We start from the raw sequence: 72,089 nt of genomic DNA, 5'->3' as shown, positions 1-72,089 counted from the left end.
CCTTTAAAGAACAGGACAATGTCCCATTTATTTTGTTCCTCTAGTTCCAAATCCTGTATTAATGCTGTACTTGTTACTTGGCCAGCCAAAAGAGACTGTGATTATTGTAAGTCAATGGCTCAGAAGCCTGGGGTTTAATACTTCATATAAATTCTGGCATCACTCAATTTCCTCAACAACATGTTCTCAGAGTTGACTGAAATTCCAGGGGGGAAAGAAGTGTATCTATACATTAATGGGATATGGGAAATGCCAGCTCTGCCTCTGACAAAGTTTCTTTAAGAAGATGTATAATTTTCCTCATTAGAAAACTGAAGAGATATGTGTTTTCTGTTACAGATGTAAATGTAACATTTGTATAGATCAGTAAATACTTTTCCACTGCAATTTAAATAAGGTTTGACAGTTTGAATCTGCCATGAATTTCAGTGATAATTATGCAAATGCCATACAATACCAAAGGAAAGCAGTTTCTTAAATATTCATGTGGGAATATTTACATTACAATTATTATAGCAAGATACATAAGATTCAAAGTATATTGACCATTAAATGTCTACGACAGCTCTATTCTGCATGAGCAGTAAGGAAAAACTCAGTGTCATCCTTCATAATTTTTTCCACAATAATTATTACAAATCATTCTTACTAATCTGCCTCCGGGGGTATGGCTGTGTTGTCCATCCACAAGAGCTCCAACAGCTGAGTATTCACTGTCAGGTAGACTGCCAGAATATGTCACTTCCACTGTACACTATACAGGGCTGCTTGAGGACATACTTGCTGTCATAATCTGAAGGAAAATGCATTATCTACAATAACAACATCTTGTTTTTTCTGGGCCTTTCAGAGTTCTTATGAAAATTTTCAACTCATTTGTATGGCTGCAGATTAACAGCAATTATTGTCTTCAAGGGAATTTCATATCTAAAGGCCAGTTCACTCTGGAGGGTGAGAAACCCCACACAGTCCAAGTGTTAGAAATGGAACATTTCTGCTACTGTAATAGGCCTTTTAGATGGTCATATCTTAAAGTGACCACTAGGTGTAGATTGGTATTGGGCACAACATTAACCATTTCTGCCTCTGCACTGTCAGAAAACCCAGTGTCAAACCATCCTCAACTGGAAATATCTCGGGATATACAAGAACTCTGCTCAGCTCTTTGTGACAAGGGACCCTTGGCAGAATGAAGGATTCCTAGAATTTCAACAATTAAAAAAATAGCTTCTGGACTCATCACATTTTTTTTTGTTTTGAGGAAGGCCTGTCTCCAAGTAGTAAAGTATTCCCCATGTCACAGCAATAAATCAAACACACAAACAGAGCCATCTCCATTATCCCGAGATCGTGCTCTGAGGTAGCAATGAACCCCTTCTCAAATAACTGAAACAGGTCATTGTTATTATCAAGAATGAGGAAAATTATGGATCTTGCCCCCAGCCTAAAGGCTAAGAGAACTTGTTAGGAATACGCCAAAGTTAGGTGGTCTATGACTAACGTCCACTGAAGTTTTCTGATTATGAGTGTATTAGAAAAGACCTGTTTGTAAAATTTATTGCAAGAATGGAATGTTTTGATAATTATTCAAGCATTTGAATCTTTTAAAAACCTCATTAGACTGTAATAAAATCTTCTGGTTTACGGGCCAGAGGTTAAGAGATATAATAAGGAAAAGATCTCACTAGGATAAAATTAATTGGAATCACAGAAGAAGATGAAACAAGGTAAAAAAAGGAAGGGTGAAGTTAAAATAGTCCCTTATCCCAGTTTTGGGAGACTTTACAGAGCCTTAGAGATAAAACGCTATTTGTTGTCCAGATTATTCTTTGTTCCAGTCCTGTGAGGAGATGTTAAGGCACTATTAGATCTTGCTACCCAGCACCTCTTTCCACATACATGACAAGAAGAAAACTCTTTATATTGATTCTGAGTTTAAGACTACTGACATGAGGAAAAGAACTAAGTATTTAAATGGTGTCAAGATTCCTCTTTGTAGGAGAAACTTGCAAGTTATAGATGCACAAGGCTTCCCCATTTGAAGTAGCTTTAGTACTTGTGATACAGACCTCTGAACAAGGGTTTCTTGACTCTTTCTCTTAAAGTCGGTGTGACTGTTGTCACTGAAATTTTGGCAATCTCAGAAAAAAAAGTCAGTGATAATACACCATTAGTTGTTGGCTCTCTTCAATGTTTAGAGGACCTGGTTCTTTCCTATCAAGGTCACAGTGCTGCTTGTTTCAATGAGATTGCACTATGAGTCCATTACGTCTGAGATACCTACTAAAGATGTGGACACTGAGCAGCAGTTAATAACCCCTTGGAAGATAAAGAGAATGTTTTTCACTGAGCTCTCTGGAAACACAAACAAGAATATTTACCTGTAATTTGTTCTCTGACCCTTTCACAGCACTATGATCATGATTCCAGCTTTTTAGATTAACCCACAGTTGATGATAAGAAGCTTTGCCTCTGCACCAGGCCATTACCACAAGGAAGTGGCTGTATACCACAAGCAATGTGAATGCAGCTTGTGTGAGCCCTCAGGTTGCAAAAGCAGAGATTAGGAAGAAGAAAGTGGATTGACAAAGAACTAGACCCTTGGCTCAGAATACTACCTGCAATCATCCTCTTTTATCTAAATTGGTCTTCACCAGGGAAAGTTGGTTAAAGGTTGTCACACTAGGGGAAGAGTAAAAAAATATCACATAGATGGTATAATTTTTACTGCATTAATCCTGTTAATGATTATCTCCCTGCCAATTGATGTCAGCAGCAAATTACAGAATACATGAAATCTCTAATTTCTGTTCTGATCTCACCTTTCCCTTAATATTTCTTAGTGTTACAACAGTAGAGTCTATTCCTGAGCTGAACTTCCTGAACTCACATTAAAGTTTCTATAGCTGCCTTTAGATTTTGTAAAACTAATTTGTATTAGAAATAATACTGATCTTTAATGCAAGGATATCTAAGGAGTAGGACATATTCTGACTAAATTAAAAATTATAGAACCCTTTAAACCTAGACTACATCTCTTTAAAGTATGAAAGAAGTAAATGGACTTTTCTGACATAGATCTGTACTATATGAATATTACTTGGTTTAGACAGTACAGAAAAGTTGATTTGATGTTATAAGTATGTATCTTACTTTGTAACATGTAGGAAATGTCCTTCTGTATCTGAAAATATCTCTGTACTTATTGTGGTGTAAGAACATCTAAAGAATCTAACAATAAGCATCAGAGCTTTAGCGTGACAACTGTACTAATTCAAACCTCTACCTCCAGAAGATTTTACTGCTACTCTTGTGTTTGGATTCAGAGTTAACATGTCCCTCAGCTAGTCGACAACATAGGAGAGAGGGCAGTGTTCAAGAAGAACATAAAATATAGACAAGGGCAATGGTGTCTGCTGATCTCTTGAGGAAGCCCCCCCTTTCACCTTTTACAAAGGAGATCATTCAATGCTAGTCCACAGCAGTACTAATAATTGGCAAGTCAGCTTTGTTAGCAGAAAGCAAAAAGCCTCTGTACCTTCCTGGCATTCACCTCCATCCAGAGATCTTCCTCACCTTTGGGCAGTGACCCACACCAGCAGAGTCTGCCCCCGTGCTGTATCAGCCACACAAGCAAACAACACCCAGTGCTCATCTTATGCCCCAAGTTCAGATTGCCATCTGCAGCACACAAAACCATATCATCTCACCATAGTTAAATCCTTCTCCAGTCAAAGGAGAGCTGACAGCTGAACGAAAAGAGAAGATTTCTTGCCATTCGCTTGCACCACACTAGGACACTTTGGAAATGAGAACAGGAAGGCACTGCAGTTAAATAAGTAATTAAGAATTTAAATAATAGAGAGCATCAAAGGAAAATAGATACTGGAAATATGCAAATATCTACCTAGGATATGAACTACCTGTTTCAAAATCCAAGAATTGAAAGGTGAGGGTTACAAAAAGCTAAGATAATTTTTCCTTAGATATGAACCAGGAAGCACACTGTTGCAATAATTTTCCCAGAGATTAAGGTACAATTATAATATCCCAGCACAATTCCAAGGTAGCTCAGCACTAATAACGGTTATTGAGGCTTTGCTGTCAAATGCATTGCAAAGACAGGACCTGGTGATATGTTAACAGAGCGGTTTAAAAGAGGAGAAATGCTCTTAGGCACACAGATGCTCATGTGTACAAATGTGGAATAAATAACATTTTCCTTGTTCAAACAAGCTTGCATACACAATGCAATTAATTGTATTTATTTGCTACCAAAGAGGTGGTATAGAAAGAGCAATACCTTAACCAACTGTCTGTCATATCAGTCTGAATACTGGCATCCAAGCCACAAGTCTACAATGCAGCAAAACATCGCATTACTTATAGTCACACCTTTAGGTCCCAGTCCAGCTTCTCCATGTATGTTTGTCTGACAGATTTCCATGGAAACTTTAGACACTGTTGAAGTCCTGAAAAGTTGAGATGTTCTGCACTTTGTCCAAGCTCAAAGGAGATCTATGACTGAGCAGTTCACATAACCAAGACCCTTTGTGGGTTCTTCCATCGCTTTAGCCTTAAGAACAGACAATGTTTTCCCTAACTGTCTGATTTTCCCAGCCACTGCAACTTTCTGTAAATTCAGCAATAAAGGGTATCAATTGATAGTCTAAATCTTGAGGCCACTGAGATATTGCCATTTATTAGGTAAAGATAAAGCTTAATTGTTATTTTGAATATAGCTGTGTCTAATATAGTGGTGCTGTCAGATTTGTCACTGCTGTATCTAACGGACTAAGATGTCAGTCATTAAGTTTGCATGGTTATATATTGCAACTTTTACACAGAACTCAGTAACCTATAAGCATGTTTTCAGGCAAAGTGGAATAAACTTAAGGTATATCAAGATGTAAAAACTGCTGCTGCCAGAAGGGCGATGGTAAATAGAACTTTCTGTTTGTCCTGAAATAGAATTGATGTTACTTTTTGGTAACCAGTATAGTGCTGTGTTTTGGATTTAGCATTGGGTTTGGTATGAGAAGAGTGCTGATAGCACACTGATGTTCTCAGCTGCTACTGAGATTTCAAGGATTCTCCAACTCCCCATGTTCTGCCCATTTGCAAGTGCACAAGAAGCAGGAAGGGAGCACAGCCAGAGCACCAGACCCAACTTGACCAATGAAATATTCCATATCATGGAACGTCATGCTCATTATATAGAGGAGGGGTGGTCAGGAAGGAGCTCTCTCTCACTTGCTTCCGGGATCTTGGTATTTTGGGATCGCTAGCCAGGAACAGGCTGGGTATAGGTTAGCGGGCGGTGAGCAATTACATTGTGTATTGCCCGTTTATATTTTCTATTGTTGTAATTGTTCTCATTTTATTACCATTATTAAACTGTTTCTATCTCAACCTGTGAGTCTCTTTTTACCCCTCCAATTCTCTCCCTTATTCCCAGGTGGCAGGGGAGAAGGGTGGGTGATTGGCTGCGGGGTGGTTGGCTGCTGACCAAGCTCAAACCACAACACTGTTGAAGACAGATGAGGATCCCGTTGATCCCTAACATTAAATCAGATCAGTTTCAGTGAAGAACCTACGCCTCTCCTTTTGAAATCAAGTATCTATGTTAGCTTCTGTTCTCCTTGACAATTCTGCACTTCAAAAGGAACTTCACGCTTGGTGTTTACATCACTATTCCACTTGCTTGGTATCTCAAATGACATAACAGTGACAGGGTCTGACCCATCTTTACTGCAGTCATGAGACTGAGAAAATACATATAAATGTCTGTGAAGTAATCGTGCACTTCATACAGGAGCCTTTTGATTAAAAATAATTGGCATTGGTAGATTTTATGGCATATAACAAATTAATCTATTTCGCATTGTTGCTGTGCTTTAGAAGAAAGTGAATTAGTCTCAGGGAAGGTCATTAAAATCTTGCAATTGGCTAACGAATTAAATGGAAACTCCATTTTCTTTTCTGCAAATATCTTCAAGGTTAGAATGAGAGAAAGGCACAGGTAGGAAATGAAGGCTTCTGTCCATGCTGTAGGAAAAGGGCTTTGCCTCCAGGAACACATGGCAGGCATCTCCTGATACCAACATTTTCAGAATAACAAATCCTGCTCTCACTGACATGACAGAACCCCACTGTTGTTAAAATATTTTGCTCAGAGGCCCTGAAACCAAAGCAGAGCATCAGCATTTGACTCCCAATGCATCCCTGCCCTGTCAATAGGAAAGGAACAGGTGCTGAAACAAAAGCATGGTTACAGACTTTTAGTGAAACTGGGCTTGAGTATCGAAGCTTATAAAATAGTTCTGGCAAGGAAAAATAAAAAGCAGGAAAGAAAAGAGAACAAGCACTGATGATTTTGGTAGATGGGACTGTATAGATATTTGATTGCACAGATTGAGTATAATCTAAAAAACACCTTGGGAAGTTTGGAGTCCAGTACTGCAACAAGGGAAAATTTAGTGATATGAATAATAAAATGGGAAGAAAGAGCCTGAAGAATGCAAAAAGTCAAGGAAGTCTAGTGCTCTTGGAAATCAGCTATTGTACTTCGTTTCTAATAGTGGGAGTGATGTCAGCAGCTAGGCTTCTTTGGAAGAGCTATCTAACAATGGAAAATATGTCCAATATTTTTGTTAAGGTTAGAGCTGACCTAGATTGTATTCATATTCATTGTAAGTACTAGTTATACCTTTCCTTCCTGTCTATTAAGTAGCAGACAGATATCAAAGGCCAAGATAGTCCCAGCTGCCACACGAGTGAGCAAGTGAGGATGCACAGGAAAAGTCTTCCCTCCCTTACTGCTTTTGTTCCCATGTCCATTTAGCTAGCAGTCTCAGCAGTGAATTCTAGGAAGCACCCAATTCAACTCTTAGGCAGGTAGCAGAGGTCAAATAAACACCCTTTGGAACATGCAGGATCTGTTTTCCTTCTCTTCCTGCAGTTGCTGCATTTGGGTGTCAAAAACACAGCCCACACAGGGCTCTCTGAAAGAAACAATCCATACAGTCCTTGTTCCCTGCAGGTTCCAAGAGCTGAAACATTCCCTCCTTTCCACGTCCTGTTGCTAATGACATGTAGATCCCCACAAAGGTGTCCCACACCTGGAATTGAAAAGGTATACAGGCCTACTGCACCCGTGTACATGTTCTTTCTGTGGCCCTGAAGTCTTAACACTCCATAAAGCTTAAAAAGTAGGTTTTTCCCCAGAACAGATGTCTTAAATCACTATTTATGTGGTGCACTCATAGAAGCTTTGTGGTGCCTGTGTCTTCCACACGCTTTCAACATCCTCATAACTTCCAAGGCTCCCTGGTGAGGCATGCCCTGCCAGCAGCTATTCTTTCAGCCAATCCAGCCACTTCTGCAGCTCAACAGAAATTGCAATGTGCACCCACACACTCAGCTCCACTGATAGTTCTGATTTCACAGTTGTTATACCCAACTCGTTTTACTTATCCTGCAGTACTAAAGCAAAAGCAGGCTTTGTGGTGATTTCTAGATCTTCAAAGATATCAAGGCTAAAAAGAAGGAATCCTGAATTCCTATTCCTAATCTGTCACATCTTTCCCAGCTGCATCGCTGTGCCACACAGGTGGATAATCAAGGTAGTTCATTTGAAACAGGAACAATACAGTATATTAGGTAGGTTACTCTGCCTACCAGGTTATTCAGAACTGGCTTGAGTGTCCCTATACAGGTCTCTGCAGGGCTCTTATAGTCCAACCCACCACAAATTACCACTAAAGTGGGAATGTGAGGTTCCCAATTCACTGTGTTGTTATGGAATTGAATCTTTTTGTAATGTTATTCCACATATACAATAGCCATACAGAAATTGCTCTAACATACATTTTACAAATAGTTATCGAAGTCATTTGTGCATCATACCTCTCACTAACCTTGCTTTTTCTTACCTCTGGTGCGTGTCCCATCTTTAATTGAGAACTTGTCAGGTGTTACCTTGCTGAATGCACTATGAATGTCTTAAGGGAGTCTCCTGCTAAGAACTTTCCTATTTGCTGCTAAACAAGCAACTTCATTTTTTCCTTCCTTATTTTGAAGTCATTGTTGCTGATCCTGGTAAACAGCACTTTGGCAAAACTTCCCTTTATTTCTCATTTTTAAAAAAAAATAAAAAAAAAAAAGCCCTCAAAGTCATTGTTAAATATCTCTTGGAACTGTTAGAAACACTGAATCTCACCCCTACTCCCCTGCCCTGACACACACTACCCATTTCAATGCTCTGCAGGAAACAAAAGCCATTTTCGCACCTCTGTGTCAGACCCTGAGTGCGCTAACAGGCCTTTATGGTCCTGATGAGCTTCACCTGGGACCCACATCCTTAACCGCTGGGACCCACATCCTTAACCCCTGGGACCCTATTTAGGATCAGGTTGGGCTTTTACTCCCTTCTTCAAGCTCTGTCACAGCCCTTGACTGGCCAAGGACTCACACTGTGAACTGACTTCACAACTAGACCCCAGCACTGCTAACACCCACTTGGTGCCCTGGTGATTTGTCAGAAATCTCACTTTTAAGGGTGGGGACTTTCCTCAAGGGATGCTAAATTTTTGGTGTTATGACCAGGAAGCCTGTGGCTTTCCCTTTGAGGAAAGACAGCTTCTTCCTTTACGCCAAAAGCAGCCTACTCTGAAATCCAAAGTTGGAGCCAACGAAATAATTATGGTTTGAGAAAAAACTGCCAGCCCTGAAACATGACAAATATCTGTTTTGTGGCCATGCAAAGTTTTGCAAACCTTCTGGTAGAGATGGAGGAGGGAAGAAGGAAGGATTTCAATCTTAAATCTAAGATGCTTCCAGGTTGAAAAAATGTTTTCAGCAATACTTACCTGTGGTCAAACTCCAAGGCTATGTTCTTATGTTCTGTTTTATTGTACAATATAACATTTTATTGTTTTGTCTTCAGTTAACACTATTTAAGAATTTGGAGCTGTCACTGATTTGATTATTTTCAAGTACATTGCATAAAAACATCCAACCTCAGCAGAAGTCTTCATATGCTGAGCTATATACTACCAGTAACAGGTGTGGCATCTTGTGATGCTGCCACACATACACTGTGGAAAGAAGAGTTCATTCAAAAGTCACATTGTTGTACAAATTTTACACGTGGCTCAAGAGATGTCAGGTCCTCTGTATATAATATTAATGGGAGCTCTTGTACACTTATTTCTGACAGAAAGTTAGTCAGTGAAAGGGCTGGGGAGAGGTTACATATGAATCCAGAAACTTTCTTGTCATGGAAACTGAAGCCTTCTCAGAATCTGTCTTGTATCCAGATGTAATAATAGCAGGAAGATATCTTATAGGAGCATTGGATTTGATTTTTACTAAGAGCTTACTGTATTCAGGTGTCCTGAATTATGAATATTTCTTTAATAACTATCAACATACCTATGGTAAGATGATTTCTTCTTTTTGCACAGAAACTTCCAGAATATGAAAGTAAGCACTATACTAATCATCATTAGCAAAACTTTAGAAAAAATAGTATTCAAGTAACTTCATTGTTTCTTTAAAACAATGCAAGATGAGAGGTCTCATGTAGCTCCAATGAAATGCACATTGCCTTTGTTCACAGCACTCTTTCCTTCTACTCATTGCTCAGGTTATACTCTCATTCAGTATCATATCAGCTGATCCATATGAACATGAGTCTTTCTTCATTTGACACCTTTCTTCCTCCAGTAAAAATTTAATCTACCTATGATGTTTCAGACTTGCTAACCCAGAGTACCAGTATGTTTTGTCAGCTTGGAGCCCAGAATTTCATAAGAAGGCAAGCTGTACTACCTGCTGTGTAGTCTGATACGAAAAGCCTGGAGGCTTTTCCTGTTAACTACTCCCTAAAGAATATGAGTTTTATCATTTTACTGTGTGCCATGAAGGAACTGCCACTAAAGATAGTACTTTAGCTCTGTGTTTGGAGAAAGGCATCTAAGCATCTCCACTCAACATCTTTCTTCTGTAAGTGCTCCCTCCTGAAAGCTCATTGAAAGCAACATTAACGTTACCTACTGGAAAATACCAAGAAGGACAAAATGAAGACTTTGATGAGTACTATACAGATATATTATTGACCAGGACTCAAAGGTTGAACAAAGACAGTCATGGCATAATGGAGTTGAGGAGAACAACTTCAGATGAGTTGAGAAAGTAACTGGCATGAGTGTAGCTCTCACCACTTTGGAAAATGACTGCAACAGCAATAGTGTCAGCAAAGTGTGAGCAGAGACCTCATAGTCATATTCTAGAAAGTATAGCACTTCTCTTGGATGACACCAGAATATGAAGGATCTGAACAACTGAACTTTTGGGTGCCTGTATATTGCCTTGCAAATGGATCCTGTGTATGTCAGCACTTCAAACATTTTAATGGAGTAGGTTCCCTTTTCATTCCAGAGTAGTAACTTACAGCTATGAGACACAAGCAGTGGCACAGTTTAAGTTATGTAGTAATGAAATGTTGGAGTCTGGCTCTAAAAACAGCTAGGTTGTAAAAAGAAGTAGAACAGTTCACCTCATAAATAGTGCATTTCAGAACCAGAATGACCGAGTGCATCTTCAGTATTAGCAATATTAAACATCTAACTTCAGAATGGGGTAGCAGGGAAACATTATCATTCTGTTGTTTACATGAGTAGAAGGAGGTCATATAGATGTAGTAAGAGTCTGTCCTTTTAGCCAGCTGATTTCTTTTTAACAAAACAATCACTGAAGGATACACCTAAAACACAAAAGTAAAGCCATGTGCCAGGTAATCTCCCACATAAAATAGCATGTGAAACTTCAGGCCTTGTTCATACAACTTTGAGGTTATGTAGCTGAAGGTCACATTTTAAAATCTTACTGTGGTAATAAACATTCATATCAGTCTATTTTTTATACTTGCTCCACTTTCTGTATTTGAGAACACTAATGTTATTTCAGTGTAATTTGACAATCATTAAAGCCACTCCTGATGAAAGAATAAAGTCCAGCTACATGTAATAAGATAGAACCGTTTCTAGCATTTCAAAAGGTACTGGTGAATCCTAAGTAAACTATTAACCTGCTTAACTAGAAGAATAATTGCAGTACTATAGTATAGAAATCCCTCTGAAAACAAATACCCAGTTTTCATTTAAGCAACATGCTACTCTTCGAGTCAAAAGCTGTGGCTACCTATACTCAAAATACTGTAAATCTATCAGCACAAATCTAAAACAAAACAGTACCTTGACATCATTTGCATAATCAGGCATATTTACTCAGGTTCCCTCATGGCCACCTTCATACAGCTGAAAAAATCATCTGTTTTGTACTTCTGGACATTGAAGAGAATGAGAGTGTTAAATCCAGATGTTCTCAGGGCAACATGTATGGGAGAAAGTACAGCCTAGATCTTCCACTCCAGCCTGAGTGACTGGCCAACAAGGGAGTGGATTATCTTCACAGAGAAGCTAGTGTGAAGAAAGGGAAACAATGCTAAATAAGGAGGAAATAATTTTATTCTCCACACCTGTTCTTCATTGGTATGTGAGTGAAACATCTGTTCCTATTTATAAATGAGCAATGAAGTTGCCACAAAGCAAGGCAACTGAAGCTTGTCCTCATGAGAACAGCAAAAGTACCTTTTCAGGATAGACTACTAAGGAAAGCAGCATGGGTTTCCACTTGCTAGAACAGGAAAGTAAACCATAATCTGATACAAAAATTGCTCAGAACCACATTTCCACTTCTGTTCGGTCATTATCTAAAGTATAGAAATAATCACACAGCTTTGGGGACAGGCATAAACACAGGTCTGGTCCTGGCTGCCCTTACGGTGATGGGAGATGGACACAAGAGGTTGTGCATGTAATGTTAGCACAAGGAAACTGAATCTGAAGTGCTATACATGAGTCATGGAGTCACACAGGTGCTAAAAATAAACAAACCAAAACCAACCAGATTGCCCCATTAACTGCCTGTCCAGGGAAATATTTTTACCTATATCCATCCTCCACAGCAGATACAGAGAAATCTCACTCAGTCATCAGGCCTCACCTTAGAAAGCAAGTTCCATTAGCCGCCACCTTCTTTGACCACTCTCTTCCCAACTCTTTTATTCAGAGCAGTTGAGGCCATTTCCTCTGCTCCCTGGTCATTGCCTGGCTTCACCCCTTGCTTTCTGGGTGAGGCTGTAAATCCCAGCAGATCAAGGGATTTGGAACTGTATTTAAGAGACTAGTTCATGCTGTTCCCAGGGGGAGGTGGCTTTAGTGATTTGCTGCATAAAATCACTTTCTTTTGCTTGTTACAATGATCACTGATACTCCCAAAGCTGCGAATGTGTGCTGGAAAACACCTGAGAAACTGAATTTTAGAATTTTCCCCTAGCAAAAGGTATTGATGGGTGAGGGTCCTTACTGACTGCAGAAGAGGAATGCAAAGGCTTTGAGGAGACACTGTATTTAGCATTGCAGAAATAAATCAAACAGCAGAAATGATGGTCTGCCTGAATTGAGCTAGTCCCCAAGGACTTGGTTAGCAGGCAGTATGGACAGACACTAACCCACTTGGCTGCTCAGAGGGACTGTGATACAGGGCTGAACCTGGGATCAGCACCGTTCAGGAGAATCACTCTAATCCCTGCTATGCTGGGTGCTTTGCCCTGGGTGAGGCTATGAGATTAGTGCTGAATTTTATTTCCTAGTGGAACGACTGAGCGAGATATCAGAGTCCCCCTCTGAGCCCCACACTTACAGTCATCAGATAGAAGGCACTAATAGGCCATAGACAAAATTTGCTTGGATACCACTGCTGGTCACGTGCATGACCTGAAGCAACGTAACAACTTTCCTCTCTGTGGGACTTTTCCAGCATGTTTCAAGAGACAGAAAGTCCTGAGTCCTACTTTACTGTAGTGAAGGACTGGCACACATTGAGCACAGACACCCAGCTCAATGGGGTAATGGCAATAATCCAAACGATCAGGCAAGCATAACCAGAGCTCATCTTTTTGTTAGAATGAGGCTGTATGTCTGCCTGCAATTCTAAATATAGTCAGGGGTATAACACTGTTTTTCATAGGATTCCAGGAGCGCAGAGCTGCAGCATGTAATACATATAAGCTTTCAGGAAAACCTTGGAAAGCAGGTGCTGAGGGTTTTTTTTTATCACTTATCTTCTTTATTCCTTTATCTTCACAAAATTATTAAATTAAATGACAATTTTTGTCTTTTTTTTTTCCAACGATATAGAGTTAAATTAGATGCTTAAGTTCACTAGGAAGCACTTGAAAGACTGGGCTGCTTGTTTAAATGCTTCATGTGAATCTAGTTGTCTCATCTGACCGTGTGCCAAAGTATTGCCACAGGACAATAGGGAACTGCTTGTGCAGCATGTTAAACTGTCGTGAGGCTGCCTGAAGGCAAGGGTATGAACTCTGCTTTCTCTCCAGCACTAAATGTGCAGCTGCCTCTTAGAGGAAGATAAGAGTTAAGAAAACCAAACATCACCTTGACAAAGCAGAAAAAGCTCTTTCCATTTCTCTATCTAGAACATTTAGGGTATTTTACCTGCTACTGTTAAACCATCACTGTCAAAATGTTCCACGTAGTCAGAAGCATTGTTTTTCAATCTAAGCAAAATATTGCCAGAATATCACCAATTCAGGTGTCTGTCCTGTTCTAGGCAACCAGAACAGTAAGCAGGAAGGACTGCAGGATGGAAATAGGTTTCAGTGTCCTTTTACATTAACAACTTGGTAGTTGACTACAAACACAGTAGTATTTTGAACCCCTCCGTAATTTCTGATTAACTTTAGCTCCTTTTCCCATTTTTCTCTCCTATGGGCCGTGTCTGAAGATCTAAACATCTCTGTCAATAATAGAGAAATTACAGACCAAACTAGATGGAAGGAAGAGGATGGCGTAGCTTTTGGAAAAAAATGGATGAACCTCCAACTGGAGTAGACAGATTCAGATCTTGTACAGAGATGCCTTTATGTCATAGTCAACTAGATACACAAATTTTTATATAAATGTCGTGGTTTAGGCCTGATTGGCAGCCAACCACAATGCAGCAGCTCTCTCTCCCTTCCCCTCCGGCAATGAGAAGGGACAGAGAGCCAGGCTTGGGGTTCAAGATAGGACTGGGATGGGGAAAAATCCCCCTTTTATGATCACGAGCAAAAGGCAGACTCGTTAGGGGGAGGAAAAAAACCATACATTTATTACAGACACTAACAACACATAACAGAGTAGGACAGTGAGAAGCATTGCCACATCTTGCGAACACCTTCCCCCCACCCCTCCCTTCTTCCCAGGCTCAGCTCTGCTCCCGATATCTCTACCTCCTCCCCCAGTGGCGCAGGGGCAGGGAATGGGGGGTGCAGTCAGCGCTGCCACTTCCTTCATCCTCGGTGAGGGGAGTGTCCGAAACTTGTTCCTCCTGCTCCATCGTGGTCCCCCTCTCACAGGAGACAGTCCTCCACAAACTTTCTCCGACTTGAATTCCTCCCATGGGCCGCAGCGTTCCCCACACTGCTCCGTCATGGGTCACTAACTTCCTCCAACTGGGTTCCCTCCCACGGCTGCAGCCCTTCCCGAGCTGCTCCGGCGTGGGACTCCCTCGCATGCTGCAATCCTCCCAGCACTGAATTACAGCAGCGGGGCTGCCTTTTCCCATGAGACCCTGGCCTTCTTCGGGCACAGAACCTTGATCATCTGAGCAGGAGCAACAGGCCATAAATCAATGTCTGCTCCACCGTAGATCTTCATGGGTGGCAGGGGGGGGCCGCCCTGCCATCTCACCACAGGATACAGGGGGGCCTCTGCTCTGGCACACCTCCCCCCTCCTTTCTTCCTCCGTTCCTCCACTGACCTTGGTGCTCACGCAGCTGCAGCAACTCCTCCTCACAAGTACGACTGCACGTCACTACGTCCCTTCTTAAATACGTTATCGCAGAGGTGCAGCCGATTGGCTCAATTTCCCAAACAGAAGTGGAGCTGACATGGAGCAGGGGGAGCTTTGAGAAGCTTCTCCTAGTGGGCCGCCCCGATAGCCCCCTCCCCTGCCACCAAAAAACTCTGCCTCTCACTCAACCCAGGACAATAAACTTAAGATAACTATTAAAGTTCTGTCTGTGAGAGATATTTTTGTTGTTGTGTATCACTGTAGTAGTGTATCTTCCTCAGAAAAGTGTTATTTCCACCCTAAAAAATCATATGGAACTTAAAGGTGTGAGGAGTTAAACAGATTGCACCCTGCTTTATTGTTACCCTAAGTATATGCTTCAGAAACAACTTTATTTTCTTGGAAAAGTAAGGTATGATCATTGTAAAACTATGCTGAACAGTTTGTCCTTTGACTTTTTAATCTTTAGACTGACTCACCAGAAGAAAAACACTGTTGATTGCACCATAGATATGAGTTCTGATAATTCAGCTGGCAATTGCTTTGTCTGAGTGTCCAATAAGTGCTCTTCTCAGCTGAGCAGATATTTTAATGGAATTACTTAATTTAAAAGAACATCATTATGAGAAGCAAGACAACAGAATGAGAGCCTGTCATATAATATGAATTACATGTAATATGAATTACATATGTTGGATTATAAATAATCAAGATGAATAGAAGATACCTACCTGCCTACATGAATATGCCAATATAATTGTCCTATCACTTCATTTCATTCTCCCTTTCCATTTTTTAGTGCCTTACTGTTTTCTCGTGTCTAACACCAGCAGATGCACTCTCTGAGCAAGGACCAATCCTCTACTCCATCTAAAACCATTAGGCTGCTCTTGAATGTAAGTATCTAAATAGAAAAAAGTTCTGTGAGAAAGAAGCAACAAACATCCTATGTCTAAACGTTCCCCTCAGTGTAGTAATAAATGTAGGCCTGTGCTTCTCTGTCCTACTTCTCGGTCTCTCTGCAGTGAATGGAAACATTATTATTGACTTCAGAAGGAACCAGAAATAGTCTGAAAACAGCATATACAAGTAGTAGTATTAAACAAGTAAGCATTAGGAGACAGGATGAAAAGTTGTTTTATATCCATTTTCACTTATTAGATTTGTTGGTATTTTTTTGTGGCTTCTATTGCCAGAAGCTCTTGGAAGGAAGATCTTTTTAGTAAATAAAAATTCCTGCTAATGTCTATCACAGAAGTTTGAGGTAAAGGAAAAGAAAAAAGTGAATTAAAGTGAGAGGGGAAGGAAGGCTCTGCGGAAAATACCTGGCTGTACAACAATATTCTATCCTGTAGCTTATCCTGTAAAACACAAGTGCTTAAACTTCTCCAGGGACAGTAGAGGAAGCAATTCTACAAACTTAAAAGTGACTTGGTACGTAAGATCCTATCCCCTTTAACGTCTGACTATCAGTGGAGAAGGTCTTGGACAAGGGGTTAAAACCTTGAACTGGATGCAGATAGCCCAAGACACTATTTGATTATTTCACCAACTCTAAGCCTCTTTGGCTCCATTTGATGTTGGTTATAAAGGATGCAACTCCTTATCTGGCTTTAAAAGGAAGATGAAATATTGGTTTGATAATCTGTAATATCTGAAATTCCTGAGTTTCTTTGATTTTGATTGTGCTGCTTTTTCTTCAGTGCAATCTTTACCAAGTGCTAAATTTTGCTGGTCTGTTCATTTATGCTCTTGGCAACCTGTACTACTGTATACGAGCTCAAAACAACATATTACATGATTGAAGACTAAAGATGTCCTCATCCTTGTGTAGAAACACCTACTATTTTGGTTGCTGCTGCTCATAATAATAATCATTTTAGATATGAGGACTTACTGTTGGCCAATAAAATTGTACTACCAGATCAACTTGGGTTTGCTAAAATAGAATAAAATATTTTATAGAATTCTTTCTGTATGAAAGCATTTGGCTGGTTGTTGCTCTGAAGGACATGACTCCCAAATAACACCAGATAAATATTACTCATGTCAGAGCCCTCCTCTTAATATGATACTTCCTTTCAGGCAAACTTTCTAACTGGTACTCCAGTGTATATACCTCACCATCCCTCACATACACACCTCTTTCTGAAAGTGTGTGTGGTGAGTGATTTAGGAAATTGCCTGGGAAACAGTCAACTGATCTCTGTCTATCTCCTGCTCTACCCAACCACTTGCAGCAGCTGCTGGTAGGGAAGGTAAGGACTGATGAAAAGGGCTAGTCCTAGAAAGAGAGAGGTATTCCATGCAGGGCAAAATAAATGAAATAAATATGGTTGAAGTCCAAAAGACATAACTTGTTCTATTTCCATTTTGCAGGCAAATAGATTCAGTTGGGGGCAGGAAGGGAAGGAAGCCAGATCTATAAATGTTGACTTTTTTCATCCCTCTAATCTCTTGATTAATTTTCAAATGCCTTAATATAACCACAATCCTGTTTACAAAGGGGGAAAAATGATTTTTTTCATATAATAGTAAATGAAACAGTTTATGCCACTGCAATTATTTTCTCTTTTATAAGCTTCCTCACCCTGGACAAGAAAATGAAAAAGGTAACAGACTTGGAAGGAACCTAAATACCTGCTGACAGAAAATTCCCCTGAGATTGCAACTCCAGCTGACCAAAAATGTTTAACTGTTGTCTCCTGTTACATTAACTTGGTTTCATTTATGAGACTTTTCCAATGCTGGAAATCATGTGAGAAATTATTTTTCTGTGACTTGGCACAATTTCTGTTGCACCTTCAGCAGCAAAGAATGGTGTGAATTTATATAGCAGAACAGATCAGAAATCTTCTCAGTCCACTGTTCTGCTTCTCAGTGGCTTTCATTAGATTCTTCATAAACAGCATCTATGGCCCCTCATTATGAATGCCACTATGAATGAGATATATGTGAGATTAACATGAAAGGTTTTCTTCTAATCTGTGTCAAATTTACTGCCTTTGAAAGCTCTATGAGTTTCCTTGCTCTTATATTATGGGATAGGTAAATTATCTTAATCTAAGCTACCCATTACTTTGACACTGTTATCATATCCTATTCCTACTTTTTCAGATTCTCAAACACTTTGCTATTGACTGTTAGGGAATTGCTCCCTGTGCATACAGTTGTAAGAAAGCAAGATTCAGTGCTTTAATCTCTTTTAAAGATTAAAAGGATGATTGATCCTTCCATTCTGTTTGTCTTGTCAGTTAGTTTGATGCCTTCTTTTATTTCCACTGTATCTTTTTCAGTAAGATGAGAAACCCACAATTTACTGTAAATGAAAACATGCCTTCAACTGAAAATACTGTTTTCCACAGTAATCTCCATTACCTACTCAATAAAACTAGTATCATATTTGGGTTTAGTACTATCACCACATGCTGAGCAGACATCATTACTGGGCTGACTAATGCTTCATTTTCATTTATTTGGCCTCTGAACTTCCCCCCACTTCTAAAGGAGAAAGCAGTACAACGAAGCCTGCCTTGAAGGTTAACAGTTTCAGGCTAGGGACAGTCAAGGTAGGAAGGAAATTTTACACATCTCCTCCATCAAAATGCTTTTCTTCTCATGCCCTGCTATCTAGATGTAGAAACGGATCAATATAACTGCGTACCAAATGACACAGCAGTGCTCAAGGGCAAAGGTGGCACCTCAGGGAACTGCAACTCATATCAGATAGATTAAAAGTAGTGCCCTGAATTGCAAGTGGAGAGAGGAGGTCTTCTAATGTATCACCCTCACTCACAACAAAAAAAAAAGTGAAGACAGTGGAAAGTGAGTTTTTCATTCTAAGAGGATAAAATGCCTCCAGAAGTTCACCAAGGAATTTCCCACTGAATTTCTAAACTGCAGTATCTGGTTTTCCTCTGGGCCTCCTGGTGACCCAACATATCCTAAAGGTTACACTGTAAAAGCTGTTGCTTTTCTCACTTTTGCTTAGGAATTTGTTAAACAAGATGTATGTTGAGTGAGTCTGAAAAAAGCGTCCATCTAAATTAAATTGTATTTTGTTGATACAGCAGAACTCTCCTCAGGCACAATTTTAAAGACAAAAAGGAAATTTTATATTGGAAGCTAGACTTTGAAATGCAGAGCTATAAACTGTAACTATTTTAATGACCATTGTTGAGAAATAGTGTATTAAAATGTAAAAATAATAAAACACAGAATTGGAAAGTTGGAACTGTATTCACCAGGTACCAGACTATTCTGATTTTGTAGTAAATGTTAATGATTAGAATGAAAGAACCCAAGCAAGCTCATCTTGGTAGCAATTCAGTGGAAGATTAAATGATATGATATGATGTGGTATGATATGATTGATATGATGTGATATGATATAGTGAAGCAAATTAATACAGGTTGACTTTGTTCACACAAATAGTATAAGAGATGACATTTACATTTTGAGGCACAGAATCCACATCCAGGAGTTTGAAACGGGAAAAAGAGAAAGGAAGGAAATAATGTCTCTACTAAAGGTATCTCCCAGTACTTCCTTGTGAAGAGGCTTTGAAGTAACTCCCTTCAGCCTTGACCCTAGTGATGAATAAAAGATCCAGCACTGACCTGCTGGGGGAACACAGCAGAACCCAGAATAGGTATCGGGACTGCACCACGCTTCAACCGGTGTGGTATATACAGAGCTCATCAGCCTACAGCAGGTAATAACACAGTCCTCCCAAGGCATCGCAGCCCACAGTACCCCAGAGGTGGGGCCAGATTTCAAAGATCTAAATGGGGAAACAATTATGGCTGAAAAAATCTTGGCTGTCTTTCTCAAATCAGTTCGAAACATCTGTGTTTCCAAACAACACAAACCCAAAAGGACTTGTTTTGTAGTTTAAAACTGTCATAGAAAAGATTGTGAATGGAACAAGGACCACTGCAATTACTAAGGCTTGTGAAGTCTAGTGAATTAATGATTGCTAAAGGATGTTCAAAGCCAAAGACGAAGAAAAAAATCAGTCATTACAGACATAGGAAAACACTGGACAAGGGAATTATTTCTGACACAGTTCATTTGTGACCTGGTGGAACTCCACAACCAGTTTCACATTTCTCAAATTAATGTCCTAAACTTTTTTTGGTAGAGGGCCACAGAGGAGAAGTCTACAAGTGCATCTTTGCTAGAAAGCAGTCACTACAGAAGATTGTTTCATACTTTCTTTTTTTTTTTTGTAATGACAAATCTAACAAGGAGTGTTAGTTTAGCATAAAAAGAGCCAAATTCCTCCTGACAGAGGCAGAGAGGCTCCATTTATTATCCCTAAATCTCATAGCAGGGGCAGCTCAGAGAACAGAAGGAAATCAGAGGTCCTTAGGCTCTTCTGCCCTCATATTGCCTTAATATCCCTAGACACAAGGAGCCAAAGACCTCCTTGGCATAGGCCCAGTAAGTGTTTCATGTTATTCCAAGGATGGACTTGGCTCAGAGGAATTTAATTTTTTGTGAGTTGCAGTGAGTTTTTTTCTTTTCTTTTAATATACTTCCTTTATTTCAGTGTCTTTGATGCTTTTCAGAGCAACTCTTTTCTCATTGTCAGCTTCAATTAAAGGAATTAAGGATTTCCTGGGACTATGTGACTTCTCCCTGAATGCCTACAGAAGGCCTGTGCTAGTGTTGATCCTGGCTGTCACTTGCAGAAATTTTACTTCATTTTCCAACCCTAAAATTGGAAATTATGTTGGAAATTAATGGCTGACAATTCTGGAATAAAAATTAGTATTCATTTATGTTCCTCATAGTTGTCTGAAAAAATATCTGGATACTGCTCCTACAGGCACGTACATGTCCCCACCAGCAATGTCATGACAGAGCAGGGTGACTTTATACTCCCTCCATTTTAGATAGCCAAAGGGGCAGGGTTAACCTAGTGTGGTAATTCTGGTGCAGACTGAGAACTGAATCCTAACTTAAGACAAAATTTTTCAGTTAAAAATCAACATCAAACAAATGATAGCATGTGTTAGCATTGTCCAGGTGACTGATAAGATTGTTTTAATTTCTTTTCAGTTTTCTAAAAATTAAACTAAAACAATTTAAACCCCTCCAAGATTGGCCAACACTTGTCTGCAGTCATGCTTGTGGTTTATGCTGGAGCATCTTGGCATGAGCTTTCTTCCACTTTCCATATGGCAATTCATCACCTTATGCCTGCAGAGAGAGGGTAGACAAAGCATCTATATCTTGTTGATGAATGCCATGGTGCTCTCCTCTCTGGCTGGGCAGGCCCTTTCCCTGCCCCTTTCTACCTGGAGACAGCCAAGCAGGGAGAGGTCTGGCGTTGCCTTTGGGGACTCTGCCCTCCTTTATCGATCCTGTGTAGAGGAATTAATAGTTTGAGCCCTGTCTTATCCTTGGACATGTATACTGAGCCATTGGCAGCTAGGCAGCTTCTTAGAGCTGCTCTCTGACCCAGCTAGGGGCAAAACATATTTCTGATATGGTAGGGATAAATCTGCTCATAACTACCACTATCAGAAATATATTCTACCTATTTTTGGCTGCAACTAGGCTTGAACTTCAGTTTTTATAAAGAGTAGATCAATGTTAGATCTTATGTGTAACTGCACTACTGCTCTTGACTGTCAGAAGTCACCAATAATCTCTGATGCTTGTTGAGCTAATTCGTTTGTCACTCCTCATTAGCTTGTAATGGATTTTACTGCTAGTGTTGTTTTTAAGGCTTAGGATGAGGCTGTTTAGGACCAGGTCAGCCACATATGTTTTCTACCTCTTCCTGAAGGATGTAATTGTTACCAGTGAAGAAATCTGCAAGTCTCTTCATCATTACAGTAAATAACCTGCTCTGCAGTCTATAAACTCAAACAGCATTTTTCATCTTCAGATTAAAAATGTAACAGAAAACCTCACAGCTAAGGAGAATGAAAATGGGAGTGATGTAAAAAGTATGCCTGAAATCAAGACATATTTACTATCTCATCACTTATGGCCTGCTCTGGCTTAAGATGTCTTATTTAAAATCTATTTTCACTCTTTTTCCTTGTCCTGTCCAATCAGAACAAAAGAAAAGCTGAAACGGTTTTAAATGCTAAGACCATGATCTTCAATGCTGGCTCTGTTGCTAGAAGTTAAATTCTTACTCAATCATTAAAGGGCACTGGTTTCCCATGTCATATCTAGTTTTGATCACAGAAGAGAAATGGGAAACAATAAAAACAGACATAATGTGAAACAGATTTTTAGCTTTCTGCTTGATTTTTTTTTTTTGCATTGGTTTTTCACTTTTGAAAATATCTGAGTAAGAGTTAACTTGTTGTTCTGCAAAAAACACCTTTTATTTTCTCAGTTCCTGTTGGAAAACCTTGACTTTAAAACAAGATGCTATATAAATAGTAATGTGCTATAAGAGTGCTGATGCAGACTGGTTGGCTAAAGTTCCCCATGGTGGCTGATGATATTTCAAAAGGAGACCTACAAAGCTTGTGAGCAGATCCATTTCTAAATAGACTGCATAAAGTCTATCCTGGAAAAGCTCCTTCCCTGATTCAGTGCATCTCAGTCACAGCATGTGTTGACTGATTCTAGGGCCTAAGTCAACCCATCCAGGTGAAAATTCATCCATCTCAAAACCAAAACAACAACAACAAAAAAGAAGCTAAGTAGCAGAGAGTTGTAACTGATGTGAAGAGTGATGTTAATCTGTCTCCTGATAAATTAAAACAGGAAGCATGAAGACAAACTGATGTGCTTGATTAAAAATCTACTCAAGTGGACTCCATAAGTGGAGAAAAACAGTTAAGAGATCCAGGGACTGACGTTTCTATTCTACACTGGTTTTCTTTAGTTCAGCATCAAACAAGGTCAAGACTACTGCTGTACTCAGCTTCATACTGCATTAGCAACATCTTGCTTGCAGGCTTAACAAGGCCTTACTTACAATAAGTTACCCCAAGCAGAATCAGACTCTCTTCAGTTGATTTGTTTCGACGAAGCAGCACATTGTGATGACATGCAGTAAATGCTAAATTAGATCTTTAGTACATAAATCATATAACTGCATATTTAGAAGTTTCCCTCACAGCAAGGGTTCACAGGCAGCACTATAATTGCACTGCCCAACAAGACAATACTATTCCAGGCTACCAGCTTATATGCATGTCTATGAGCAACCTCCTGGAAAACTGGCCCTATGAGAGGGGGAGAGGAATTAGACATGTGTTAAAGTTTGAAGTCAATGATCAAAATTTATAGTTCCACTGTGCATTCTTCTGCCCGTGACTGCCTTGAATTACACGGCAAAGGTAAATGAGCTTAGAAAGGAGGGGAAACAGTTGAAAAGGCCTTGAAAGATCTATGTGATTTTTGAGACTTTGGAGATGTCTTTTCACAAACTATAGGGTGGAAGTTCAAGGAAATCTTTGCTAGTAAGAGGGAAAAGTTAAAAAAAACCCAAACCTCAAAAATCCGAAAAAGACAGCAGGGGAAAAAAAAGGAAGAGGTAGTGGCAAAAGCTCAGGGTTTGGAGCAGTTACACCTCTATCTGCAAACTCTTTCTGAAAGTTGCTGACAGAGCTTTGGCATCTGATCATCTCCTAACTGCTGATTAACATAGCACTGTTTTATATTTAACTCAGGCCAGAGCAGGAGGGGCTGGGGGTGGGGTTGTGATGCTTATAAGGGGAGCACGGCAGGAACAATGTTCTTCTGTGTCGGTTGCCTCCGTCTCCCAGCCCAGCTGTACTCCATTTTATCATTCACATTTCCTCCAAATGCATGTTGTCTTTAATTAATTGAGTGTCTTGTGGAAAGCGAAGTGGGGGAGACGAGCAGAGAACAGCTATAGCTACACAATTAAAATACAAACCAAGTCTGCTGAGTTAACTGAATGCGACTGCTGAAGTGACTAATAAGCTTTTTTATGGTTAATGTTTTGCTGTGAGAACAGACCCAGGAGCAGAGATGGAGGGCATGGATTTTGAGGATAAGAAGTCCAAACGATACTGCATGAAGACAAAGCATGTGGCTGTCATCTGTGGCGTCGTGGTCGTTGTAGGTCTTGCCGTGGGGCTTGGTGTAGGATTGAGCAGACCTAAATCTCAACAACCTTCAGGGGAATCAGATCAGCCAACAAGCCCTCCTCCCACAGTGGATTTGGGTCCCTGTCCTCCCAAAAATGATGACACTGGAGAGTGGAGACATTTTAGGTTACCCAGTTACATCAAGCCTGTCCACTATGATCTGGAAATGAAGCCTGAAATGGAGAGAGACATTTACACTGGGACAGTTAGTATTTCTATTGCTTTGGAAAAATCTACCAGCTACTTGTGGCTCCACCTGCGAGAGACCAAGATTACAGAAATGCCCACACTCCGGAAATCCTCAGGACAGCAGATTGCTCTGAATGACTGCTTTGGATACAAGCCACAAGAGTACATAGTGATGAAGGCAGAAGCAGAGCTCACTGTCACTAATGAAAGTGATCCCTATATACTCACCCTGAAGTTTCAAGGCTGGCTGAATGGTTCCCTGGTTGGATTTTATAGGACCACCTACACTGAAAATGGACAGATCAAGTAAAGCAGTTTTCTTTTATTTATTAAACTTTCTTCTCTATTTCTACCTGCTCAGGCCTGTTCTATTCCTCTTTCAGCTTCTTAGTCTTGTCTCTCACCAACTTGCTGACATTTCTGGGCTGTTCTTTAATTTTCTCATTCCCCTAAGGAAGATGCTGTATTCAAAACCCTTTGGCTGTTGACAAGTGAATGTGGGCTGGAGAGATGAGGGGTTTGTTATTATTATTCCAAAAAACTTTTTGAAACTCTATTGGTCCCAGGTTACCTTTATGAATGGCTCCCTCAGAGAGCTGGAGGGATAGAGGCCAGTTTTTATCTCTGTAGTACAATAAATAACATACAGTTCTCACCACTTTCTCCTGTCACTCCCCAAGGTAACAGCTGCAGTGTAAAATGCTCTTGTGATAGTTTTCCTGACATCATGTCTCCTTGATGTTATAAGCCTGAGGAATATCCAAACCAGAACTTTCCTGTCCCTCCTACAGCTGGTTTAAATTATGGGTAGGAAAGTCCAAACAATAAAGGTTATCTTTGACTTGGGGTTTTTATGCTCCAGTTCTTCCTTTTTAATATATCAATAGTTATTGAAAGATTACAAAGCCTCTGCCAGTTCACTTAACCCATTTTACTTCCCAGGTTTGCACTACTTCAGGGTGGAAGCTTGAAGAAGCCATTGCACCCTGCTCAGAGGCATTTCTTCACAGTTAATGTGTAGAGAGGGCACTCACCCATTTTCCAGTATTTATGTTTCTGAAGAGACTCATTCCAGCCTTTATGGCTAGAAGATAAACTTGGCTAGACTTTTCCAAGGCCCTGTAGCAGAAACATGGAGACAAACACTGATGTGTTTTCACAGCAGTTGTTTGCCCTCCTGGGACAATGGTGTCATGAGTGAGAATCGCATCAGCTTCATTCAGCCTCTGACAGGCAATGTCAGGAGTAGAAGCAGTGACAGGCACCAGCAGCAACAAATCCAAGAGGCAGAGGAAAAAGCAAGCATTGATTTTTCATAGTTAAACATAGTTATCTGATCTGGGAAGAAGCCATGTAGAGAACAGCTTGAGCCACAGCCAACCCTTTCCCTCTTGTTTTCCTCCATCTACCACCTCAGTATTGCTCTGACTTGGAAGGTGCTTTGGTTTTATACTTTGAGCATCTGACATCCCCAAAGCAGTTTTAAGGTGTAACCTCTTAGCATCTTTCTAAGTTGAGGTGTGTTATTTGCTTTTTATTGGTGAAGGATACCTAGATATTTAAAAAGTTGCCCCAGGTCTCTCACAACCATAATAGGAGGACCAGAATGCAAGTCTACTGAGTAACAGTACAGGAGAGGTGAATGCCCGTCCCTTAGACCCAGGCAGTGTAGGAAGACAAGGACCAAGCATCTGATGTCAGGAAGAAAGGATAACTTCATAAACTAAAGAAAGCATAAAATGTGAGCTCATTTTGAGAGGGTTCCTACTTCTTGATTTGAATGCTGGGGAGCTACAGTTGTGAGCATGATCCTAGCCAGCAGTCTCAAAACACTCAATACAGAACGGAACTTGAGCATGTGAGTTTGTTCATTAGGCTTGAGAAGGGCTCTAATAAGAATGAGTGAATGGTGATTTCTGAAATGCTTTTCATGTGATTAAGTTTGGACAGATTGTTTGTGGGGGTGGAAGAGGCGATGTACATGACTGATAAGTACAGCTTTGAAACAAAAGCAGCCACCAGCCAAGTGGTGCTGCAACCACCAGCCAATTTGCTGCTATGCGGCATGAGGGTATGTAATAGGATGGCGTGAGGATGGATGGAGAGGGAATGGTTTTATTACTTATTAAAACTGCATTTTGTGCTCAAAAAAATGCTGACTGGAATTAACGTTTTTATTTTGCCTGTGTCTGATGAAGGAAAATTTCAACCCAAATAGTTCCTTTTTTTTCATGTTGTAAGTAAATACAAATCATATAGGGTAATAGCAAAAGTCAAGCAAGTTTATTAATAGTGGATATTAGAAAGAAGGGTGCTGTGGTGAAGATGAGAGCCAATGTGTAATTTACCTACTCCACCATACCTTCTGGGCAGTGTTAGAAGCAGAAGGACTTTTTGAGAGAATTAGTAACACAGGAAATTCAGCTCCTGGGGCTGAGCTGCTACCCAGATGTCTATCTGTGAAGGAAAAGGTTTGCCAAAACATTGCTATAATGACTTCTGTTTACAAACTGGGCACATGTCCAGTCTCTGCTGTTGCTTACATTCAAATCTCCCACCACGTTTTGTGGAAAACAGGTAGACGTGTGCTGAACATGCCTGCAAGTCTGGGATCCTTAGGAGGCTTAGGGAGAAGAACTTCTCTTTTGGAAATCCTGTTTGGACAGATCACACAATCCCCGTTAGGACAAAGGTGCTGTTGGACATCCCCAGAGGCAGAGTTGAGATACCTTGGGAACACTGTTTAAATTGATGTGTGCATGTGGGTAGGGAGCAGGAAAGCAGAAACTCTGAGAATGCAGATTTTAGACATAGACTTGCCTAGATCCTCCTGTGGGTGCCTGAAGCCAGCTGTAAGCACTGAAATCCTTTGGTAAAGCTATTCCTCTGTGCATTTGATTTCCCCATCAATGAAAGGGGAATAACAGTCCTTCCCTACTTTGCATGATGCAGTGAGCAGTTGCGTTCTTTTCAGATATTAGGGAAAGGAGCACAGCAAGAGTCCTTGCCTAGTGTAATGGGGTTTTTCAACTCATTAGTTCTTCTCAAGGAACGTGCTAAACTCCCTTTTATTTTCTCCTTAATATTACAGATAATCGAAACATATCATGGCAGCAGTTTCTAGTTTTGTATTACTATTAGTGACAAGGTATGGCTTCCTAGGAATTCTCCCTGTCCTCCATAAGAGAGCAAGAGGATTATAAAAGATAAACTGGACACATCTCTAACAGGGACACTTGCATTTAGGATTTTATTGATTAGGGAAAGGCAAAACATTCTTTATTGTACAGAAGTAGCACTCCTGGATTTCTTCCTCAAGAATAGTATTTTCTCAGAAGCTATGAATATGAATTTACAGAAAAACTAGGAGAAAAATGCTTTAATTAGCTCAGGAGGAGGGGATTTTGCACTAACCCCCTGTGCTTTAGGGGAAAAAAAAAAATCATGGTTCTGAATGCAGCAGTTTTATTTTGGTAACAACAGCTGGATGCACTCAGCCAGATCTTCACTTCTTATTACTATGATATTTACACTGTCACCTCTAGTTCACATTTAAAGGTCTGGACATCAACAACAAGTAGAAGGGCAGAATCCACCAAACAGTGAAGAAAATCTTATCTAAAAAATACCTTATAAGTTTTGAAAGGAAATTACAGCACTTCATGTCTCTAGTGACACTTCTATGCATGTCATAGCCCAGAGTTCTCATTGTCTATCCCATAGGAAGGGTAGTGCTAAGGTTTTGCACTGCTGTTTCTGTCTGCTTCCACAAATATATGAGGATAGATGGATTATCATTTTCTAAATCAACAGAGATATCACAGTGTTATCAGTCTGTAGGAACAAGGTATAAATGTGTCAAAATATATAGCCAATTTTTTAAGCAACAGCTGTGAGGCATTGCCCTGAGGACTTGGAGTTAACTTAATTGTGAAACAGCTTTCAAATCCTACAAAAAATACAGAGTGACATCAAATGATTTACCAAGCAAAAGAAACTCTATTGAGCCTGAAGTTATGTTAAGGTAAATGTTCATTATGTTTTCTGCCCATGAACTCTTAAGTTACTATTCCAATGAACACAAATGGTAGGAACCCAGACACATTACTTCCATCAGGCTTGTAAATGACCCTTGCTGCTACAAGTTCCTAATAAGCAGTTTAGTATTTCATCATCACAGGGAAATGCCAAGGGCAACAGAAACATTGAAAAATTGGTTGTCAAGTAGGCTTGTAGGATTGCTGCAGACCTGTAATTTATGATGTACTCTTTTAATTACTTTTTGGAAAGAAAAACTACCTTAATATAGTTGGAGCAGCTGTAGAAGTGCTGTCAGAAAATGCTCAACATTCCAGATTAATTGAAGAAGCATCTGTGATCCCTTTCACCATCAATCACTGGAGAGTATGCTCTGCCACTGTATGGTCTGTTAATGGGGGGACTCGATGTCACTGTGAGAAGCAAGCACATGATATGAACGTTCACAACCTTCACCTTATTGTTTGATGTGATCCCTATTGTCTGGCTCCTCCAGTTGTTTTTGCGTAACTGAGATGACTTTCTAAACTCCCCACCATGGCTAGCATATCATCAGTTATGTACTAGAATGTTCACCTGAACTTTCCATGCTTTCTCCAGCAGTTTCACTAATGGAGTCAGGGGAGCATAACAGCACCAGCAGAAAACTATGTGGTAACTGCAGAAAAAAGAAATACACAAGCAGGATGAGATTTTAGGGGCACTTATGCAATTCCAAGATGTCTTCTCAGGAGTTGTTCATGACTCCAATCCCAAGACATGCTCTAGTGGATAAACAACACATGGAGTGACTTAAGTAAACATCCCTATACCAGGATTTTAATTACCTTTCAGATACCATCAGTATTTTATTTTAGGCACATAAACCAATAGGAAATCTCACTGGGAAGGTAAGCAAAATTTTTACCATCTATGAGGGTTCATTTCTATCTTATTGCCTGGCTCCTAAAAATATTTGATGATATGCAATTAGCTTTAGCTTTTGCTCTGAAACCTAGAGGATGTTAACAGACTTTGAGGTATATGTTACACATGCCTATACAATGTCAGCTTGTGCATTTCTGATGTCACCTACTTTTATGAACAGACAAGCATACACAAATATTTGTAGCTGACTTTAGTTTGCAAAATTGATAAAAAAATACGCTTAAAAATTACAGATAACATTTAAAAGGTATATAATGAAGACTTGCCAATGTGTTGTTTGTTTAAGGAGCATTGCAGCTACTGATCATGAACCAACAGATGCACGGAAATCATTTCCTTGCTTTGACGAGCCCAACAAAAAGGCAACTTACAACATATCTATCATCCATCAAGATGCGTACCAAGCACTTTCAAACATGCCGGTACAGGTACGTATTTCCCAACTCTGATGCCTAAGTGAAATGGTTCTGTAAAGCCACCAGAAAGTTAGCAATGGATCACAAGGTCCTTGCACGTTCACAGAATCTACCACCCAGATACTGTAAAGCTAATGGTTAATAAATATTCCATAAACCAAGACTGCATGGTTGGTTAGGACTCCCAGTGGTCCACTAGCACACAACATGACAATACAGAGCCAAATCCAAAGCAGAAATTAAACATCTCTTCTGTCTTTAGCTAGCTGGCCATCTATTCAGATATTCTAGATGAGCTTCCCCTACTAACTATAAATAGGTAATGGCAGGTTCCTCAGTCAAACCAGATGGATTCTGAGAAGAAATACTCTGGAAGACAGCTGCTTCCCAGATGGGAAGTCTAAAATAATCACTGAAACTACATAATGGTCCAAAGCGAGGTTCTGCTAATTACAATCTAGTGGCAAAGGATCCTGCTAGCAAGAAGCTCTAGGATTATGATTTTTAATAATACATGATCTGAAATCCCATCTGTCAGCTCATGGGTGTGGACACTTGTCACTCCACCGTGACTGTAATTTCCTAAATAATCTATTTCTGGACCTGGTGGGTCAAATACCAAGTTTTGTATGAAATTCAATGGCATCAATTATCTACTTCTGGGCCCTCTGGAAGATGACTGAATGGCTTTCAGCTGAGAGAGTTTCTAATGAAAAGTTTAACTGAATGTGTAGTCCAATGTATAATTTCTAATTAATATCTTCTGAAGTGGGAGATAAAGTGCCAAGTTGTTTTTTTTTTTTTTTTAAAAAAAAAGGAAAAAAATTGAAAAAGAGCTTCCAGCCTCCAGGCTGTTGACATTTACATCTTCCCAATCATTCCCCCACCCAGAAAACAAAGGTCTGCTTTACTGTGTACTGTTTCTTTTAAAAGGTCCCCCAAACCTTAACTTCCCCCTAGTAATGCAGCTGAGAGAACTATTACCAATCTGATACAGTTGCCACCCAGCAAATCTAAAGCTCTGACCTATTGTTATTAAAAATATTTATATGATACCTGGAAGAGCACCAGGCATTTTGATGTACAACACAGGAAAAGAAAAAAGTGCTGTACATTTCCTTGCAGACCTGAGAAAAGCTAGGGTACCAGCAACAATGGTGAGGGGATGAGACTGGATATTATCACGATATAGTGGGTTTTGAGATTTACTTTATACCTTTACACATGGACCTTGCCTCTAGTATGGACATACAAAAAATAAGCTTTCAAACGGCTAGGCACATCTTCTTAATTAATTTGCTAAAATCCAAGTACATACAGGGAAATGTAGATTATGCTGGGTTCATGCTCAGATTTGACTAATGGATGATAGCATTTTTCATCCAGTATGCTCACAAAGTCAGTAGCTCTGTTCTTAGTAGTGAAAGATCTTTGGGAAATCTTTTCATCGGATGGAATTGTAATAGTTTGGAAACACAAGGCATATTGTGTATTACACTTCTTGTAGTAGTTTTGGTGGTGTGGAGCTTTATAATCAACCAGGAAAATAAAAAATTTGTACATTTCATTTGTATTTTTCACGAGGTTGAATTATTTTTACTTTTTTTTTCACCAAAGTTTTGAATTTGTTGAAAGATCTAAAGATATCAAAATAGAGTCAAAATGAGTCAAATAATGGAAAAGTAGACTGTGAATATCTCTCTGGAGAAGAGTTTGTGAATATATCTATGAAAAGGGTTTTTTTGCTCAGGAGATCATATTAACTGCAACATTCACTGTCTGTGCTTTATTTATATTGTATTTATAACAATCAAATCTCACAAAATATTGTAACTCTAGTAGAAGGTTAATGACTTTTATATGCTGTTTGCTTTTGTCCTATTTATGTTAGTCATCCAGTCAGGAGCACAAAAAAATATCAAACAGGCAATAGCAGATAGTGAACAGCAGAAATAAGTATTTAGAGGATGAATCACATACAACAGGTTGCAGGTTTGGTCATATAGTTCTGTTGAGAGTTAAAGACATTTGAAAAAATCAGGAATTGTTTTTAATTAATTTACAGAATAAAAGCTATGACCAGTACTAAACCTTACGTACATTTAAACAACCCACAGTACTAATCAGTATCTGATTGAGCTCAGGATAGATTCATTAGACTGGTCTTTATTTTAAATAGCATCTCTGCAATCCCTGACTCCTACACAATGCATGTATTTAAGAGAAGAGAGAATCCAGCCTCATCTGTGATCTGTCCAAAGTGATGTTATTTTATGCAACTGTTCCATGAACAAATCACACTAGCATACACTGGAAAACTCCTGTTGGCAAAATTCCTGTGTATGTGAATCATTTCAAATCCTTGATGAAAATTAGAACCAGGTAAACTTACTTAGTTCAGAAAAGGAAAATCCTATTTTGTGTTGGCAGTATTGCAGAAAAAACATTGTTTGTTCTCATGCCATCAGCAATGCCATGCCAGAAGAGGTGAACCTGGAAAGGTGATTTATCATTCATATTTAGTTGCAGCCTTCATAGAAATACTGTATCCTCTTCTGCACGTGTTTGTAATTCCAAAAAAAAAATTAATAATTTTTCCATTTCTGCAGAAAACTGTACAGCTGGGTGATGGCTGGACTCGGACAACTTTTGAGAAGTCAGTTCCCATGAGCACTTACTTGGTATGCTTTGCAGTGCACCAGTTTCAGTGGGTAGAGAGAAAATCTGCTACTGGAAAACCTGTAAGTCCTGTTAAGCCTGAACATGGTCCAGATGACAGATATCCTGTGATTTGCATTTTTTTGAAAAATGAAACATCTCTTTTTATAATGCAAACAGGAATGTATTTTTCCCTTTCCTATAGCTTATTTTATGCAGCCTATTTTATTAGGTTAGGTGTCCACAGTGGTCTCTGACCTTGACTACATACAGTGCCTTGCAGACCTTTCCTGTCTCCCATCTTGGTGAAGTCCCAGTCAGTACCTCACATACAGACATGTGTGAAGAAGAAGCACTGTTTCTCCAACCTCATCTCTGACTTGAAGCCCAGAGTCCAAGGGAATGTACAGTCCAAGGGTACAAGAGATTCACAGACCATGGCTACAAATACTTTACAGTTTTCTGTGGGTTAAAAGGCGTGAAACTATGCACTTGATATCTTCCTATTTATAGTCATGGAGACATAGGACTACAATTCTATGTGTTATTATGTATTAGGTCTAATATTCATTCTTTTACAGCAGTGGTTAAAGGCAGCTGCCCAGTATGATTTCTTCACAAATAAGTATAGAAATGATAGTGCCTGCCTAAACAGCTGTATATTTGGTAGGTGCCCTAATGAAGTCAGTATGTTTGATTCTGAATCCATAAAATTAAAATAGCTCCTTTATTTAGATGCGACAGGCAGTCCAACACAGTTCTTGCTTAGATTCAAATCTCCTGAAGGTGCAGTTGATCAGGCATAAGGAAATCACAGGACATTATGTTGAATCACAACCTGAAAGCCTAAATACAATTTATCCCTCAACATAAACTCCTCATTTAGTCTAAACCTAGTCCAGGAAGCTCAACCCACTGTTTGCATTGATGTGCATCTTTTCTTCATCCGAGACAGAGGATAACCCCAGGGCTGTATGCTCTTGCTGCTTCCTCTTCCTTTCCCCTTACGGGTGTAGCACACGGTCTTGTGTTCCAGCTGAGCTGGCAGAGCTTTCCTCCTCTTCTGGAGGTATTGACACCAGCGGATGGGGAACCTAGAGCAAAGCCCCAGCCAGACCACTGTTCCCCTAGCAAGTAAGCTCTTCCTGAGTTTCTCTATCTGAAAAAGCTCGGCAAATCCTTCCCTACTTAAGGCTCTCCACTGATGTGAAAATCTGCCTTGTATCCATCTCCAAAGTGCTGATCCAGTTCTCAGCAAAGACTTTTGGCATAGCACTGTGCTGAGGCCTCCCTCCTCTATGCCCTCACTAGCATCATACTGTACACTTAAATTATTTTTTGACAAATACCTAAGGCTGAATTAACACTTAGCCAAGCAAATGGAGCCTGGTTTGAGATAGCGATGCAATATTCTTAGATCCCTGCTGTTTGGCTGAGTAATTTGCAAAACAGGAGACTGTTTAGGCTACCCAGCCACACATTTTTTTAAGAAGATGCTCTTCAGCAGAGTTGTTTCATTCACTATCAGGGCATAAGTGTTTTTTTGGCTTCAATAAATATTCTCTAGAGTTTAGTCATTTTAAGAATCAGAATTTGTGCAGTTTTTGTAGAACATAATATGAGAAGAAAAAAAAAAAAAAAGGAGGGGGCTGAAGATCTATATAAAACTCTTTATTTTCTAGATGCAAAAGCTAACATTCTCTGGTTGTCCCTGCTGTACTACAGAACATGGCTCTAAGGTCAATATTTGTTTTTTTTTCCCCAAGCAAAACTGTAAAGCCCACAATATTCCTGACTGGTTTGTGGCATTTCTAAGTAGAAGGGAGTGTTCACTGAAACATGGTAATTAAAGTGTGTGTGTGTAGAAGCAGGGGTATTCATGTCAGTACAGGGGTTGCCTGAAGAAACATTTTCTAATTCAGGCCTTGGTTACTACATATTTTATTAACACTATTCACTAAACAATGTCTGAGGACTTGCCTGCACTAGAAAACTTGGTTTCTAAGTGAGGTTAAAATCATAACCATTTCCTTTCCCTTAGCATGGACATAGTTTTATCAACATAATGTATACATGTAAGACTGTTTTTAACTAGGGGAGCCACATAAACTCCATCACTAAAAATTACCTTTTCCCCAGGAAAATCAAGCTATCTTTAGAATTTTTAATCAGATATTTATAAAGTCCTTCTCCTAAACAAAAAGCTCCTTTCCAAAAACTTTGAAGCCCAGCTGAGCAATGAGATATTTAGACGCACTGACTGCTGCTAGCAATAAATCCCTCTTCCAACAGAAAGTATCCATGCGATCCATATATTGCTTTCGTAAACAACAGTGACAGCACACAGCTCACACGGCATGGTAAATTATTTAAAATGCTGCTATTTGCTCTGAAAGCTGTTGCCCTAACAAAGATATTAATGGAATCAATGGTGGGAAATGTGCCTACAGCTGGAAACAATGTTCCTGAGGTGATTACCTGTCTAGTACCAAATGTCTAGTTTGGAAAATCACAGAGGAGATGGTACAAATGAAAATCAAAGTCAATTCTAGTGCATGCTGAAGGTTTTGGAAAAACATTAATATGGATCAGCTAGGGGACCAAAGAGTGCTAAATTGGGTAAAGAGCTTACTGAAGTGGAAACTGTAGATTAGAATTGCAAACTGACCCTGAGGGAAATCTCCTGGCTGGAATGGAGTCCTGATTGAATTTCATAAGCTTTTTTTGGTTTTGTTTTTTCATTCCGGCTTTATTTCTGACTACTTTCCCATCCTCCCCTCTTATTGGAGGAAGTGTAATTTCATGGTATTGTAATAAATGTGTTGTCAGGCTCCTAGAGTAGGCTGGCTCCCTTGCTCAGTTTGTACCCAGTCCTGGCTGTAAGATAGCACTGGGGAATAAACAAGCCACACCAACACAGGAGAAGAATGTGGCCCATTCATAAGGGATGTGGAGCTTGCAAAATGAGATGGATCAGTTTTGCTAAAGCCAGAAACTTCACTCCATAAAAAGATCTTTCATTTTCCACACTGGTGATTTTGGGGGACAATGAAGAAAACAGCTTACAGCTCCTGCCAGTGGACACTCCAGTGCTATGGCTCTGCTCTGGGGCAGATTTGTGTGAACTTTGGGACAAAGAGATTGAGGGAAAGACCCACAAAAGACTCCATAAATTCTTAAGTCAAACTTTGTCTTCACAGTGTGCAGATAACATCCCAGAAGGCTTTTTCTAACTGTAGGCCTCCTCATCATGTCTATGGGTGCCATAAGGACTCAAGTCTTCCAGGGCTTGAGATTTCCTGTTGCTTGACAGTAATAGTCAAAGCAGATCCAGGAGCCAAGCTTCAGGGATGGACGGGTCAGCACCCAACACACCATTTTTTGCCTTCAGGGAAAAAAAGCATGCTCAGATGTGCAAGGGAAGCACAGAAATCGTCACTCGGAGCACACACAGGGCTACCAAACGTGCCAGTTTTCCTGGACCTGCCTGATGGGAAAAGAGAGCTGATTTTTGTCTGGGACTTCCAGAGGCACAGCAGTCCATCAGGCACTGTGGCTGTGACTGGGTGGCTGTGCAGCCAAAGGTCCTCGGCAAACAACCACTCAGCCTGCATGCACCAGCATGTCCAGGGAGAGTTACAGATCTGGTAAACGCACTGTCTTCAGAGGGTCCGAGATCTTCAAGCATACAAGGACAAGAGGAAATTATGATGATAGTAGGCAGGAAGAAATTCAAGAAAATAAGTTGTTATGGGTTTCGGACACATTTCAGGAGAGATGGACTCCTAAAGATTGGTCTGATGGGATCAGCCCAGACCAATGAACTGCTCAGAACAAGTGGATTCCCTTCCATTGTGCTTACCCAGGCTTTCTTCTTGAGAAACCAAACCTTGAGGAAGGAGGGGCTGGTATGCACCCAGGTGCTGCTCCAAGCTTGGCTACTGTGAGCTTCTGGACATGGGCTTTGCCAGTTTTACAATTTAGGCATACTGTGGAAAGTGTGCACAGATTATGTTGACTTTGTCTCTCTTATGCACAACATTTGAAAAATTTTATTGAAGAAATGTGTTAGGGAACAGAGTTCAGTGTTCAGGCCAGTCTCTTAGAGAAAACCTGCAGTGTTATAGGTATGCATGTTAAATGACTTTTCAATGCTTGCCACCTTCTAATTTCTTCTAACTGAAGACTGTTCTAATTGTCTCTCTGTATTTTACAGCTGAGAGTTTACGCCCAGCCACTGCAAATACACACGGCAGAATATGCAGCAAATGTAACAAAAATCGTATTTGACTTCTTTGAACAGTACTTTAATTTGAGCTATTCTCTTCCAAAACTAGGTGACTATTAATAATTATATTTTTCATTTTGTCAATTCATTGTCATGGTTATGTTTCTCCTATAGGTCTATGTGCTTTGGTGGAAAACAGCATGAAAGCATTTGGTTGCTAACTGCTGATATTATGTCGGGATGTTTTAAAACTGTACCCATGTTGTTCTTAAATATCACAAAGGGATAGCTGGTGTCAGTAACAGTTTAGTTATCAGTTCTCACAGTTCAGTTTGCTGAACTGAAGCGCTGGTCCTAGCATGATTATTTTATGGTGTTTTGTGGAAACTCAGGGGAAGAGTTGGTGTCATCAGCAAAGGAACATCATGAGCTAAAATAGAGCCAGAAGAGGTTTGAGAAAAATATGTACCACTTCCATGAGAACTTCTGGACAAAAGTCAGCAGTGAGATAAGTGAAGATGTAAACTGCCAGAGAGTATGTCATACTATTTATTAACCTTAGTGCAAAGTGGGTGTGTATCCACTTCTTAGAAGGATGGATGTGGTTCAGCATATAATTTGTAGTTTCCACTGCTGAGCTAAATAAATATCCAGAGCTAAACAAGAGTGGACACACTATCAAATTTTGCCCATGGTTACAAAACAAACGAAGAAAATGCAGTGCATCTGGGCATCCTTTAGCTTGGGCTATCTGGATTCTGGATCTGATTCGTGCAGTTTGAACTAATAAAGTTGGAAATGTAATCAGAGTTTTGGAAATGCCCCCTCCTAAGACCTCCAAAGAGGTATTTCAATTAGGTTCATGAACTTAAAAGGATGGAAAAACTACAAACAAGTTAAGCCAATGTAATGGGAAAAATAAAACAAAACAAAACAAAAAACAACTTTGAAAACAAATAACAACGCTATGCAAACCTTTCATTGGCAATTCATACATGAATCTATCAGACTAACCTGTATTACTTTAACAGATTTTTACCTCATCCTTTCAAAACATTATCTGAGTTTATTGTAATTTAGGGAAGCAAGTACAATATGTTGTTCTTTCACACACTAGTCCCCAGTAAAAATTGGGACTAAATCTCAGCTATGCTTCTTATTCAAACTTCCATTTCCATAGAATCCTGATGACTTTGTCACATCAATGTATGGATAGGGGCCTGTCTCTGATGCAGCAGGGACTGGTAACCCCAGGTCAGCAGTATCAGAGGATAGATGCTCTTTAGATTTTATACTGTTTTTCTCAATGTCTATTTGTTGGATCACAAATCTATGTTGTTCCCTCAGGAGTTATCTAGATCAAACCTGATTAATCAAATATGTTTCTGCATAATGGTTTATTTAAATATTGTATTTCACATTGATTTGTGACTTCTGGCATTTCCATTCTCCTTGTGATCCTCATTTTGACTGTCAGTGAAGCCCCTGCCAGACTATCAGCTTTGATTCTCTCATCAAGTTTTTTACATTAAAATAAATAATTCCTATCTTCTGTTAGAGTGGCGTGAGGGTTGTCTGTTCTACTCAGTTTCAAATCCATCTGTACCTTTTCACTAACCCAGATAGAAAGACTGTGGTCATTATTTGCAGAAGAAAATGCTGGTCCAACTGAGTCCACAATTCTCATTTATTGATTACTGACCATAAATGAGTGACCCCTACAAATTGTGAGGAGTAGAAGCAGATGTTGTTCACTGCATGGAGGATTTACTTCAGTTAACATATCGATATATATTTTTAATACAATATTGTGACAATGACATGCCTCATTACGCTACGGACAGTTTCAGGAGGTTTACTCTCTGCAGCAAATCCATAGACAATATTATTAATTTCTGGAGCCAAAAGTAAGTAATGTATGTTACGCATGCTCCCAGGAGATGGCATAACATCACCTCATAGTACAGATCCTCAGTGCAACTGATCCTAGCTCTATTAATCTCAGCAGAGATTGGGTGCTTACTATCAGCTGCTTTAGGCCAGTTCTCTGCTTGTTAAACACAGGTTATAGACTGCAGCAAGCCAGAACCACAAATGGTAAGCCAAACAGGCTGTGAATGCACAGAAAGAGGACATGCTAGATGGCTTAAAGGATACAGTGGTAATCATGATCTCTTTCTTTCAACATAGATAAAATAGCTATTCCAGATTTTGGGACAGGTGCTATGGAGAACTGGGGGCTGATCACATACAGAGAAACAAACCTGCTGTACGATCCCAACGAGTCAGCCACTTCTAACAAACAGAGAGTAGCTGCTGTGATAGCCCACGAGCTCGTTCATCAGGTACATTTCAGGACATGATTCATTTTTACAGCGCTTCAAATGTATAGTTACAACCTTTTAATCTTGAACATACTGTCATTAACTCTGTCTTGGGATCTTCTATGTGTGCTCACAATTTGATCACAAAATATCATGTTAAAACAGTTCCCTGTTAGAACTTTAAAGTACCATAACTATTGCCTTTGATTTTTTCTCAGGAAGTTGGATGCTTGGGTCCAGACTGTGAGCCAGTTTATGAAAATCTGTCTGAAATGTCTTAAAGGAGCTAATTTGCATGTGCAGATGTCTCTTTTGGGCAAGCAAATAGGGACAACTATACACTGTGGAGGCTGTCTGAAAACATATCCTTACAAGCACAAATCATCAAATCAAGAGGAAGAAACTAAAAATATTTTCAGTGGCACATGAATCATTACCAATCTCCCCAGTAATATGCAATTTTATAATAAAAGTGATGTTTTAACACAAGACAAGGCTTGAATTTCCATTTAAACCCCAGAATTATGGTAATTTTCATCTGGCAACAGGAATAAAAGTGAACAAATGAATGTTCTATGTGGAGATGTGAGATAATGAAATGTACATTTACCATTTATCTAATACTACATCTTTCAATGTTTATAATTGTAGTGGTTTGGAAATATTGTGACCATGGACTGGTGGGATGACTTATGGTTAAATGAAGGATTTGCCAGTTATTTTGAGTTCCTGGGAGTAAATGCTGCAGAACCAGATTGGAAAATGGTAATTATTTCTGTCTTGTGGAGGGTTGGGGGTGTCTGAGGGGAGCATTTTGGAAGAGAATAAAAATTAGACAAGGACCATGGAGACTTACATTATAATTATAGAAAACTAACATAGTGCAGTGCAACATAAAGGTTGGTTTAATCTTTTCCACCTACCTATGGCTATATCCTGAAACTAGTCAAAGTAAACTTTGTAAAGTTTTAGTCTGCAGGGAAGAGTCACGCTTTTTTAACAAGTGAGTCAAATGTTTGGTTATTATTACAGCAAATCATACTTAGGTGAATTCTGGACAGGGCCTTAGCAGTTTTGCAAGGTTGTTTAAAGGTCTAACCCTGGAAGATGGAGATTCCCCTTTATTTAGTTAGTTGGGCTGTAGTGTTTCTTCAAGGGACTTGTCCTTATCTGACCTGGGGAAGCTTGGGAACCTGGGCCTGTCTCCATAGCTCGAGCTGTTCATCAAGGAAAATATCAGATCACCCATTCAGCTGCTGCCAGCATTTTAAATGTCATTTCAAATGCGCCAAATCAGACAATCTCTACTCCTCGCAGCGCAAAAATAAGCAGTGATAGTGGCTGGCCCACAGCACTAACTAACCGTGCAGCAAACCCAACTCCAATCACTTTAAGGGGGTTGCAGACAGATTGGGTAGCCTTAATTATGCATTATACTCTGAGGAATTATGTGTGTGAATAAAGGAAGGTTTCTTGCTGTCTCCTTTCTCCCCTCCCAAACAGATGTGATGGCGCATAACATGCATATTTCCCACAGCTGGCCAACTGTAATAAGACTGTGGCTGCTAGAAAATATATAACATATGCCAGTGGAAGGAAGCAGAGTAGGTTTTGAATAGGTTGAGTCTGTTGTCAAAATCTACTAGCCCTTGATCCTAGTGACCTTAGAAGCAGGCAGTGCATACTTAGTACTTCCCCTGCCTTGCTCCCTACTCCACATGAATATCTCTTCTCATCTATGTTATGTGAGGCTAAGAACAAAATCATTCCTGGGTTGCTTTTTTTATCCTTTGAAGTAGAGGATGATCTGTTGTTCTAACTATGTAAGAAATATTTTAATTACTGAGCCTAAAATTTAAAAGAACTTTTCATATCTAAACACTGTGTTCATTTACGACCTAGAGCCATTTCAGTGTTATCATCCTAGTGAGTATTAGAAGAGGAAAACTAAATAGAAGTTTAGTCTTTTTTGTTCAGTATTGATCAGGATGTAAGGGGATTTTGACTGCAGGCCACTTAATTTTTTAGAAAAATTATAATCACCATAAAAAATTATAAACCTTGAGATGGGGAATGTTGCCTCCTTCCTCCCTACTTCTTTTTCTCTCCAGCTCCATTTTTGCAAGAAGAGCCCATAATGCTTTGCAGATATTGCCACACTGCTGAAATTGGTAATACAGGCTCCTTTTTTTTTTTGCCTACTGGGTGGGGGGTTTGTGTTATGATACACACGAGAAAACAAGATTTGCAAAGGACAATTTATCTCAGTTAAGGAAAAAATATATCATTCCCCTCTCAGACATAAAGCAAGTCCTTCTTTAGAGATGAAATTTCATTCCATTTCCAACTGCCTCCCACTAGAGAAGCTGTAGTTCAAGCTACTTCTTTTATGAAGTTAGGTATATTGTCCTGCCTTTGTTTCTATTCTAACATCTTCTCTTTCTCAGCTTGAACAGGTTTTAATTGATGATGTGCTTCCTGTAATGAAGGATGACTCTTTGCTGTCTTCCCACCCAATTGTGGTCGATGTGTCATCTCCAGCTGAAATCACCTCTGTGTTTGATGGGATATCCTACAGTAAGGTAGAATATCCTCCTTTTGTGACTTTGGATGAAAAGAAAGTGGAAGCCTGAGAGAGGAGATAAAAGTCAGGGGAGATCATAATCATAACTCCTAACCTACCTGGGATCTTTTTTCAGTGCCTGTGTGGATCTTTTTTCTGGGACATTCCCCACTGTTGTCAGTGATGATTCAGTCAAAAGCAACTGTGAGAGGAGCAGTGCAGCCAGAGCCTCAGTCAGCCACTCTGTGCTGTGCAAACCTGCCCACAGCATGCAAAGGTGCAGGGAAATCACAGTGTCAGCAGCTTCTTCCACTAGAGTTGCTGGTTTTAAAATTATCCTAAACCAGATACTGAGCACATCCCTCTCACATCACTTCATGTGCTGATGTGGCCCAGTTATGTCAAGCCTCATAATCTAACTGAAGGGCAGATGATGCAAGGTCAGATGTCCCCTCTCTCACTTCCCCATCACACCTTCAGGGCAGTATAACTTTTATTTTGAGGAAGCAAGGCAGGGAGCAAGCAGTGAAACCAGGAAAGTAACTTTCTGTCTCATGTTATTTACAGTATCCCAGCCACCCAAGGAGCCTTAGCAAAGATGGGCTATGCCAGCCTCTACTGGCATTGGCCCTAAACTGGGAGATAAATTAGCTCCACATTTCACTAAGAGTTATGGAGCTCAGGACTGACTTGGAGTACAGTAGTCTGTAGCCCAGGAGGTGGTAGAGGACACCCCATTAGGTATTTGACAAGATTTTTGCTCACCCTGGGGCTTCCTCTGTCAGTGGTGGTGGTGACCTGTGCCTATAAAAGCTTTCTTAGAAGCCAGCTGGAACTGACTGGAAGAATACCCTGGATCTGTCTGAGCAGCAAGACACCAGGATGCTGGTGCCGTCCAACTGCAGTTGTGACCAGGGCGCCCAGAGGCTTCCCTGAGCACACAGTCTCTGGAAGTACTAGTTGTTTGGGGCAGCAGCCAGGACTCAACACTTGTGGAAAAGTGTTTTGAGATCCAGAGCATTAGAGAGGCCAGCAGCTGTGCTGAGGGTCACTACTTTGATGTGGTCAGCAGGATCCAGGCAAGGCAGCTGAAGCTGGCTCGTGTCTCTCCATATCAGATATAGCCAAAGTCATTTTGTCCTTAGACAACCCTTAGACATGGAACAAAGCAGGTCTCCTCACTTAAACATCCTACACTGTTGCTTCTAGTTATTTTTTTTCAGTGCATTAAGATAGAAGTCTGAAGAAGCACAGGAGGAAACACCCCAGTTTCTCCTCTCTCACCACCGCATATAGCACCATGATGAGGAAAGAGCTGGGACTCTCCTCACTTTCTCATCCATCAGCCACCTCCCATGATGTTGCTTCTGACCCTGACGCACCATGTTTGTGCTGACAGCTTCTTCTATTACACTGTCAGTGTTTTCTATCTGATGCTGTAACAAGTTTCCACTGAACACACAAAATCCACCATATTAAATGCTGCTTGTTACTTTCCCTCCAAGCTCCCATTATCAGCTCAACATAAAGTATGTATTGCATTGACTTTAGCTTTAGATGTGCTAGAATCTGTAGTCATAGATAATACTTTTACTAGCTAGACTTAATCCATCCATTTCCATCAGTTCTGTTTTCAACTGTTAAATCCTGTATCCAACAATATAACCAGTATTTATTGCACCATAAATGCCTCAGAGTCAAATCATAAACCATGTGAAAACCTGCATTGTGTAACACTGTTCTTAAATCAAACTAACAAAAGTCAAGAAACATACAGGACTAAATCAAATACTTTGGACCAAAATGTATTTTAGTGGTGAGGTAAGCAAGAAACATACTTTTGCATGGTCTGAAAAAACAATGGAGAAAAAGAATCCTAGCTTTTACTCATCTCTTTGTGTCTAGATAATTGCTACATGAACTCATTTTGGTTTTCAGCAAAAACACTTGAGGACTCATGTATTGTTTGGGAAAAGTCTGCCTGGGATATAATTTGGCTTGGGATATAATTTGGCTTCAATGAGGAAGTCTTCATGTAGATTTAGCTCAAATTACTCTTGGTATTTATATATAAATGTGTGACAAAATTAACTTGTTTCTTTCTTACTTCATTTTGGCCTCTCTTTTGCATTTTTCTTATAAAAACAATCTCCTCTTGATAATATTCATCACTAAACAAATAAAACATAATTTGGAATGCTCTCTGTTAGTTTTACCAAAGCAATTACAGGGTTTATACAATCCTAAAAATGTAATGAATTGCCTAAGGGTCTGTGGAATCATTGCAATGTATTCTGTAAGGGAACCTCTAACTGCTGTATGATCAGTGGGGCATTATGCACCTAGGAAAGCTGTACTGGGGTAGAGCGGGTGACTACACAATTAATGTATATAATTTTTTAAATCTACTCTTAAAAAGTAATTGCATCTCACCTGTTTTCCAGTTAATCCTCTCTCTTAGTTTGAAAGATTCCATTAAAATAACGATGAGATTTTTTGTCTTTGAGTTCAAACATTGATAATCTTTTCAGAAAGGAAGATACTTAAATAAGTTCTGCTAGAAGTTTTCTCCTGGACCCTCACATTTTTGGACCCTCCCAGCTAAAGAAGTTTAGGATTAAACATTCCACATTTCTGCCACATACAATCTTGTCATATACTTGGCAATTACTACAACTCTCTAAAATTCATGTGGGTGTTGATAAAAGACTCACCCCACATCCCCATCAGACAAGGTCAGCTATTCAAATCAAGGTCACTTTCCTGAATCTTCCCAAACAGTTGAAAGAAAGAAAAGTTATTAAAACACTGGAGTTCCTATAACCATTTTGTTAGGATGAGTTTTTCTCAAATGCACTCCGTCATGGACTACAGAGCAATGACAAGAGTAGGGGGAAGAGACTGAAAAGCAGTAGTAGAAGATGCAAGGGGCTAACTACACAATGCAATTTAAAGCAAAAGGAATCTCCGCTGTTCCCAAATGCATGCACAAGTGCATATTTCTACTCTGACTTTTAATATAAATGGGAGGGGATGCTCTATGAGAAGTGATATGAGATAAGAAGTGGCTGATAGACAAAGCTGAGGAACTGAGGTAGCCTAGTACATACACGTGGCCTTATGATCACTATTAATCATAAGCAGCCTTACGATTACCTGTTTTAAGTTTTACTGAATCATTTTTGAACATATTTCATGGCAAACACATTGAATTACTATATCAGAAAAGAGTTATCTGCTGACCACCTTGACTCTGCAACAATAACCTGGAAAGCAGTTTGAGGCATATCTGTTCAAACAGTCCCTCTGCCATGACTCGTGCAGTCAAGTTGTTATTCTCAGACATGTAAATAGGGGAGAGAGGATTTACTGAGAATTCTGATAATATTCTTGTTTTCATGGGACAACTGGATTTTTAAACCACTCATAGCTTTAGGCTCTCAGCTGCCCTTTGATTTAATTCAGAAAATGAAAACATGTTAATCCTAAAATTGTATTTTGAGATTTAGATTAGGTTTGCACTGCTTTTGTTTTTCATCATTTTGTACCCACTCTGTTGTTTGTTCTGCATGACTCTTCTACTTTTCTCTCCTATTTTCCCTTTGTTTCTTTCTTCTTTCAAGGTCTTAACTGTTTGGTTTTTTTTCCTGTGACACTCAAGTAAGTAATTTCTCTGATCCTAATTCTACCCTGCATCAGAGGCCAAAGCTCTTATCCCAGTCCTCAGCAAAGCTTATTCTGTGTCTTGACATGACATCCCCAACATGTAAAGCCCCAGACTTGCGGCATTTTTGGAGTTCCCTACCTGTTGGACATTCAGCCAAAGTAATTTCCTCTATCAGGCTGTGCTGTTGGACAGGGCTAGTTCCCCATCCCTGATGTGTTCAAAGGGAAACAGGGAGCACCATTCACATAAACTGGTGGTGCTCCAGGACAGTAACTCCCAGCAGCAGGTCTCGGGACCCCTTCCACTGTCACATCTGAACTTGGAGATGGGCATCTGATCACAGCTAAAGACCAACTCTCACATCCAGAATCAAGCTCTTGCAGGCAGGCACGCCATGCCATGAAGGAATTAGAAAAAACACTTCCTCAGTTAGATAAATGGTTTCTATTTTTTCCTTATAAAATATTCACTCACATGTTGCTGTTTAGATGAACGGAATCCAGTGTTAGAGCAGTGTGAAATGACCTTCTCCCCTTTCCTTTGTCCTCAGGGTGCATCAATACTCAGAATGCTTCGAGACTGGATTACACCAGACCTCTTCCAGAAAGGCTGTCAGGTAAGGGTGGCACCAAAACAAGACAGAAATGCAGCCCATCCTCATATGACCATAGCAAAGCCATTATTCAAATAGTGAATATCAGAGATCTTGGTATGGGTAGGAAAAGTGTTTAATGTATTTCAGTACAGACTGGACAATGTCAAGGGGAAGAAGTTCCACACTTCCACATCCCAGCAGGAATGTGAACTGCATTAAGATTTGATAGTCTGAGGAACTAAATTCATGACAGCTTTTAGTGAAGATACCTCCTCCACCCCACTGTTATCCTGTTGTCAGATAGAATCCCCCCATTCGTCTGTAAAGTATGTCTGCAGCTTCATATGCCATGATCTTCCAACCCACTCAAGCCGGCTATGCAGAGACGTGCTTACAGGTATAATCTCATCCATTCCCTGATGCAGGGGCACCCAGCCCTGGAGAGACAAGGTAATAGGGAGTAGAAAAGGGAGATATAGCACACTTCAGAGTCCTTTCTTGTGGACAAAGAAGTGTGATGCTACAAAATTATGGAAAGGAAAAATAGGCAAAAGGAGACCTCCCAGAAAGAGGGAGATTATCTGCCCTTTCCTCTGAACTGACATTTGTCATCTCTGAAGTTACAGTGCAGGTTTACCACATTTGTTCTTACCTACCTCCCTCCTGAAGAGCACATTTATGGGCTGCTACGAGCCAGTTGTATTTTCCTTCACTTTTTCTTTCATATAATTCAATCAGGACAGTTCCATAAGATGGGAAAATACAGACACCCTGTCCACAAGAGACTAATGCTTCCCCTTCACTCAGAGCCTTCAAGAACATTAAAGTAGGGAGCTGTGCCTAACAGTGAAACAAACAGCACCATCTGCTGATTAAACACCACCAGGATCCAGATAGCAGGGTAGGAAAGCACTGGCTAAGCAGCGAGGTAAGACACAGGACAGGAAGAGTGTTTAGGAGGTGCAAACACTCAGCTGAATACCATTATTTCTTGTAATAGTCATTTTGATCACAACTTAGAGATGACTAGACTTTCCTACTTCCACTCAGAGTCCACAGACAGTGAAATCTGAAATAGCTTCCTTCTTCTGAGCAACCTCTTATATTAGATAGAAATTTGCAACAGGGTATGCTGGTGTCTATTCAAACAAAATACAAAGAACTCTTCAAGTACAAAATTGTTTCATACTAATAAGTTACACTGGAAAATGCCGACTTGTAGCATTACAGGATGCATTGGAAAGCAAAGGAACTTCATCAGCTGAATATTGATCCATTTAAACTCCTACTCACAATACTACTGTCCATGGATAGATACTCTACAACTGATTGGTACTTGCTCTACTCTCTGTATCTTTGTACAACTAAATATGTGTATTGTTTTCATAGACAAAGAAAGACCTAGTAGTATTTTCACAGTCTTCTACCTCTCTCTAGGCATATTTGAAGAAACACCATTTCCAGAACGCCAAGACACAACAATTTTGGGAAGCTCTGGAAGTGGTATGTTTTTCAGCAACTCAAAACCTTTCTAATAAATGTTTCATATATCACTCACTGATTTCAGCTTCCCAAACTTTTTATATTCTGTAGCTCTTCTGTCAATAAGAGATCACAAGCTCAGTGGCCTCCCAGTATATTCCAACACATCTTATTTCTAGCAAATATATATTATTTCCTCATTTTTTTGTCATAAGACTATGGAAGTAGAATAATAAACAAGAAAGGAGGCCTTGCTAACAAACAGCCTGCTGCTGAAACATTCCTCTCAAAACTCAAATTCATTTCATGGGTGAAAACACCCCTCATCCACCACACACATGCGCCCCATACTCTCCCTTATCTCTAACCAGATTCAGCTATTTGAAAGCTCTCAGCAGTATCTATTCCCAAGTAATTTTGATGCTTATCTCCATCTCTAGCTTCTGAGTCCCAGATGGGTCATACTCTGTGCCACCATTTTCTGATCTTTCATTTTCCCTTGAGGCTGGACTGTTTATTTCTCTATATCTAATTACCTGCTAAAGCCCATCTGCATGCTACCAGGTTCTTCTCCTGATATTGCCTTTCCTTCCACCACTGTGGACACTCACACAGCCCAAGTTGCACTTTTGTGCCTCCTTTCAAGTTCCCATCTTCTCCTTGGGCCCCAGACTTCTTCCTGCTCTCTTTCTGGTGCTCTGCATCTTCATGTCATCTACCTTGTCTGAAAAAGCAAACAGTGACCCTAGCTCCCTTCCCTCACAGGTGGCATCCTTGGGAGGCAATGGCAGCCTTCTCCAGATTCAGTCTCTAGGACAGAAGTTCACAATCCACAGAATGGATCAAAATTTACTTTAGTGTAGCAGCTAGTGGTTAATACTGGCTCCTCTTTCACACTCAAAACAGGGCATATTGCAAGGAAACTTCTGGCTTTGAAAAGTCCCTTCATGCCCTTTCTGTCCGGTTCTGTTATTTCCTCAGAAAAAATTGAGAGACTTTAGAGCATGCAAGTGGCCTCAAACGTTCCTTGTTACTGGCCAGTCTCCTGCACGCATACTTCTCTTTTCTTCTGTCCATGTTCAAGTTTCCAGCTCACTCCTTCTTCAAATGATAGGCACCACAAAAGGATTTGATGGAATATTTTTTGTACTGAACCTGCTCTTTCCTCTGCCCCCCTCTGCTCTTCTTTCTCTCAATATCTTTTTTTTTTTTTTTTTTTTTAATTCTTTGTACTGAATTTGCTCTTTCACTTCAACCTTCTCTCATCATTCCTAGGCAAGTAATAAACCTGTGAAGGAAGTCATGGACACATGGACTAGGCAGATGGGCTACCCAGTTTTGGAGATGGGAAGTAATTCAGTATTCACACAGAAACGTTTTCTCTTGGATCCCAGTGCAAATGCTTCTCACCCTCCTTCTGATCTTGGGTAAGTTCCTGATGTAAATGTTTATCCAAAACAGGTAGAAATACTGTACAGATACTCTCTTCAACTGAAACATATGTAGATAGTGTTATACCCATTCTTTCTAAACGTACTCTCAGCATTTGTTTTTAAAAAGAAACCAGCAGTAAGTTAGATATAAATATTTCAAATTTAGGACAGCTTCAGCCCTTTGTCTCAGGGCTTCTTTCTCAAACACAGCAGAGCGAAATTGGCCAGGATCTCTCAGAAAATCTTATTTCCACACATAAACAGCTCACATGATTGCAAGTCATCTGTTGAACCACTTCAAATTGTGGTCTGTCAGGTTAAGGAAAACTGACACAAAATTGTCTCTGTCCAGAAATCAGATACCATGATCCAGGTATTTTATACCCTGGCAATTTATTCCTTTTCCTATATGGTATAGGACCTATAATACATCACAGGGTCTTCACATACAATAAAGGGTCTTCTCTACATGTCTTAAAAACATGAGTTACTGTGAAATAGTCATGTGTAAATGTTATTAATCCTCATCAAGACCTGTTTTTTTCTAATAAACTCAGGATGGTAGTGCTTAATTTTACCCATCTAAAAGATAGTTATTTAGTCAGCCATCTTAGGCTCTTATGTGGCTGGACAGCTAGCTACACATATTCATCTACCTTATTCAAGACAGGTGGGATACTGTATAGGAGCATATTTGTTAATTAATAGATGACTAATCTGAGGGGAGATGAACCCTACCTGTGGGTTGATGGACTTGCTCAGGAAAATGGCTCGGCTGCACCATGGCATTAACCAGCTGAATGACTGTTCAGAGCTAGCATTGTGTATACTCTTAGCCCCAGTTTTGAGGTAATACAACTCTTCCAACATCTCAGTGAAAGAAATTCAAATTATCCCATATGAGGAAGGTTTCATTCTCTGAATTATCCCAATCAACTAAACCAGTGAAACTTGCCTGTATGAACCAGAGCTAAATCTACCCAAATGTAATTTTTCATTAGCTTCTACTAGTTATTTTGTTACAAAGAGCAAGAACAAGGAGAAAATTAAGAAACAGTTATGGCCACTTAGTTTCATTCTGATTAAAAAGAAAAAACTTGAGGAATGAGAAGGCTGATGGCATTGGCAGTTTTGGATAGGTATCAAAAGAGTTGGATGAGATAATTAACTGTGTATTTGCAACCTTGTATTTCTCCCAACATAAGCAGAAAAGTTTGCAGGCTTTTGAAGCAACTCTAGCTGCAAACCACAACACTGTGCCATCTGAAGTCTGGTGTTAGACTAGTCAGGAAAAAAATACTTCTTTGTGTTAAAAATTTTTTACTTATTACACTATGCTCTGAGGTAGCAGACTCGGGAATCCTACTGTTGCTTGACTTCAAGACTTACAGTACATTGTCATTTATAATTTCTTGAGTAGAAATCCCAGCACTGTTCCTACCTTAACCTGTCAAGAAGCCGAGCTGTATACTGCCCATGCTATTCCCAAAGTGAAAGGGGAATTTGTTTCTGAATATGTAGGTTTTACAAATTACTTAAAAATAAAATGCAGTAATATATATTATAATGTCAATATTCTCTGTCCTGCAACAGACTTTCTCCCTTGCCTAAAAGTCAATCCACTGAAAAGCTATACCTCCTCCTTCTACCCTCACAGATGGGTATGAGGAAGCTCCTGAAGAGATCCTACTCAAGATGGGACTGGCCTATTTCATGTCTGGATGAGGGGTTTTGATTTAAGCAGTGAAAACTCCAGGCCTTGTGCACGCTTTCTTCTCCGAACCCTGCAGGGATAGTGTCCTGAGCTGCCTGCTTGTTTCAATCTTGTTTGGCTTGAAAGAGTCCTCTCTGCATGCTGGCACTCAAAAGAAATGGAAGTTCAAAAACCTGTGCTCTTAAAATAGTGCTGCTGGGCAAATACATAGCTACAGCATAGCACATCAAGGAACATGTCCTCAATACACACAGTTAACAGGACACAGCTATTGTATGCTCAGGAAAAATATTTATATATGTAATCTCAGGAACACATAAAGAAAACTAAAAAAAATCCCCCTCATTAAATTCACTAACAAAACCAGGTGTTGTTTTATTAAGAAAAAAAAAAAAAAAAAATCTTTTAATCTTTTATGAGCTTTCTGTTGGGGAAACACAATACTGGGGCTTCTCGCCAAACAATAACCTCTAAATTCCATGGAAGTACACTCCATAAGAGAACTAGTAAAATCTAGAAATATATAAGTCTCCATAAATAAGATATTCTTGTTTATAAGATACAAAACTATAACTGATCTTTCTTCCTGGAGGCAGCAGTAGATACCATAGCCTTTACTTTGGTATTTTCTGGAAGTCAATGACCATTCACTTAGCCCAGGGTTGTAAAGATGACCCAGGATTTCCTGTAGCACTTGTCACCAGGGGATTTAAGACAGAAAGAAAATCTCCCTGGAATGGACTATAATATGCTAACATGGAACAGCAGTGGACTGCTCAAAATGGCTTAATAATTTCTAGAAGCCCTATGCAGGTGGTTGAGCAGGTATGGTCACAGCATCCCCTGACTTCCTACTTCCCTGACTGCATGATCACAGTCTTGGTCAGGCTGTGCCAGGGCTCCCTTCCAGCCCAAATATTTTAGAATCATCCTGGGCATGCCCTGGGCTGAGAAGCCTGCACCTACCCACCGAAGGTATTCAAGAAATTGAAGACGAAGTGGTAAGGTCACATTTGGCTCCCAGTGCTTTATAATGGAGGAATTGGGATTGTTTTGGAGAATGAAAATAGTCTGGAAAAGGCAAGAGATCCTCTTGACTGGATCCCAGTGGTTGCTTAAGCTCTTTCAGATTTCCCATCTGTAAAAATTGTTTCACAATAATTAGCCGCTTATTTCAAGTCATCATTGCAAAGATTAACTGGTGTCTGCACAAAGTCCTACACACATCAACATTAACACTGTCATCATCCATCCACATATAATTGTCTTTTACTGAATTAATTGCTTTGTACCCTGCTAAATTATTATCTGACATGACATGAAGATACAGCTTAGCAGGGCTGGATGTTCCAGAGCTGTGGCAATAAGCTACACAGTGTAGCATAATGGAAATTCATTCACATGATCTCTCTCTGGTTACGGACAATTAATCTTATGGAGAAACCAAGAGGTGATGACTGCATTCAGAAGGACATGGCCCTAGTAGTTTCACTGATTTAAAAAAACAAAAAACAAAAAAAAGAACTAGATAAATTGTGCAGCTTTCAGATTTAACTTTAGTCACATAATTAACACAGTACCATTTTAGCTTGATTAATCAAAGTTGGACACTGGACAAAATCTTATTCCACTCCCTTGCTCAGTCCAGCAGATACATTTTGAGAACTACTGATAAATACAAAGTATTAAGACAAGCTGCTGCTATTCCCCATCTCTAGAGCATGAACATGCCTGGATATTTCATGGTTTTTATTTTGCTTTTCAGGGAATATAACTGCCCCAATCTTACCACACCAATATCTGACATTTTGTTGCCTGAATAGAGTATCATAGCACAGAGACATCTTTACACCATAAACAACAGCTATTAGTAAAACACTATGTTTTGTTACAAGGGATATTTGTTAAACGTATATGTACGTAAGCACAAAGTTTGCTTCATCAATCAAGATGTAAACATTAAAATAAACAAAACAAAAAAAAAAAGATACATTGGAGTTTTATTTTTAGCATTTGGTTTCCAATGTCATTTAATTCTCTTTCCATTTAAATAATTTCAGTTACAAATGGAATATACCAGTGAAGCGGAGACTTGGGAGTTCAACAAGTTATACTTTTTACAACGCATCAGATTCTGCAGGTAAACTTCCCCTTATCTTTTAAGATTAATGAATAGATAAAGCTTTTAAATGTTCTTAACAAGAAATAAAATACAGAATTATCTTCCATGCTTTTCAGTTTTCAGATCTGGGAACCAGCACACAGCTTATTTGGGCTGAGTTAATAGTAATTTCTGCAATGAGGTGATTAGGTGATTATTTCCTCTATACACATATTATGTCAATTTAGGCTCAATTCAGTAAAGTGCTTAAGTATGTGTTTAAATCCAATCCTATTCAAGGAAGCATCTAAGCATACTCTTAATTATGATGTACTAAAATCAAGGGGACTCAGATATGCCCTTTGTCAAGTCTAAGAAAAGAGGTGGCAATCTGAGCAATCTGAGTTCAGTTAAAAAGAGCTACAAATGACTAAACACATTTTCTAATGCTGATTTCAGGAACACCTACATAGGTATTTTTGATGATTGTTCTATTATGCAATCAAATCTGAATTTCTCATTCTACAACTCTAGTGGCCAAAAGGGGGGGGGGGGGGGGGGGGAGGGGAAATGTAAACAAAAAATAAATAAATTACTGATATTTTTGAGTTTTTAAATTTCATCACATGTTGGAATTTCAGAAATATCACAATCAGCTCTTCTCTTTTTGTACTTGTTTGAATGTTCCTTATTTAAAATGTGATTTGTCTTTTGTTCTGCTTTTTTTTTAAAAAACCTGGTTGCTTTTAGTATCCATGCAAAAGAAAACAAAAAAGTCTTATGTCATGATACAAGTCAGAGATTAACACAAAGAAATTTTCATTCTCTAACTTCCACATGACATTTCAGTGGGCTGCGAAGGGCTATTAAATTGACAAAGCCTGCAAAGGCATGATTAGGTGCTTATTTCTACATCCATAAAAATCTTGGCCACTAGAGCAAACAGCAACTGTAGGGAAAAAATGCCCTTTCAAATACCTTGTGGGGGTCATCCAAACAAAAAAGTGCTTTTAAGGCCAGCCACCCTCAAGCCACAGATTGAAGACCACTGCTTTCAAAGGGCAATAGGAAAACTTTCATAACTAGCAGCAAGCTTCTGAGAAAGGAACATTTTTCAAGGATTCATTTTAAAGATGAATTCCTTAAACAGGAGTGCTTGAGTGAAGTCTCAGCCTATTTTCTAATTCCTTTATCTATAGCTACAAAAATTGAATCAGAGTACAGGGAAGAAAACTCTAAGGAATTTAGTTGAAATAAACAGAAAAGTAAAACAAATGGAGAGTAAAATATGAGAACTTTAATAGTAATCACGAGGGTGAAAAACTTTTTTTAAAAGATACTTGCAAAAACTGTTTCTTTTTACAATTACACTAATTTTCACTATCCCCACCCTAATCACAATGATCTCCATTTTAAATTTAACAAACTAGCTGCCCCAAGTAATTACCACAAATCACTATTAATAAGACAAGTGCTGGAATTTGTTAAAGTCTGTAATAACTCACAGCCATTTAAACAATAAATAAATAAAATTAAGGTTTGGATCTTATTTTGTTATTCATTAAAACCAAATATTACTTTTGGAGTCAGGGAATCTCCAGTGAGCTTTGTGTTTTATGAGAAGCATAAACCAACCACTGTTTGTTTGCTTTGCAGGAATTATAATAGAATCACCTCCTAATACTTTTGCAAACATTAATCCAGACCACATTGGATTCTATCGGGTGAATTATGATAGTCAAAACTGGGCCAGGTTAAGCACTCTTCTGGTCAGCAACCACAAAGTGAGTGTCATAACATTAACCTGTCTGGTGGGTCTCTTATAGAGGTCTCTAGAGGCTGCTTTTTTCTGCCAGTAATCTATATATTCTTGATCATTCTTTTCCTCTTTTCACACAGGATTTTTCAGCTGCTGACCGTGCAGGAATTTTGGATGATGCCTTTTCTTTAGCAAGGTAAACTAATTCTCTGTAGAGATCTCTAACACAAGTTTTTCACTTTCTATTGCCTATTAATTAGAATTAATTCAACTTAGATGGTTGAAAGAAAATTTCTGAATGTGTTACAAGTCTTAACTGTTTATGGGCTCATATTGTCCTCCAAAAGGGGAAAATTCAAGTATACGTTGGCAACTTGCACTATCAATGCAGTCAAAAGAAATGTTCCCCTTCAGTTCAGTGGCAGAAAAAAAAAAAAAAAAAAAAAAAAAAAAAGGCTTTAATTGCACAGGTCTTAGGAAGAGGTGTTTCTGCCATGTAAGTAACAATAATAAAAGCACTCCAGAAGAAGCTACGCGTCCATAAAATCAGAGGAATTTGTACAATGCATAACGTGTCATTAGGAAGCTACCACCTCAGCTATCTTGTTTAGAAATTTGCTTGGAAACTTCTAGCTCTTGTACCCAGCCATGATGACACAGATAAACTTTAGGTGACATTCTGTGACAGCTTCTAAGTCTGAATCTCCCCAGCCTTTCAGGATGTCTCCAGAGCTAGCAATTCCATTTTGTGTGACAGGGGTTAGTGTAGTCAGTTGAGGGCTGCCCACTTCTGGGCACACTGAGCTGCTGCACAATGTGAGCAGCCTCCTCGCGGCAGTGAGAGCTACTGCAGTTAGGCGTTGATTAACAGTGATCCTTGGTGGTCTCTTCAGAAAACACCTCCCAGGTTAGATTCCAGGCTATTTTCCCCCTCTCAAAATTTATTATTTCAGACCTTCTAAAGAAAATAGTGTTCTAATATCTTTAAAGAAGCAAGTTCTTCAAAATCATTAAAATAACAGAAGTTATGTTTTCTCCTTCCACAGACCTGGACTCGTGAATTACTTTGTTCCCCTGGAGCTCACAAAATACCTAAGAAATGAAACAGACTATTTACCTTGGCATAGAGTTATATCATCTGTAACTTACCTTGCAAACATGCTCAAAGATGATACAAGTCTCTATCCTCTGTTTCAGGTGATGAAGTAAAAAAAAAAAAAAAAAAAAGCATTCCTGCATTGGAGCACTGGATCTGACAATTCAGGATCTTTAACAGCAATAACCTTGAAGTTCAAGTGATTTTCAATGTTGCTGAGCTATCAGTATTTACTTTTTGTTACTGTACTCAAAAAAAAAAAAAAGTGCTGAAAACTGCTTAGTACTGATCTCTGAATTACCTGGATTCTTTATTCAGGACTATGCACTTGGAGGAAAGAAATTATGCCTAATTATTCTTATAATCCATCACCATAAATCACAGTACAGACATTTGTTAGTCAAGACTGTCCTGCATCCAATAAAGAAGTATGTATAGGGCAGAAAAGCTTGGACACCTGTCCTCAGCACGAAGGATGGCTATATCTCAATGTGACAGTGAGCAGGTCTGATAGTTGACCTAACATGCTGAACACAATTTAATGGTCACTAAAATAACTATGTCCTGAACTCAGCATTATCTCTGGAAAAGAGTTGTGGCCATGTGTCCTTGCTGTACCCCGACCTTCATTTGGAGAGAAGCAGGTTGCCTTTTCCCTGTCCGTGCATCAGTATTGCAAGCATTCAGACTTGGCATGCTGGGGTGATCTGGAAAGACTGTGCATGTGTGTGTTTGTGTAACTTTTTGTTAAAGAGATGCTAATTCTAGGAAAAATGAAGGAGAATAAACTATGAACACAAATATAATTTTATTATTATTTAAAGAAATCTACACAAGTAACCAACACCCTTTTTCTACCCCAGGAATATTTTCGCTACCAGGTAAAACCCATTGTGGATCAACTGAACTGGAATGATTTTGGAAGCCATTTGGAGAGGTTGATCAATCTTTTTTTTTCCTTCTCATATTATTGATGAATTCAAAGAGTGCTAAGCAGTAGGAAAATACATATCTATCTCTCTCTTTTAAAGGCTTCTTCGTGCATCTGTTCTAGACTTTGCCTGCAGTATGGATGACACAGAATCTTTGAACAACGCTTCTCAATTATTTGAGCAGTGGCTACAAGGAAAACCGTGAGTGCTCACAGCTTTTGCAGCTGGTAAAGAACACAGCATATGACTTGGTCACAGATCTCAAGCCAGAAAGGGGGAAGAATATTCAAGTACTGTTTCTTTATTTTAGTGTTCCTGCAAATCTCCGACTCCTAGTATATCGCTATGGGATGCAGAACTCAGGCAATGAGTCATCATGGAATTACATGTTCAAGAAATACCAAGAAACTTCATTAGCACAAGAAAAAGAAAAGCTGTTGTATGGCCTGGCTTCAGTGAAGAACATCACCCTTTTGGACAGGTGATTTAAACACAAAGATTTTTTTTTGTTGTTTTCCCTACAGAAACAATGGGTCACCGTTTGCTCATTCCCCTCTCCTCTCTCCTGTGCTGTCATTTTTGTCAGATTACAGCATGAGGAGTGCAACACATTTTCAAGACCAGTTATCTAACAACCCCTCCAAGACTGTACTATAGTAGAAAAAAAGCCTTGCTCCTTTAGTGGAGATACTGAACACATGGTAGTTTCTGCACACAATCAGCAGACTTCGTGTCTTGCAACAGTGCCTTCACCCTGTGTAATTTTAGCTGCCTAATAGTTAAGCATCAGGAGAAAATTAGTCATTTATATTTCCTCTATAATCAGTGAAGGGAGGTAGGGCCTCCAGAGTACTGTTTATCCCAGAACAGGACAGGGACTTAAAATCAATGGGAAGAATTGCTTTTGGGGGTTGCCAGTCACCCTCCATTGTCTACAGAGGGAGTTTGCTTAGACTATATGTCTACCTTCTAAGTAGCCAAAATTAGGCAAACAACCTTGAGCAGTTGTTACTAATGGTCCTATGAAGGCATCCGTGTGAAGTCGCAATGCTCCCTGAAGTGCTGAGCAGAGGTAGAGCTAGAACCAGAAATTATGTGTTCATGCCTCCATGACAGTGATGGGGAGCCTGGCTACTGCCCCAGTCTGGTCCAACTGTCAGATTGGGCGAGCGTTTCCCCAGGCTGCTGCTCTGCATAGACACACCAGCTGCTTTAAGCTTATCTGGTAACATTGCATGTAGCTGTATTATGTAGCGGAGATGCCGGCAAACATCTTCACCGGAGCTGTTCACCACTTTGTTGGAGCCCTGTCTAAATATCATAAGATGGAGCAGTCTCTGCCTGGAAGAGTTCCAAGTTTAAACAAGATGAAACAAGGAATTATAGGAGGTTCAGGAAGAGTAAATATAAGAGTTAGAGTAATTAAAATAGTGGTAGGAGGCAGCTGTATTCCTAAATTCTTGTGACTACAACAGCCATAATCTAAAGCCATTCCGTAACTAATTGCTGACATGATTAAGACATGAATTAATTAGTTAGATCAGCTTATATTTGCAGAAAATAAAAATTTCACCCTAAAGCAGAGAGAATTTGTCTCTTAATTTGCTATTAAAATAACAAGGGAGGGGAAAAGAGCAAACAGATTGAGAAAATTGTCCCTTACAGATAGGAAAAAAGACAATCCTTAGCCCCAGCACACAGCAGCTTAAGGGTGTTCTTCTGCAGCTGCTGATGTGAAACCATGACCACACTACTCACCTCCCTGCAAACGTGCGTGCTGAGGGATCCCTCCACTCTGTCAGTCGAAACCATTTGCACAGTAACTGGAAGTATAACTGCAGCACTTGCAGGCATGCTATGCTTAAATGAATTTTAATTTTGTGTAGATAAGAGTTTCAGAACAAACAGCACAGATTTCAGTATGAGCAAGCCACCTGTGTGTGTACTCGTGGTCCCTAGAAGATCTTTATAGTCTGGACTACTACTTTTTTGGTGCTTGGCTACCCAAACAGGCTGGACTACCAACTGATCCAATCTTGTTTTCACTACTTGATAAAAATATAACATCAATAATGGGTTTTGGCTATTTTCAAGTAACGTAGGGACATAAATCCTGCTTACTTTCTAAAGAGAATCATAACAGCTTAGATTTCTTTCAACACAGTTGTCTCTTGACACAGTTAGCAACAGATACATATGTTTTAGATCAGTGTACTTCACCTTTAAAATGCTGTAGATAAAAATAATATTCCTACTTGGAAATGGGCTGTAGACTGTGGTGGCAAATACTTGCAAAATACAGACATTAGCATTGCATTATTTCTCATCATCATCAGTCAAGCCTACACTGAAAGTGTTAACTTATTAGTTGCTTTCCATGGTCTTTCATGAAAGCCTCTCACTGTTTCTTATGGCATTTCCCTTAGGTATCTGAAATATATTTACAACACCAGCCTCATCAAAAGCCAAGATGTGTTCACAGTCCTGAAATACATCTCATATAACACCTATGGGAAAACAATGGCCTGGGACTGGATACGACTTAACTGGCAGTACTTAGTTGACAGGTATGATGATGAACTCATTGGAAAGTTTAAGTCTACATCCATCTCTATATCTTGTTAGATGCCATGCTTTCCTATATTTTCACTATACAGCTATAATCACTGGCCTTTGCATAATGAAAGCTGAAAGCGTATTCAACACAATTTTATCCATCTGCTGTGAAAAAGTATTTTGCTGCTAACTCGAAAACCATTCTTTTCCTAAATGACCACTATCAATAAGTAGTGATTAAAAAGTATAGAAAGTTCTACCAAGGCCATAGAAATCTGGTTATTGCATGGAACTTAGTCAGTCGTCTCCACTCTTTCTATTGATTTTGTAACAAGAAGTCAATGTACAGAATTTTTTTAATTTCTCCTAGTGGTGAAATCAAAAAGCAGACATACAGATGAGCAGTGGAAGTAATAGCAACCCTTTAAGTGTTGCTCCACCCTGTTTGCGTGATTTCTCTCTCCTTCTCATTTCTAAGTGCTTGGTGAGGGCACAGAAGCAAAGCACACCTGCAAGCCTAGAGCTGTGGACAGCATTTGTACTGCTGAGAAGCAATACACCTAATTTCCAGCATAAGACAATAAGTCATTAATTAAAAAAAAAAAAAAATCCCACAGAAGAGATGACACCATTAATAAAGATGTTTGAGAATAGCACAGATAAGAGTACTATTTTTCAAGTATTTCCAAAAATGGCTGAAATCTGAGTGTACCTGTTTTATTGTAGCACAGTTAGAAGCTTAGTCTTCAGATAATTACTTGTGCCTTTTATTTTTTAATGGTTTTGCATCAAACATCATGTATTAAATTGTTTTTCTAGATTCACTATCAATGACAGAAACCTTGGTCGAATAGTAACTATTACCCAAACCTTCAACACTGACCTCCAGCTCTGGCAGGTATGGTAACAGCATTTCTCTTGGTTGTAAGTCAATATATTTAAAAATCCACTGGCCAGAAAACTTGACCTTTTGGCCTCTAAATGTGTAAAGTAGTATGACTTACTGTAAAACTATCCCAGAGCTACTAGCCTGAGTCTAAATATCTCTCCCAGCCAAAACTGAGCTTGGCCAGGTTCCTGTAAAAAGCCACTTGCCCAATAGCAGCTCTATTTGCTTCATGTCCATTCTCTTTCTCTCTCTTTTCCAGATGGTAAATTTCTTTGAGAAATATCCTAATGCTGGGGCAGGAGAATTGCCCAGGAGTCAGTCAATTGAGCAGGTGAAAAACAACATTGAATGGCTAAAAGTAAACAAGGAGGAAATACGAGAGTGGCTAGAAGCGCAGCCAGGCCATTAAAGTCTTAACTTTGTTACAAATACCAGGCACTCATTTTGGGCACTCAGAACCTCAGCGATATTTAGCAATGTGGATTTCTCACCTGGGTACCTTAGAGAACCAAGGCCTAATATTTTTTCTACAAACACTCAGGAGATCACTGCCAGAGCAATGTTTGCATAATTGCCGATCCCAGATCCTGCCAGCACTTGTGTGCAGGAATAACTATATTTTGAGAGATGAATTTGCCTGAACAAACAGGACAAATGATTAAAGTTGCTCAAGGCAGAAGTGATGGCAGAACTGGGGTCCTCGCTGATCAAGCTGGTCTCACTCCTTTTGCATACCACTCTGAAAAGCTACTTCTTCATTCACACAGAAGTATATCTAGTATACTCAGGGATTCCTTTCCAATTGCACCTCACAGGAGCTTTCTCCTGAAGGAAAGGGAATTAAGTAATTTTAACATTGTCTGAAAATCATCCCATATATTTATAGCTGTAAAAACTCTACATTTGGGATTTAGCTTTGTATTCTAATACTACAGAAAGGCCAGTTAAGCTTCCCTCTCCATTGATTTTTTAAGTTTAACTACCAGTACACAAGGGATCAATATTATTAACTACTTTTTCAATGTTATTAGTTGGGATTCTGTAGCATGGGGTACGGGTTGTCTTGGTTATTTTTGTCTTATTTCTAAATCTTCTCAAAAGAAGAACTTCTGGCAGCTGCTACTGCAGACAAGACATATGGTACCTACTGTCTCTTTTCTTAGGGAAAAAATAAAATTAAAAAATCTGCTAGAAATCACAGTTTCTTTCAATAAAGTGGTAAGATTGCCTGGCATATAGAAAAGCAGCTGTTATGTAGCCCAGATATGCTGTACATATATCCTCAGTGACTTTTGAGGGGGAAAAATCTATTATCTCCTCTGAGAAAATATGAAAAAAATGGCAAATTCAGGCAGAGGAGGCAGATGAGTTTGACCACTGCAATTCAGTCTACCACGGAAGTACAGGTGGCAAAAATATGGCTTCTAGTCCCAAGTCTTTCTGCCACTATGATGCTGGAGAAGGCGTCAGGGCCACTCTGTGTACCCCTCCCAAGCTGGGAGATGGGGTGCCTTGGAGCTCCCCGGTTTCCACGTGCTGTGTTCTGACACCATACAGGCAGCAGATGTGAGCATCAGCCCCGTCCTTCTTGCCTTCTCTCTGGTCTCCTGAGTGGAAAGGCACAGCAGAAGGGAACCAGCCAAAGTCAGTGCCTGTCTGGATGTCCTGGGAGCAGGACCACAGAGCACCTCACAGTAGGTAGCCCTGGGAGAGATTAGGTTTAGCTGTTGGGAAACTCTGCAGTGAGAAGAGAGGATGGAAGCACGGAAAAGCACTTTTCTTCCCTTCATCCTGCAATGCTATTCAAAGGGAAAGCTAGACATGTTGAGGAGATGGCTCTAATGTGCAGAAATCCTGGGGTACAGTCTCTGCCTGCCTGTGTGCCTCAGTATGCCACAGAGGGCTCCAGAGAAGCCCTTTACCCCTCTCCCCCAGGAGATTCAGGGCTGGTACTGTTCTGTGCCTCTCCTTAGAAACCCAAACAGCTGCAACAAGCCCAGACAAATCTGGTGATCAAGTCAGTTGCCCTGTAAAAGGAAAATGTCAGTCATTTGCCTCCTGAAAACAAAACACAACAGGATTTTGACTAACAGTGGTTACAACTTGCTGCTCTTTAAGGTAAAGAGGTGGCAAAGGGCCAGGCAATTTCTTCCAGTTTTTCTTCTTGCTCATATTCATGTGCAGAGGACAGTGAAAGTGAAGCACCTGCCTACATCCAAACTATCAGCAGCTCAGCACAGGGGGAGCAGGCTGTCCCTGGACAGCTGCCTGCTCAGTAGGCCACATGCCAACTCACCTTCACAATTTTACAGATTCGATGAGTGAATCAAAGGAATAGAATCCAAAAAACAACTTTCTTGGTTTCAAGGTCACAGACTGGTTTGGTACCACCACACTGTAATACTATCAGCAGATTGTACCACTGTGACTATACAATAGCATGATCAGCTCAAAAATTTTCTGTGCACTGCTGGTGCTGTATATATTAATTGAAAGTTTCTAACTCCAGCTGGCCATGATGTACAACAATGCAAAACTGATACAAAGATGTTCAAGCACATAGCTCTGCTGTTTTCCCTTTCAGAGAAGATTTAATGAAATTTGGCAGAAAAAAAAATATTCCCTAACTATTCATGCACTTCTGACACAATTTGATGTAGGAAGAAAAGTATGAGTACTATGAGAATGATACAAGATTAAGTAGTTTAAGAGATGTTATGTGTAGTCCCTACAACCACTGAGTGGGATCAATCTGGCCAATGTTGTCAGCTACAGTAGTGGGATTTCATCAGGGAAATCATAACAAATAATCAAGATTTTCTATGGTGCTAGAAAGCTATAGCAAAAGCAGCCTTCATCCAAATCACACAGACATACCACTGTTCAAGACAAGGCACTTACTTATTGGTAGCATTGTTTATCACTGTAGTAGAAAAAAATTTAAAAAGTCAATCAGAGAGAGTCAACAGAATAATGCCACTGAGGCGAAGAGAGAGCAAGAAGCCGAGAACAAGCCTGAACAACTACTGGGCTCATGACCCTGAATGAATGGAGGAGAGAAGGGGATTTAAATAGTGAACCAAGCAATTGCCGCCTGTCATTTGATTCCTGTTTTGTCCAGGAAGATGGGACCACATGCAGCTTTTCTGCCTCAATCACAGTGGATCAGAGAGACATTTGACTAGTGCTCGGATACTTTTGTTGTTACAACAAGGTTAGCTGGATTTCTACACTGATCTTAAGTGTGTAGGTGAACATGCAAGTAAATCCAAAAGACCTAGAAGAAAGCTGCATTTATAGTAGGGTAAAGGTTCTGTCAATTTTAAATAATGTTCTCTGGATTACGCAGCTACCTTTATGTAGCTCTTGCTACCTTTAAATGGCTCATGGAGAATGTACTATATGGCATGTGCCTCTTTCAGACTGTTTGTCCTAGACGGATAACAAATCTGGAACATGCTAAATCTTTCAGTCAGGAACTAGTGCATTTACAAATGGTCTGTGATAAGCTTAAGAATGCCAATTTGAAACTGAATCCTAAGAAATGTGAACTGTTTTAAAAAGAGATAATTTTCCCTCCGTCATTCGATCAGCAAGGAAGGAATTTCCACTGATAAAGCCAAGTGAGGGAGTGCAGAACCGGCTGGCCCCTTAGATCCACACAGCTTTTTGAGGCTCTGCTGTTCCTATTGTACCACAGCAAAAGCTATTGCACGCAGTGAAGTAGAGAAATGCTTTGAGTAATCAAAGTGCGATGTGGTTGAGTTAAAAGAGGGGCCACAAAGTGACTGTTGCAGTGTTGCCTTACGCTAGCTCTGCAAATCTTTCTTGTATCAGCCACAGCTGTGCGTCCTATAGAGCCTGAGCCCGTAGGCCCCAGGAGGCTGTAAGCCTGATAGGCTCATGAAAATGCTTTATCTTGATCATTCAGGTAAAGAAACAACTGAAAACATTGTATTACTGCGCCAAACAAAAAAATGAATAGCACCAATTCAAATACCAAGGCATCTACAGTAACTCCTCAACTGAGTCAGTTTCTCAAGCTGCAGTAAAGATTGCTACAAAGTACGCAGACATAAAAAAACCCAAACATATACATATGATATGCCTCATTGCTGAAATAGGAAATGACTAGGAAGTATCCCTCCAGACTTCCCACAATGACCAGTGCCATTTCTCAGCTACCATCATTTTGGGTGACAGTGTCTTCTAGCAGCTTTTGGGACTCAAGGTGAAAGGGAAAAAGCCAGCTTGTCATGGGCACTGGAGAGGCTATCTAAACAGGGTCAGAAGGATATGACGTTACCTTGTTGCTAGGAGCAGCACTACCATACTGCCAGATTAAAACTTCATCTTGTGTTATATGCATCCAATTATGAAAGTTAGTCAAACAAGGTTGTGTTTGATTTTCCAAGTGTTTAGGCAGAAGCCAGATGACCTGGAGGTATTCCAACTTCACATCCACACCTATGGCAGCTGAATGTATGCCTGTATGTGAAAAACTGGTACAGAAAGATATAGCTATATGAGACTAAGGAAATGTTCTCCAGCTCACAGGTACTACAATGGTTCATATGGCTATGCAAGATATCTGAACTTTTCCAAGATGCACTTCAGAAAAAAACCCACAAATTTATAAAAGCATCTGAAATGTATTTGGTTCAGGTAACTCTGAGAGTTCCTGGCTTCCCAGCATATACGCTAAAGAGTTGTGAGGGAAGAGCAAATCCTGTAAAATATGACCATGACATAGCGTCTGAAAGATACTGTTCTTAAATAGCACTCACTAGTTTCAGTAATCCCTCACCCACAGAAAATCTTTCCATATCAATACTCTCTTCTTCACAAATTGATGTCCAGAGACTGCTAACAAGCTGACACCTGCTTGCCGATGGTTTAATAATGCTGAAACAATGTGTACGTATGGTCTCAAGAACAAGGAAAGGAAAGAGATCCAGGCATGAGAGATGACTGGAGCCTAACTCTTCAAAACGAAGGCTGGGCTTACAGGGTCATTCTTAGTACGAAACAAAAGTTAATTTGAAATAGATGTTGCAATCATATAAGTAGTATCTACCATGCAACCTTCACCCTAGCTTAAACAATCAGTGTTTTCCTTTGGAGATGGGTGAAATGACCAGGTGACTTCTAAATATCCTTTTCAGCATTGTTGAATTTTTTAAATTGTTTACAGTGAACAAGAGACTGGTCGCTGATATCGCTTCTTCCAAGGAGTGCTGGGCCAAGCACAGATCATGAGGTTCTGCCATTCCAGAGCTCCCATTCTGTATTGCCTGCTGTCAAATGCATTAATGCACCACAAGTTGTCAAAGAAGCCTCTCCACCAAGAACTGCATACCACAGAGCTACAGAGCTCATACCTGTAGCAGTTCTGCAACTTCGGAGTATTGTTTATGTCTTTTGCAAAGAGGGAGCCCAAAACCAAACAACCGCAAGATGCTCTCTGGAGGGTAGTTAACATACCTATTAGCCAGAGCAAAAGTTGCACAATGTTATGGCAAAAATGGTGTTAAGCTGTAGACCAGGTTCTTATGAGCCAAAAGGATTGCTGTGGCAGTCTAAGAAGCAGATTTTCCAGGTGTTTGGTGGGGAGCCAAAAACTGATTTGATCCATTTATTTTAACAAATATTCAATTTCAGCAAACTGAAATTACGGCCCACCCAAGTTCGTTAAGCAACTTCAGCTGGAGAAAACACTATGGACCTAAAGTTACAAAATCACTGATGAAAAGTCATCACACCACCCCCACCCCCCTTTTTCTTGGGCTGGAGCACTTGCTAAGAAAGCAACCAACTCAAGGCTCAGTTCTGCCTCTACCGCAGAAATGCACATGAACTCTTCCACATGACTGTACTGGGCCTGGTCCTCCAAATTCTCCCATGGTATTTAAATAATAACCAGGACCAAAAGAAAATTAGTATCTTTCTAGTTTGGTGCTTCACATGAGCACCTGAGAACACGGGATTGCCAGACCCTCATATTCTATCACTTTAAGTAAATACGGATGTCTTCAACAGAGGCTGTTGATAAGCTCAGATCTGCATTAATAAGCCCTAAGTAATTAGAAATGTAGAGGAGCACTGTTCCACAGTACAGTGGTTTGAGCAGTAGCCTTAAAGGGCAGATGCAGTTTAAAAATCTCCTAGCAGAAACGATAATTCACCAAGACTTCCACCTCCCGCACAAGGTCTCCAACCACTGCACATAAAGGGGCGTTCCTCTCCTCCAGCACTCTTGTAAATGCAGCCCTTCTTTTGCTTTACTGCCTTAAGGACTCCAAACCAGAAGGCTCAGTCCTGTGAAAGGGAACATTTCTGTGTCAGGCAAGACAAGATTTCAGCTTTTCATTTCCTCAGCAGAAAACAAAGCTTCATTCAAGCTGCTCAGACTCATGCCCCTCCTCTCTAGTTCAGGAGAAAAACAAACAAACAAAAATCTGCCCCCCCAGCCAATGCCCCAAAATAACATAACTGCTGGCTTCACATACAGGCTGCTGAGCTCCCCAGCCAGGCTGCAACAGAGGAAAGACAAGCTCCAGGCACGAAAGTGAACCAGTGCAAACTAGGAGGTAAACTGGAGCAAACTACACCCTCAGGTATCGCCCTAGCCACAAAACAGAAGCACACAATTAGATAATTTGAGAAAGGCTGATGCAAGCAGGGACTGGTTTTAATGAACATCGAGTCAGTCACCACGTATTCCAAAAACGGAACAGACAACAGAGCCAACAATGCATAATTAGCATTGAAACAACACAACTGAGGGGAAGGTCAGCCACTGCTAAGGTCAGATTGCAGGAGGGAGAAATCAGGTACAGTGCCAAGCAGCATGTCTTAGCTGGCACTAGAGCGGCCCAGTCAGAAAAGTCAGGGCTAGCATAAATGAAAATATTAATGCAAGCATGATGCTACGCTAACAGTTTGATATGGTGCCTTCTGCTTTCTGCTCTGCACCTTGGCCAGACCACTCCTCACATGCCCTGCTCGTATCTGCAGGTGCATGGCTGGAAGAGAACAGAGCAGGGAAAGAAATGTTTGGCCATCTTCGCATTTGAAAGGACAGAGAACACCTCATTTGGCCAACCAAACTGCTCATTCTGATCTAATGGATGGGTGGATCTACTCAGGAAAAAGACATTTTTGTGCACCTTCTGGGCTGTCCAAATGAACATGGAAACAATGTGCAGGACAGGCGAACAGAGAGGCAGTTAAGTTGCCAAAGTGGGTTGACATACATGTCCTAGTGACACAAAGAGCTTGTGTTTTATTTATTTAAACACACCTGGTTTAGATGTTAACAGTTCTGCACAAAATATTGAAGGGATTTTTATTATTTTACCTAGGACTCCTTACATAGGAAGTGGCTGCAACTTATCAAAGACAAATGAAAAGGGGAAGACTAAGGACAGAAAACAGCAAGCATCAGAAAACATGTTAGTGAAGTATCATTCAGTTTTTACTGTGGGAAATTTATTACTCAAAAAACACACATTAAAATAAAACATAAATTTCTTACTATAATTGGGAGCTATTATTCAAATACATCTTAAAATGCAACTCAAAAATTTTGATCTATATTCTGTGTACATTAAAAAAAATGAATATAGGTGGTCTGGGAAATGTGGTTTGTCCATGTATTGCCTAATCTCATAAGTTTGTAACAGTTAGAACGATTTTACAGTTAAACGAATAGTTTAACAATGGAAATAAATAGGATAACCATGCAGATGCATCATGGTGATGAACTTTTTTTCCTCTCGCAAAAGGAAAAAAAAAAAATCTCCTTTATGCGAGACGGAGGGCGTGAAGTTTTTCCCTATTTTTATTTCTCCACAGTGTATTAAGAGCAGCCTCTAGTGATAGTTGGTAGCCATTACATTTAATTATACCGGCTTTGACACAGCATGCATGTTTAAGGAAACAGTTCCTTAACTACTTGTAATACATCTTAAAAAACCCACAAAGTTGCCTTAGAGATCTTATGAGCAGCACTAGTCATTAAGCACACAGGTGGTTCTAAGTAACATCGCATAAGACTACTTAACCTAGAATAAATGGCAATCATTAAGGCTAAAATTTGTAGGCATGGGGGGAAAAAAATCACATTTCTATGTCACTTTTTAAGTTTACATTTAACCATTTGAATCATCAGAAATTTCTAAAATTGCAGGTTATGTTTCAAAAAAGCACTGTGGGCTTGCTATGAAGGACCAAGAAGTCAAACGCTCAGAACTCCAGGCAGTCATGATGAATTTGCACGCATACCTATACACAGCAGGCCCACTAGACTCTGGCAGGATGGCTATTTTACCTTAAGCAGTTGTTTGCAACTTAAAAAAGAAGCTTCCTAGCAAAAACAGGCATGTGTAATTTTCATCAATCATAAATGCCCTTACACCATCCTTAACCAGGTATTTCTAAGTTTTTTCACCTATAGCAACTGAGGCATTAAAAAATATTCCCCTTCCCTGAAAACCTGACTTTCATTACGAACACATACACACTTATTCTTCAAGGGGTTGTGGAAACAAGCATCTGCTTGTGGTCATGCCAGGTAACTCGCTGCGCTCAGCCAAATGCTGAGGGGCTGTGGCAGGGCCCACACTGCATTCAGGAGCAAGCTCTTGCTGCTGGAGGTGTGGCAGGGAACTGCAGGGCCGGTGCTTCAGAGCCTCATCCCTCAGGGCAGTCTCCCCCTCAGGCCTGCCAGTAGCCTGCAACAAAGCCCTCAGCATTTCCAAAACGGGACTGTGTTTGGTTTTTTGGTTTGTTTTTTGTTTGGTTGGGGTTTTTTTTGGTTTTGTTTTTGTTTTGTTTTGTTTTTTTAATCCATAGCTTTTGGGAGTCATATGTTCTTTTATTCCTCTCTGAAAAGAAGTTAGGAAATATTTGTTTAAGAAACCTTAGCACCTCCCTTTAAGTCACTACTTCATTTTCAGAAGAACGAATCATCCACCACTGCCTGTGGCAGCTGCTCTCCTGCAGATATGTGTCTGCTCAGGCCTCCGGAGAACTGCTCCAGCCCATCAAGATTTGCTTACAGAAAATGGACTCAGGCTCACAGTCATGACTGTGTCTGTAGCCTCAGCGATTCAGTGACACTTTCACAATGTTAAAAAGGGAGACTGGAGAGCAAGAGCGAGGCCAGTAAATGGTGTCCCAGGCAGGACAGCAGCCAGGCGTTGGGCACCCATCCCCTCAGCACTGGCACAGGCGCTGCAGCCCCTCTCCCTCAGGCAGCCGGGTGAGCAGGCCAGGAGGAGAAGCCAGCAGAGGGACAGGCCTCCCTTGCACGGCTGGCTTTCCGCAGGCTGTGGTGAACAAGGCCTGGTGATGGGGCAGAGTTTTCCCCAACAGAAACGAGGGTTTGGAGCATGGGTCCCTGTATTCTGGCGTGTTTCCTGCCTCACATCACACCTACCTCCTCCGGTGGGGTGGCCTTGGTCTTACGCAGTCTGTGGGGGCTGAGGCCTCATCCAGATACTCATCTCATGCCAGCTGAGCCACTATTTTTCTTTTAAAGTAAAAAGCCTCTCCCGGAAAGCATGGGTTGGGGCTTGGCCCTGCTGCTGGGCTCTGGGTGACAGCTGAGTTGCCCATAGCAGCCTCCTGCAGCTGCTTCCCCCTGAGCACTCGGGGAAGCTCCGGCTTCATGCCAGACGTTGAGCACTGAGGTCCCTTCGCAACCCCCAAAGATGTTGCTGCCTCAGCTTCCCTCACGGGCTCTCCCCGGCAGGGTCACCCCCTCACTCTGCCTCCTCACCACGGTGGGGGGGATGGCAGCAGTGCTTGGGGATGGGCTCAGCCCAAGGGAGGGGATGGACCCTCCCGGCACACACATCCCTGGCTGTCCTGAGGCCACCATGCTGAGGGACACCTCTCTTGGGGGTGCCGGGAGCCTGCCAAGCATTTATGTCTTCTCCACGGGGCAGGCAGGGCCCACTGGAGGGAGAAAGAAAGGCCCTGCTGCCATACTGTGTGGTCTGCAGCACCTCGTGCCCCCTGAATGAGCTTAGGCAACACCCAAATCTTCAGCAGGTCGAGCCTCCCACACAGCTGGTGTGCGAGGGAGGGCAGGGGCGGGTAGCCGGGGACGCTCTCTCGCTACAGCCACTCATCGGACGCTAATCCAATCATTCCGCTAATGAAATCAGGCTGCGCCGCTAATGAAATCACCCTGTGGTGGGCCAGGTCACTTCACAGCGCTGCGGCTCTCAGGCCGTGCTAGTGGGTAACCTCTGCCGAGAGCCCCCCCAGACCCTCTCCCGTGGAGGGGACAGCCAGCAGGTCCACTGCCAGCCGCTCCAGCAGCACGGGCTCAATCCCCCCGCCGCCGGCAACAGCCCCCTGCCCTGCCCAGCAGACAGCGGGGTGCAGGATGGCTGGTAATGAGACACCAACCACTGGCTTTCCACTTCGCCGCCGGCATGGTTTTGCTCGGGGAGCTGCCACCCACCCGTGCTGGGAGGGGAGGCCGCCAGGCCCTTGTTGGGCAGTGGCCTCCCCGGGCTGCGTGGCTCAGATGCTCAGGGAGGGACGTGGTGTCTGCAGCATTTGCAGGCACTGCATAACCAGCTTCAGGATACTGCTGCTAATGAGTAGCTCACGCAAATTAGCAGAGAAGCATCCCAACGCCCTGGTCTTTGCCTCTTTGGAAGTTATTCCCAAGTGTTCCCAGAGTAGGTTGATTAACCAAAACCAGAAAGGGTACCCATTTCCTCATGAAATGCCTTACTTCTGATACTACCATGCAGACAGGGTAGAAGGTGCTGAAAAAAAAATGCTAATGTACTTTTTTAATGTCTTTTTGCTCAGGAGCCTTCTGAAGATGCCACAAATTATGCCATATAAATATTTTTTTACTTTAAGAGCTGATGGGTGTAAGAGAGCATCCTAAAGCATCCGGCTCATGTTTGGAGTGAGGTCTACCTTTGACTGGATTTTTGGGTTTTTTTTTCAAACAACTTGGGGCTGAAAGAAATTAAGGAGATGGTGATAAGAATACTGTTTCTATGAAACCTATTCATAGCAAAGGCTCTAGCATTCATTGAGCTACTGTGCTTCTCCAAAGGTCTGCTAGTTAATTGGCCTGTTGTTTAAGGGTAGGTTTTAATGGTATAGGAGGCATAAGCCTTTGTAAATAGTATTATCTTAAATGCAGAAGGCCTTATCATTCACTCCTTGTTCAGGCAAATCTCCTCTTGAGATCATCTGGATTTTTGTCTGAGTAAGAAGTGCAGAATCAAATCCATAATGAACCAATCACTTAATCGAGTGGTACAGAAAAGCATTCAAGCAGTTTTCAGTCGCATCTGCTAGACATCAGTACTGCTGTGATCTCACTAGAGGGAGCAATTTATTTTGAAATATTAGTCAATATTAGCTCAGCGCTTAGCCAGGCCACCAGTGGGTCAAAATTAAGAAGACTTTTCTGAAGCAAATACACATTTTAAGATAAAAAGACAAGCAAGGGGAATAGAGAAATGAAAAGACAGCGATAGTTAAAAATCCTAACTTCTGAAACAATGAGTTGAAAACAGAAAAAGGATCTATGTGACATATGGAGAAGATTTTTTTATGTTGTTTTTTTCCTGCTGAAACATCTACAGTAGAGGTTTTGTCCATGTTTCCAGTAGAGATTCCTGTTTTCAGGGATTACAGATCATTTTGGTTGGCCCTTGATGTGAGATTTTGCTTTTATTTTAAAACAGGAATAGAGCTATTCTCTTTTTTTATCATAGGCTGTAAAAGGAAATAAATTCCCAGATGCATCAAGATTTTTAGAAGTATTGCTAGCACTCAGTCTCTGTCAACATTTCCATCTTAAATCATTATTTAATGTTGAGTCATAAACACCTTTCTGTAAACATTTATTTAATGCCTGACAAGGTCTCCCCTCTAAAGGGGTGACGGGTTGTGTTGCTCAAAAAAAACAGGGTTTTAAAACATTTTTAATGATATATTTAAATGCTGTCTTCTAAATCTGTCATGGTTCAATACTGTCCTTATTCAAACTCTATATAGGGGTAAGTTTGTTCTGGACTTGTACAGTGCCTGGCACAATAAGGTTCTCAGAGACCCGAGGCACTGCAGCAAAAGCAAATAATACAGATTTAATACCAACTGTGTTTTTGCAGTCTGACCCTGAGTACCGCTTAGCTCCTGGGTCCTGCTGTCTGCCTCAGCTACTTCTTGACTCTGTGTTGAGATGAAATGTGGGAATGCAATCCTTCTGCTTTGCCCCCTGCCCAGTCTGAAGGGAGGAAAGGGGATCTGTGAGCTAGAAGGGAATCAGAGCAATCTCCATGAGGTGCAGTGGTATGGAGCACCCCTGTCCCACAGGTGGGATCCAGCCACCAGGAATTAATCCCTCCTTGCAAAGCCAAAATGATCAGGTTTTGTGCATCTATGTGAGTGCATAAGCTAGCTCTTTGTTCCATGTGCTCAGCAAAGAGTCACTGGATGCAAAATGACCGAGCCTGA

At 40.3% G+C, this 72,089-nt stretch overlaps 1 protein-coding gene across 2 annotated transcripts; it reads left to right on the top strand.

Annotated features, from left to right (window-relative positions):
- The first annotated feature begins 23,658 nt into the window (after positions 1–23,658).
- LOC104357774 (glutamyl aminopeptidase) lies at positions 23,659–60,027 on the top strand. Of its 2 annotated transcripts, XM_032997797.2 has the most exons (20): positions 23,659–24,513; positions 29,459–29,600; positions 32,198–32,329; positions 36,463–36,583; positions 38,665–38,819; positions 39,450–39,563; positions 41,246–41,380; positions 45,579–45,644; positions 47,061–47,126; positions 48,381–48,532; positions 52,313–52,392; positions 54,010–54,137; positions 54,253–54,308; positions 55,159–55,309; positions 56,072–56,145; positions 56,240–56,341; positions 56,451–56,621; positions 58,567–58,707; positions 59,516–59,594; positions 59,845–60,027. In XM_032997797.2, exons 1-20 carry the CDS (start codon positions 23,900–23,902, stop codon positions 59,992–59,994), a joined length of 2,829 nt encoding a protein of 942 aa, XP_032853688.2. In that variant the 5' UTR covers positions 23,659–23,899; the 3' UTR covers positions 59,995–60,027. The 2 variants fall into 2 exon arrangements, with proteins under 2 accessions (XP_032853688.2, XP_042652794.1); XM_042796860.1 differs by lacking the exons at positions 55,159–55,309; positions 56,072–56,145.
- Positions 60,028–72,089: the final 12,062 nt, after the last annotated feature.

This window comes from Tyto alba, unplaced genomic scaffold, assembly GCF_018691265.1.
Source record: "Tyto alba isolate M040663 unplaced genomic scaffold, T.alba_DEE_v4.0 Super-Scaffold_23, whole genome shotgun sequence".
Taxonomy (NCBI): domain Eukaryota; kingdom Metazoa; phylum Chordata; class Aves; order Strigiformes; family Tytonidae; genus Tyto; species Tyto alba.
The sequence above is the reverse complement of the archived record's forward strand: the minus strand, read 5'-3'. Positions and strand labels throughout refer to the sequence as shown.

Coding starts and splice junctions, on each gene's coding strand:
- LOC104357774 (XM_032997797.2), top strand. CDS start 23,900: ATGGAGGGCATGGATTTTGAGGATAAGAAGTCCAAACGATACTGCATG. Junction 32,330..36,462: donor AATCTGCTACTGGAAAACCT/GTAAGTCCTGTT, acceptor TGTATTTTACAG/CTGAGAGTTTACGCCCAGCC. Junction 47,127..48,380: donor TTTGGGAAGCTCTGGAAGTG/GTATGTTTTTCA, acceptor CATCATTCCTAG/GCAAGTAATAAACCTGTGAA.